Consider the following 60,948-nt stretch of genomic DNA (forward strand, 5'->3'; position numbering starts at 1 on the left):
ATAGAGTTCCCGGGAATTAGTGCAGATTGTAATAGAGAAAAAAAGGTGGTCTATTAAATATTCATGTCCAACTTTTTGTTTTCCAGCATTAAGAATTTGAAATTCATTTAGTAAGTAGAAGTATGTTATTATATACTCTCTTCGTCCCAACTAAGTTGAATCATATTTCTCTTTGGACAAGTTGAGTCATTTTTTTTTAACAAAAAACGAAATATCCAATTACTCTTATTTTATTCCACTATTGACTTTACTCTTTATTTATTTTTCCTACTTTATTAATCTCTCCTACTTTTCAACATAATTTCTTAATCTTCATGTTCAAAAGTTATGTCTCAACTTAGTTGGAACGGATAAAGTAATAATAATTAATGGTTCAGGTTGGTATATTAATCAAGATTAATTAGCTCTATTCGGGTGTGTTTTGCGTTAGTCTATAAAATTATGAAGTTTTGATCAAATTTTAGTTTGTGTGGTACTCCCTCCGTCCCATAAAAATTGAGTCGTATTCCTTTTTAGTCCGTCCTAACAAAGTTGAGTCATTTCCTTTTTTAACTAAAGACAAAACATCTAATCACTCTTATTTTATTCCATCATTTACTTTACTCTCTTATCTTTCCTACTTTTTTCATCTCTCCTATTTATTTAATATAAATTCTTAATCTCCGTGCCCAAAAGTTTTGTCTCAACTTTTATGGGACGGAGGGAGTACCTTTTAAAATTTGAAATGATAAATTAATTATGAAGTTTAACAAAAATTCCAATGGTCTAATTGGACTAAATTGGTGTTATTTTCTTTTTCTTTTTTTTAGTTTAGCACGCATAAAACAATATTGTTTTGTCGTCGACTCATTAATACACATGTGTCATTATTTATTCGTATTGCCAAAATTTTACACATGTTCACTTATTTATCGTCAGATTTTGAATAAAAAAACATCATGTATTCATGTGATAGTTGGCGCATATTTAGCGTCGGATTTGAGTGGAAAAAAACATACGAGACAGTTCATTTTTTTTAACTTCATAATTTGTTTTCCAGTTTTAAAAATTATGAGATAAATCAGAATTTGACTAAATTTTATGACATTATATAAACAATTAACCCTATATATATATATATATTAGGCTCGTTATGGATAGAATATCACCGACAGGGTCTCTTGCTAGCTAGCTAGTAATCTATCAAAACATTCAAAGAATAATTTCATAAATTATTCGAAAGCATATGGAATCTAATTCTGCCTCAAAAGGAGGAAGGGTGATACTCGCCATGATGACTAATTAAAATAAATTAATTAGCATAAGTGTAGAAAGTGGACAGCCCTTTTAACACAAAGTTGTTCTCTTTTCTGCACACCTCGTGCATTATAATTGAAAAGTTAACTTTAATCAATTTCAACTTTCTTTCTTTCTTTTTCCTATACCTTTAAATTGCTACTATATTCCTTTTTTCTATTGTTTGATCTTGTAAATATTTTGTGTAGTCTTAGAAAGAAAGCTGTCCACCTTGTTATGAGAATTTCATTCATTTGCATGGAGTAAAAAGGTGGCTACTCCAATTGTGACAAATGTATTTTTGTTATTATTTTAAATTTGTGAGACACATGGCCACACCATTCAATAATTTGATTCTATGTTCGAGAACAAAATTGGGTTGAGGAACTTATGAATTACATGAGTGTTAGATATATTTAATCCAAGTTTCACTAGCTTGAATTTTGTACACCATTACGTAACCGTTATATCTCATGGTTCTTAGTTATCGGTGTATGCTTAAATACATATATGGAGTTTTACAATTGACTCGGTATGAAAATAGGTGGCACATTTGATCATAACAAAATATGAATTTTTAAACCAAATATAAGTACTATTAAGAATTACACAAGGTTTAATAAAAATATTTGATAGAAAAAATGTTCATCAATGGTAAATAGTGAATTAAGATTATGTGTCATTCATAGATCCCTTTGTTATTAAAAGGTAAACTATAAGATGAGGTGTTCGGAAAGGAAAAAATGCACACTATTTATGGATCCATATATAGTTACTCTTTTAGTGACAAATAGAAACATAGGAGTAGTTAATACAGACACAAGTGCATATTAATACTCCATCCCTTCATAACTAACACCCTTTTTTCCCATTTTAATCCATTCACAAAATTTAGTCTATTTTCATTTTGGTAATATAGCCCACTATATTTTTTTCTACCTAGAAATACTTCCACTATTTTTTCTATCTTTTCAACTATACTAATTTTAAATGTAAACTTAGTAATATCTACTATCAATATTGGTAGTGGACTGAGGGAGTAATACTAATAGATAAGTTAGGCAAAGAGTTTATCAATGGGTTTGGCATAATTTAGATAGTTAGTAATTAACAAAATTGAGTATAAGAATTCTAGTTTGGGCCTTAATCCAATGATGGACTTTTTGGTTCACCACTCATATTGGACCATAAGATTATAGCATGGGCCACCATTCATGTTGGGCTCAAACTTGAGCAATTAGCATCTGCTCAGAATTATATTTGGCAATGCCATCAATTTGGGGAGGAAAATTGGATTTAGCTCGAAACAATAATTTTTTTCTATTTAATCACGATGTTATTTTTTTTCTCTAATGCAAGTATTTCAAGAGTCATCTTTTGAGTGGCGTGACCTTGTATTAAGGTAACTAATGTGTGGATAGTGAGAGTTAGCCATATTTTAATTACTAATTTACTATTGCTTTTTTCGAATCAATTAGTTAGGCCACAATATTACTATACATTTTTCATCTAGTATTACAACTTAAAAGTTTGTACGTATAGAAAAACTCCCCACATTAGTATGTTAATATGTGAAACTTTATATTTATATAGAAAATAAAATCTATCTAATACGAATTTTTAGTCCACATACCAAACATCCACGATGGATGCCCTAGTGGGAGCCCTAGTGAGAGCCCTAGTGGTTGCCACATCAGCATGCCCTATCTTTTTGCAATGGTGGAGCCCTAGTGGATGCCCTATCTCTTATCCATTTTCCATTTTAATTTTAATGTTTTTTTTTTATATTTTCACATATTATAAATAGAAAAATTAAATACTAAATTAAATAAAAATCATGCATTACTTAATTTTTAAAAAAAGGATTCATAAATTTCATATTTAATTTTAATCAAATAAAAAATAGCAATATATAAATACACTATTATAGAAGACAATAAATTCAAATAAAACACTTACATTAATCGAATAAAATGAGAAAAGTATAATAAAGATCAAAATAAAAAGAATATGTTGAGTTTAGGGCTTGAAACACAACCTCTATAATTTTCCAAGATACATTTACCATTAGGCTAAACATAGATTATGAATTAAAATCAAACAAATTTTTACATAAAGCAACAAAACACTCTCTTTTAAGTGTAAAACTAATTGTCCCACATCGAAATCACAAAGAAATTTGGAGTTAAAAACCTATCTATAAAACTACCATTTGTCCCACATCGAAGTGACAATGAAAGTTTGAGTTGAAAACCTACCTATAAAAGGTTTAATCAAGCAATGCAAAACTTGTTCATTTAATGTGAAGGATTATATTCTACAGAATATATTCTTTCACTAATTCACGGATCCGTCTTTTAGTATGGATTGTTGTGAAATTATAGTTTTTTATTTCAAGTTAAAAAATGATTTTTTAATTTAAAAATCAATTTTTTAGAATTAAAAATCGGTTTTTATAATTAAAAATCAATTTTTTTATAAAAAATTGTCTGAGATCGGGCTCGGGCGTTGTGTTGCAATGGGCGCCCGATCTCACGCCCGATGGATCGGGCGAGAGATCGGTCGCGACTGAAAGTTCGGTCGTCCTCGGGCGTGCCCGACATCTGCAATGGATGCTCGACGACGCCCGAGCCCGATCTCGGACGATCGGGCGTGAGATCGGGCATCCATTGTGGATGCTCTTATAGTACCGTACCATAAATGTTATTCTCTCATTCCCTTATAGTTGAGTCGTTTTTCCATTTTGATAAGTTCCCTTATAGTTGGGTCATTTTCATATATAGTAAAAATTTACACTTTTTCTCACTCTTACTTAACTATCTCTTACTTGACACTTTTTATCCATGTGCTTGGTGTAGATTTCTCTAAAAAATTTTTATCTCATGTTCGATATAGACCTTAGTACAAGGTTTTTTTCCTTTTAGGCTGTTTTGTTTTTTTGGTTGGCTTTCTCCAATGTACTTTTGCGTTAGTGTAATAGTCTTGTTAGCGTTTGTAAGCGTTTGAGCACTGAGGGAGTTTGCTAGCTGGGATAGTGTTTGTACATGGTTTTGCCATCTTGCGAATTTGTGCTCCCCACTCATGGTTTGAGCCTTTTATTTTTATCAAAAAAACTATCTCTTACTTTATTCTTTCTACTTTATTCACTTTCTACTATGCTCTCTATTTTTTTTTCTTCCTCTTACTTTTTTATCTATCTACTTAACACACTAAGCATCTATTTCTTAAAGTTCGTACTGTAAAGTTCTACACCTCAATTATGAGGGAACGAATGGAGTATTCTCTTCGTCCTTTAAAAATAAAAATTATTTTCATTTGATTGATTGTGAAAATATATGTCATAATGCTTGATTGTCTTTTTATGATAATATATTTTTATTGAGGAATCGGCTAATATTTATTGCAACACTTTCTATTTGTTATTTCATGTCGACTAAGTACAAAATAAAAATACAAAAAGTTACAATCGCAAAACATTACTATTACAAAACAAGATAAAAGCCACAAAAGTGACACAACATATACAAATCTATCACTGCATACCACTGATATGACGATCACTAAGATTCAGATGTCATCGTTGTGAATCCTTAACTAGAGTCTGTTAAGGACCTAAATATCTAACGATCCGATAAAATAGACAATAACAAGATAAAGATAATCCGACGCCCGTGAAGGTTGGCGGAGATAAGGATCTGGGCGGCTGTGCGCGGGTTCCAACCCGTCGGGCAACGGCTACAGATCAAATATACGTTCCCGATGTGCGCGGAGACTTTCCGTCGGGCAGCAGACAGCGTAGGGAATTATGGATCAAAGCATAACACAAGGCATTTGGCCAAAATAATATATTCATTGATTCATTGTTGGATGATAAAATATGATAACAAGCTCTCTTATTTATAATACTAGAATACTACCCTAACTTATTGAATAATAAAACAAAGATAAGGAAAAGATATGGTGAAATAAAAGATACTAAAAAATTAGGAGATATGATCGTATCAACTCCCCCACGGTTAAAATCCGCCTTGTCCTCAAGGTGGAAACCACAAACCAACGACAATAGTTGAAAGAAAAAGCTTTGGCGAGGTGTCTCCTCTTGGATCAAACACACACCGAACAGCTGAACGTCTCCCTTTATCACCTCCATCAAAAATCAACAAAGGAGACCCAATGTTGTTAGCAAAATTCCATGCCAAAACGAAAAGCTTGTCCATGCCTCTCACAATGCATTTCCCACTTTTTATGTTTTCCTCAACCCCATTGGGTTAGAGTTAAAGCTAAAACCAACCCCGACCAAATCATGTAGCGATTTTGTTTTCCCGGCGATATCTTTGGAGAGGAAATTTTTTCCCCCAACAAAACCCCGACATCCGGGGGGCTGGGGGCCGAGCCTTGAACTATTCCTCCTTGGTGTATCCAGTCAATAGTATCAACCAAATTTCTAAATCCATTAGTTCTCACCTTTGGCCCTTTTTTCTGTGGAACACCTCTTTGGAATTCATAAGGATACCACACGAAGCGGCCCACCTTTACTTACATGTGATTTTTCAAAAATTCGCCTACTTCATCTCCCAGATTTAAGAACTTAAAATCAAAAGACTTAACCTCACTACGCAAACAAACCCCGCTTTCTTGGGAAGTTAAAATCTTCCGGTGTTCAACAATTTGTATAGCTTTGTTTCCCATAACCAACCCTGATCTCCAATCATAGGTGGGTTCCCACATACTCATTTTTTAAGAGGGTTTTACTCTTCCTTTTAGAAATTTTATGCATTTGATCACGGTTTAAACCTTTATTAATGGATCCATGTTACCACCACTTAACAGGGGTCCCGGATAACACCATTTTGTGATCAAGGTTTTTACGATATTAGTCGCGACAAGTGTCGAGATTCCATTATAAACCAATGTGTGCTCTACCTATCGCATATCATAGTGTATCATTTTTGGAGGCCCTTTTTCCGGGATGGAATACATTCTAGGAAATTTGAGCCACGGGGTTCTTCCCCACCCAAAAGGAAAACTCGATTCCAGGGGAACGAGCAATACCTCGCTTGCTTCCACAAAAAGCCCCCCCCACAAAGGAACACATACCCAGTCGAAAATGAGTCTTTAACAACCCATTTTTGTACCCTTCAAGTTTTGGGGATATCTTGGGTAAACCAAATATGTACCAAGTATCTCAAAACTCTACCAAAGTTTTCCCAATGTTCCTTGTTTGGATTGCTCGTAAACGGCTAACTTGTTCAGAAAAGCAAGATCCGAAAACAAAAGATAAACATCAAACTTCCTATAACCGATACTCTTCGAAAAGGGCTCACCCTATTCCTTAGATGGACATTGACCCCCGGGGAGTTTTTCGGCTTAAACAAACGAGTTGAATTTCTTAAGCATTTTCTCAAAATAATAGATTGCTTAAAGCACCCCTTAGTTCTCACTTTTTTGATTGAATCACATCTTTGACCCATATCTTTCATATCAAATTTCTTTCAACATGTTTTTTTCTCTTAAAATGGCACTTTTCCCCCCATTATAAAATATCATCAACATACGAACACAAAATAAAAAACCCCGTTATCTTGTTCTTAATGTAAACACACTTATCACACTCGTGATAGGAATCCTTTTGACAACATCACTTTAACTTATCCCTTGAACGGCGTTTTCCAACCATAAAGAATTTTAAAATTTGCATCCTTGCTTTTTTCCCGGGGCCCAAAAACCCCTTCCCAAAGGGCTCCATGTAATCTCTTTTTCCCAAAATCACCATTAAACCGGCCACATCCTTTTGGGAATCTCAAGATTGTCCGTAATGAAAGAAACCCCCCGAGGAAGCTATTCTCTAAAGAGAAAATCAAAGAATCAAGACCAAAGGCTTGTACTTATCTACAAAAACATCGGGGTTTTTTTTCTTTTTTTAATCCCCTTTTCATCCTAAGGTTTCCCCTCTTCTAATGTCCCCAAAATGTTATTTAAAATGGATTTATTTTTTTTGGGATAGCTTCTAACCACCAACCTCCGGGGGGGAAAAGTTCATAGGACTTTGTTTACCATCCAAATAAAAGGGAAGCGACCAAAAGTCTTACCATCAATTTTTTACCCGCTTGGTTCTACATCCTGACTTGTCCCTATTTTTTAGAATTGAACTAGGGGTTTTATCCCCCTTTCACTAGAACATCATTTGCTTCTTAAGGAAACATTCTCAAAGAATACAACATTCCTTTTCCAAAATCTTTCCTTTACATCGGGGATAGCCAACTTAGAACTAGAATTTCGGCCAGTTAAAATATCCAAAAATGATACAATCATTTTTTTAGGGACAATTTAACTTGTTTTGGAGGGCACTTGATTTGCAAACACCCCCCCCACTTTAAAGGGAAAGAAAGAAGGTTTTTTTCCTTTTCCCAACATAAATCACATCCCTATTTTTGGGGAATCTTTTTAAATGAATTTTTAAATTTCCCCCCCTGTTCCGGGAAACCAATTAATCAACGAGCATTCATCATCTTTTTTTCCGATTTTTTTTCCAAAAAACAATTTTCGGGGAGAATAGGAGCATGGTTTGGTGAAACCCCGTGAAATTTTTAACGGCCCCCATATTCACTCACCTTTTAAAAAACAAAAGCCTTAAAGCCCCATCTTTACTTCTTAATAAGTAAATGTAACTACCCAAATTCATCAATGAATGTGATGAAAATTTTTTCCACCCTATTTTACAAATTTTTAAAACACATATATCTGTATGGATCAATTTTAGAGGTTTTTTTGCTCCGTCCCTCGAATTTTTTCATTTTTGCTTTAACACGACTTCACATTTCTTTTGTGAATTAAATTATCAACTTTTAGTAAATCAAGATTTACAATCTTTTTATACATTTTATTTTAAAGTCCCAATCTTTTATACCATAAACAAAACACTCAAAAAAATAAAAAAGTGTATCTTCCCTTTGGTTTTCCCTGGGGAAAGACCATAACATTCACTGCCCACACCAGGTGATTTACCCAGAACTTTTCCCTACTTGGTTAATATAACCTTTTCCCCCAAAATTTAGTGAAAAATGATTTACTAGGGAGCCCCGAACCAAAATTTTTTCAGCAGACATGCCAATCCAAGGGTCCCTTTTAGATCCTAATTTTAGAACACGTTACCCACACCAACCATTTAAGATTTTTCCAGCCTTTTTACCTCCAACAAAGAAGTAAAAAATTTTAGACACATGACATGTGGCACCCACAACAAACCATCCATTTTGGGGTTATTACCTGGTTCACGCGAGCCATTACCACCGGGTCTTTTTTTTTATAACAACAGTTAAATAATGTGCACAAATTGTTTTATCAATAAGACACAATTATCTTGAACCAAAGTGCATTGGATATTAACACCACGCATTATTACTACGTCAAACGGTTTTGCTTGTCAAAAAACAAAAAATAAAAAACAATTATCGAGAAGGATCTCAATAAATAGCCACTTCCGGAAAATTTTAAGGTTTTTGTTTTAATTTTTATTTTCCTCCCCGCGAAGATGATGGAAAGTACACTATCTCATCTTCATTGTTGAAAAAGGGGGAATTAAAGGGAAAATCTTGCTATTATAAAAGAACCAAAACTAAGGTAAATAAAATAAAGTAAATCAAAAAAAAAGAACAAGATCAAACTATAGACTTCTTAAGTGAAAAAAGGATCCCTCCGCAAGACGAGATACGCCGCTGTTCAGGGTACGCAACGTCCCAAATAAAGGTGTAGTGGCGGCCCCCCGTGCCCAGGGCCCCAAGATTTTTTTCCCCGCCGGCCCATGTTTGTTTCGGGGCCGGGGGGCCCGGGGGGTTTTTTTATAAATAATGGGCCCGCCCAGCCCCCGGATATAAGGGGGGGGGCCACGGGGGCCCCGTTCAAAAATTTTTTTGTGATAAATATTAATTTTTCTATATTGGAATGAGTATATAGTGTATAATGATTTATAAATATATATTTCCACAAAATAGGGAATCAAGATTTTGCTACAATTTAATATATTCCCAAAAAATTTGTGTATTAATGTTACTTGAATTTACACCGTAAATGTTACATTATCCACAAAATTAGAATCATGACACACTATAATTATGGAACTATTTTTAGTGAGATATATGAAGTAAAAACTAATACTATCTATAATTATGCAAATCAATTAACCATTGAATTATGCAAATCAAATGTATTTATGGAAATCAAACTTGTTATAAGTTTTAGTTTAGGTTGATTAGTGTGATTATTTTTTGCATAATATCATTAATAAAAAATTTATGAAAACATAAAAATATAAAATAATCATGCATCTAACAATATATTAATAGAAATGAATATGCATGAAATCATATCCAATCTTCATTGTTTATACTCATATAGTCATATGCATATGTACTAATACTACTACCGTAAGGCATACACATTAATGCATATTACAATTATATAAATAGTAAAATAGATAAGTAGTCATCACTATTCACTATAATTAGGGAGCTATATATGATAGAGATAAATTATTAACAACTAATCTCTATAATTATGCATATCAAAATAATTATACCACAATCAATTTAGGATCCTCTATTTTTTTAAAATAGTCAATACTACTCTATAAATATGAAAATCAAATTTATTAGTATAAGTTTTGATTTAAGTTGAGTAATAATTTGTTAATTGAATATTTTGCATAATGTTATTAAATAGTAGATATGGGCATGTTATTAGTATATTATTATGTTATCCACAATTAAAACAATTGAAAGAACAAACAAATATAGGAGTAGTAGTATAAAACCAAGCAAATAATTAGATTAGGGCACAGGCTGGGCGGCCCTGGGCCGGCGGGCTTCAGTGGGCACGGCTCGGGCGCCCCGGGTTTGTAAAAGGCCCATGGAGCACATCATCTACTCGGCCGCCAAGCCCGCTTCATTTCATTGGCGGGCCGAGGCCGGCCCCGTACGGCTTGGGCCAAGTGGTCGGCGGCCCATTTGACATCTCTATCCCCAGATGAAACGACTTTCCTCCTACCGAGGGTTAAGGCACCTCAACTCATAGGCTCCCCGAACTTGAATTGAGGCAGGAAGAGCATCAATCTTCAAAATGGAACCAGAACTTGAGAGATTAGAGAGAAAGAGAGAATGATTGTTGGTGTTCTCCTCCCCAACTCCACTTATTTATAGGATAGGGAGAACCTTAAAAGGGCTTGACATTAGGCTAATCATATGCCCCGACGAGCACTTGTAGCTGCGTATTGTCAGTCTTGACAATCTCTTCGAGGGACTCGTCATTTGGTACAACAAAATTAGCACCCCCATTGTGAGCGGCATTGTTGGGAACATCCCCAACTAGATTTTCGTCAACAATATTCTCCTCAAATTTGCACATCAACCGGGCGAGGAGGGCGGCTTGCTCCAATCTATAAACACGCAATTTCTCGTTGTAATCATTCACGGCAGCTAGTTGGGTCGGGCAAGACTGACGAACCTTGAGACTGGGAGCAACAACAAGCAACGGCGTTGTGCGGTGACACAACGATCGGTCGCACTGCGGTGGCTGGTACATAGGCTGCGCGTGCAGCACTTCCCGATAGTCCCAATAGGTAGGCGAACGTGGAGGCTGGTCCGGAGTTTGACTGGTCACACGCGCGAGCTGATTGTACAGGACTCGCGGTGGCTGTTCGGCGGAGTAGCGGGGCTGGTGGGATGCGGCCTGGACTCGCATCGCTCTCACCTTTTCCTGAGGGTGAGGTCGGTCCCAGCATGTCTCCGAGCGCCGGGGCCGGTCAAAGGTCGGGTAGCTGTGGTCCTGCTGTCGCGCCGGTGGGTCCCAACACGTCGTCGGCCTGCCCCTGTTCTCTAAGCGATCCCGATCATCAACGCGATGATCGTGCGGTCCATAGCTAGGGTTTCTGGGGCGAGACCACCTCTCCCAATTACGTCTTCGTCGTGCCCCGTCACCATCAGAATCGTCGTCGTCGTCATACCCTATTCGCTAATCATGCCTGCGGTTGGGGTTTGGTTCAAGATTATTGAACCGGCGATCCGTTTCATTCCTCCAAGAATCAAATTTATCTAGTCTATCCAACAATTGATCCAGTTTGCCGCTAATGGAGTCGTTGTTGTTGCTGTCATCCAGAGGCCGAGTAGATGGCTCCTCGTCCAAGGGTGGTCGCTGAAGTCCCAGGTAGTCACGACGGACACCGACGTTGTTGCGGCGGGAGGAGTAGTTCGGAAAAGTGTCCGGGTGGTGGCTCCCCCAAGTTCCATTCCCGTTATTATGAAAGCGGGACATGACTAAACTGATGAAAGCACTAGTTGTTAAGGACTTAAATGCCTAATGATCCGATAAAACAGACAATAACAAGATTAAGATAATCCGGCGCCCGTGGGGGTCGGCGGAGATAAAGATCTGGGCAGCTGTGCGCGGTTTCCAACCCGTCGGGCAACGACTACAGATAAAATATACGTTCTGGCTGTGCGCGGAGACCTTCCGTCGGGCAGCAGATAGCGTAGGGAATTATGGATTCAAAGCATAACACGGGCATTTGGCCAAAATAATATATTCATTGATTCATTGTTGGATGATTAAATATGATAACATGTTCTCCTATTTATAATACTAGAATACTACCCTAACTTATTAAATAAGAAAACAAAGATATGGAAAAGATATAGTGAAATAAAAGATACTAAATAATTAGGAGATATGATCGTATCAGAGTCACAATATACTTCCAATCACATGTTGTCATGTGGCACAAAACATGCAATATTGTAAACACTAAAATGCAATATATGTTTGTGAAGCTTGCATTTTAGTTATAAGCAGATTGCATGTTAGTTATATGGCATGTTACGTGTCACGTGGCAGTACGAGGTTGGAAGTACGTTGTAACTTTAAAATTAGTTATTTTTTAAGCACGTCCCTACAATCATATCTACAAAAGATCTACCGTTTTTAATAGGTAACATAAGTGAGCCGTTTGGTTTGGCAAAAAGGAGCATTTAATGCCCAAAAACTAACCTTTTCTCATGTTTGGTATGTCAAATACAATTTCACTAGGGCCTACATTAATGATGTGATACCCGATTTCTCTTCTACGTATTTCACTTCTATCGATTTCTGCTCTCACCTCTACCGAGTTATCTTCACCCTTTAAATCTATCAATTTCATGGTAATATCCATTATCGTAAAGTTCTCCATGAGGCTTTTTTTCAATTCATAAATTGCGTGTATGTAATCTGTTCTTAGTTGCCTACATATAATGTGTCATGTGACACTCAAAAACTCAAATAGCACATATACCCACATCTTTGTGCGTATATTGTTGACAAGACGAGGTTTTTATTAGGGCGGCGACTCTTGTATGTGCGTGTCAACTGGCCAGGAGGGTGCCTAGACCTAGATGTGTCGTTGGGTCTGTGGTCAACAGGACAGGGTGACAGACACAAGCAGAAACGAATTCCATGCATTTTTGTGAAACTTAAACCGATTAAAACTTGAAAACACTTGAGGAAAGACTAGATCTAACTAAGCTAGGCAGATTCAAGCACTTAAACAACATAAATCAACATAAAACTATCAGATCTATCTAACTAGAGAAATTTAAAGCAATAACAAAGTTGAAACTCAAATAAAACCATAAAAACTTAACTTCATTCAAACATTCAAACCAAAAGATGCTTCAAACAGATTAACTACTGAAATCCGAGACAAATGCAAGTAAAACAAGTTCTTAAACTAAGAAAGCATTAAAAGAAAGCATGTAAATGGCTGATGGCTTCTTCTGAAACTAGAACTGGACTATGGCGGCTGTAATGAATCAGGCATGATGACTCCCCGCCGGCTGGTGGCCGGAATCTTCATGGCAGGCTGCTGGATTTAGAGAGTGGAACTTAGAGCTAATGGAGCTATTCTCCCAAAAAGTGTTCTCAAAGTGATAAGTGATGAGTCAAAAGTGATTCCTCCTTATGTTCAGCTCCTATTTATAGGGTGGCTTGCCCTAATTTCTAGGGCTGCCTCTTCATGCGAAATGACAATTTTGGCCCTCTTTAGTAGGTGATTGTTCCAAGAAAGTCCTTCCTTCTCGTGTCCAGTTCCGTAGCATCCATCCTGGCCAGTTTGCACCTTTTCTGCTCATACTGACCAGTTGCACACTCTTTTACTACTTTTTCACGCCAATTCTTCTGATCCTTTCCTCCTGATTTAGTACCTCAACCTGCACACTTTAGCAACTATTTTGCAAATATTATTTAATAAAGCACGTTATACTGACTAGTAACCAAGGCTTAGAACGAGACTCATCAATTGTCATCAGAAAATATTTGTGTGATTACATGCAGTTGGTTGGTTCATTTTGTACTATTTAATTGTTAACTTTTGTGTAGATTGATTCATTTATGTACTGTTTAATTGTTAACTTTTGTGTAGATTGAAATTTTGCTTCTAGACGCAGCTACTCATATTGATGAATTATTGTTTATGAAACACAATAATTCTTCCTTTGGTTTTCCTTTCCTTTTCTCTTTCTTTTTTTGTTCTAATCAATTTTTTCGTATTATTTTCTTTGGATGTCAAGCAGGCTAGGCATATTTCATATTTACATTCTTGCATCTTTGTCTGGGTTAAATTTTCCTCAGTTAAGTTATGGTATCAAACTATCAATTACTATGCTTCTTCAATTTCGTAGAGTTCGGGTGAGCATATTGTCACCCACAATTTTATATGCTGCTGCTTCAATGTTTGTATGCATATACTGATCAAGCTTCCTGTTTTTTATTCCAAGCTCTTATATACTTTGTTCCTTAAGTTAGATTATGCTTGAGAACTTTATTATATTTACTTTCATTTTTTAGGGTGTCTTAAAAAGATGACAATAATAAAATTAAATTCAAAGAAACTTCTTTTTCTTATAGTTTGTAAAAAAGAGAATGACCATATTGAAGCTAATAATGTTTGTGATTAAAACTATCACTACTCATTATTAAAGAAAATATTATTAAAAGGCCCTACATTTTGTGAATGAGATTGACTGATCACGCTACCTTCACAGATTGATCTATGAGAGTGTTGCCACATGTTATGAAGAATTGGTATAGGATAAATACACGTTTAGATAATTCATCATGCTTGAAACGATTGGAATACTAAGGCCTACTATTAATCTAACTGTTGATGAGCAAGTTGCTATAACCGTCGGTTCCTGAACGGTAGGCATTTCTACAAACGATGCCTTAATGTCTTGGTAAATTTCCGCGCATTTAATTCAAATAAAAGTGCATGGTACACGTCAACTTCCACGTCACTCGGAAGGCTGCATTTCCCAACTTATCCGTTAGTCACCACCGCAACCGGTATCTCCGGTTTCCTGTCTCAACCATCTAAAACTTTTTTCGCCAGATTTTGATTGTTAAAGTAGGTAAAACGTCCCTAATTTTCAAAGCTTTTGCCCAAATAAAATATCACATGATTATTGCTAATTTGCTAGAATCATAGTTCAAAGCTGATACACCTACCAAAAATGAGCAGCAGCGGCGGCGGAGGATTAAGCAATTTAGGCATTTCTCTAGTCATAATATTCGCAATCGCGCTTCTCGCAATCTTCGCGCAGGTTTTCTACATCATTTGGCGCCGCCTAGCCTTCCGCCGTCGAACCAGTGCCGCTAGCAGCTCGCGCTACTCTTCGTCGGAATCCACACCGTCAAAGGAGCTCCTCTATTTCTTCTGCGTAAGACCTCAGCTGGACCTCGATCGCACCTCGCCGGCTGCGATCGACGGAAGGAATTCGAATCGTGAATCCGATGTGGAGGTAATTGACATCGATTTGCTCAAAATTGAAGGGGTGTTTGGACCGCCGAGATTTCTGTTCACCATCAAAGAGGAGGAGAAAGAGGGCACGGAGTCGCCGGCGAAGACGGCGGTGGAAATTGTTGGTGATGAGAAGAGAGGCGGCGTGAGTTTGGAGGAGTGTTTTCGATCCGAGGAAGAGACGGTGGAGGTGAAGATTGACGATTGCAGTAGAGATGATGATGCGACGCCGTTTTCGACGCCTTGCGCTTCGCCACTGTATTTCACTCCGACGGCTTCTCCAGTGCATGCGGTGGTCAATGCCCGGTCAACGGGGGTTGCCGTTTAAATTTATTTTTTTGTCCTTTTCATTTGTACCTTATAATATAATCTTGACACTTAGCTCTTCCGAAATTCAAGTGTTTATTTTGTTTGAACTAGAACGCTCAACACCACGCCTGTTGGGGAAATACTACTCATATATGTGTGCTTGATTTAAAATTTAGTATTACTACTATTTGACATTTAAAAATTTTCCTATAGTTATACTAATATAATTAGAGACGTGCGGTGCTTCACTGTGGTAGGATAGGACAAAAGGTTGGAATATCAACACATTAAATTCTCATTTATATCATTAGATTTATTTTAATAGGACTACATAAATAAGATGAACTACTATTATGAATCAAAATAAAAAAAAATTACACAATTAGTCTAGATACTAAGTCTAAATTGTATTCTTGCAAAATCACAAAAAGTGACGTACGTAAAATTAGAAAACCACACATTAGAAGAGAATTAAACTAAGATTAGCAAATTATGTGGAAGTTTGATAAGTGTTTACTTAACAAAATTTATGAGATCTGTAAAAAAAAGTATAAATAGAAATAATTAAGTTAAAGATATGTATTTTAATAGCATAGAAATAATTAAGTTAATGATCATAATTAAATACTCCTATATAACTGAGGCCCACAACTACCAAGCCCATATTGATACACCTTAAAAACATAACATAGCCTCCATCGTCTTCTTCAGTTGAAATACAGAATAGAACCCATCGTCTCTCTCTACGGTTCTTGTTTCCGCCATTTCCTCTTCATCAAGCCACAGGTATGTCTCTTCCCCATTAAATACATAAGTAAGAAGGGTTGTTTTGCAATTTTGAAACTATAATTCGCAGCCCTAACTTGAAATCCTTTTCAGCTGCGATCACTGAATTTGTATTCCCGAAGCCCCAATTTAGCAATATTATGCTGAGATCACCGTCGTCTCCGCCAAAGTAAGAAGCTTTATGGTGTCGAGTCCCTTTCTACTGTTTTGCAATTTTTCACAAATCATGCAGTAGCTACTTTTTATTATTATTATTATTATTATTATTATTATTATTATTATTATTATTATTATTATTACTCCTATTTACAAGTAATACATAAATTATTTAGGCACTTTAAAAGACTTAAACTTTACATGATCAATAATTTAGAAACTTTTCTCCAATAATAAATGAAGGATTATTCTATATTTAAAATAGTAATGTTTATGCACTTTATTGGCTTTAAGATAAAAGTATAATACTATAATTGATAGTGACACAAATTAAAATGGACTTTTTTGACATTGCAATACGAGACTTTGACAAAATTTACATATAAATTACAATTTCTTCCATTGTGACAAAGTTTGAAAGTAAATTATAATTTCTTCGGTTCGGTTCTCGGTTAACCGATTAACCGAAAACCGTTTACCCACCCCTAATTTACTTCGATCGTTTGAGGTACTTTTTCACTGTTTCAAACTTTTTTTAAATGAAAATACCCTCAAGTCTATGAAGGGTATTTTAGTGTATTTAATTTATATATTGTAAAATTTTTTTGACATAGTGAAAAAAAAAGCTCAAATGATATTACATTAATGTTAATGGACCTCATATTTTCAAATGTTATGGACCAAAATTGATACATTGACAAAGTTTACTGATAAAAAATGTTCACTCTTTCATTTATAAAAAAACACCTATCTCGCAGTTATTATTATTTTGATTTTTATTTATTTGTTACACAGTTATTTGTAAATAACTAATTAATAAAAATAATTAGTATTATAAAACAGTAATTATGATTCTCATAAATCGTAATTCGAACTATGGAGAGATTCCGATTAATTATTATACCAATGAAATGAGAGTGTTAAAAACAGAAATACAAATAAATTAGGAAACGAAAAAATGCAGTTAAAAAATGCGACGTCGTTTGTTTGGCAGAGGATCCGTTCCCTTTTTCTTCCTTGACAAAATTAAAATCAAATCCAAATCCAAATCCCTAATTCAAATCCAAATCCCTAATTCTCTCTATCTCCTTCCTGTACCTCTTCCGCGAAAATTCGCCGTCCGCCACACTGTTATCATTTCTTCGTCCCAGATGCTCCTCGTCGAGCTCACGCCGTAGCAGCCGCCCAGACTCCAGCAGCAGTGCCTCCCTTCCGGCCGTCACTGGACGCCTATTCTCGATCTCACCACCATTCACCGACTCCACACAATTAGAGTACCTACCTTCTCCTACTCGCCCCAGCTCCATTGTTTTTCATTAAACAATTTATCGAAAGATTTATGGGCTGAGAAATAGCAAAGAGTAAATGATGTGATTCGATTGTGATCATGAGCATGCCTATTTGCTGGTAATCTGTTTAAGTGGGAAGTATGATTGATGATTGAATTGTAGTTTAGTGGATCAAGTATTAGAAATGAGGGTACGTTTAACCTTCTCTAAAAGGAAATATACTTACCGAACAGTTAGGTGTTGCAGGGGATTGATGATTTGTTCTTTGTATAATGATGCTCTAAGAATGTGAATTAAAAGGTAATTTCCTAGTTAGACACAGCGTACGAACTGGGGTGGAGAAAATCATATCCAAGCTTTACCAGGCTTTAAACAAATGTATCGAAAGATTAATGGGCTGAGAAATAGCAAATAGTAAATGATGTGATTATGATTATGGGCATGCCAATTTTCTGGTGTTATATTTAAGTGGGAAGTATGATTAATAGTGAATTGTAGTTTAGCCTCTAGATACCATTGATGATTTGTGGTTAGAAATTAGAAGAATGTTTAATTTTTGTATAGATCAAAATAAATAAGGATCTTTTGAGCTTTGGAATTATGCAGGTGTTTTATTCAGTTTAGAAAGTATGTTTGGGATAGTTAAATTGGTAAATTAATGGTGAAGTATATGTTGAAATTTAATTGGGTTGTTATTGTTACAACACATCTAATTCTTAAGCCCAAACACTTGTTACAATTTCTGTCTAATTATTTGATTCTGTCTAATATTTTGAAGCATGATGTCCAAGCCTCGAATGAATCCCAGCTATAGATTCTTCTTCATGAATGACTATAAAAATCAGCACTGCATCTCATCCTCACATCTCCAACTGCGAAGGATGACTTCCAGCAAGAGGGTTCAGGACCGAAGCAAGTTCAAGCGAGTCCATGACCTTGAAATCGCGGCTGAGAAGCACAAGGTAATGTCCAAGATCCTGCATATGTTTGAGATACTCAAAGGGGAGCCCGAAAACATCGTTCCCTTAAGAAATCTCGACAAGCATCGCAAGCAGATCAATCTCCCCAAACCCAACAAATTTTCGGATTTCCTTCGGAAAGCACCGAAGCTCTTCGAGATGTACAAAGACAGCAGGGGCATAATCTGGTGTGGGATGACGCCTAAAGCCGAGGAGCTGGTAAAAGAGGAAGAAGAAATCATCGAAAAAAATGGAGCGCAATCTGCTGAGTACGTGACTAGGATGTTGATGATGGCGGCGGATAAGCGGCTGCGCCTTGACAAGGTCGCACATTTTAGGCGGGATTTAGGGTTTCCGATGGACTTTAGGAAGAATTGGGTCCATAACTATCCTGATAATTTCAAGGTCATTCAGCCATTTAAACCTTTTGATGATACTGAATATTTGGAGCTCGTGTCCTGGAACCCTAATTGGGCAATCACGGAGCTGGAGAAGACTGTCTTAGGTGTAATTGAAGGGCAGGATTGCAGTGATCATGTCCCAGGGTTGCTATCACTGCCTTTCCCGTTGAAATTTCCTGCTACTTACAAGAAGTTATATCGCGATGGTGGGAAAATCGCTCATTTTCAGAAAAGGGAGTATCTGTCTCCTTATGCAGATGGTAGTGGCTTGCAAGCCGGGTCTCTCGAGTTTGATAAGCGGGCGGTGGCGATTATGCACGAGTTGCTCAGCTTTAGCATTGAGAAAAGATTAGTGACTGATATTTTAACACATTTTAGGCCTGAGTTCAACATGCCGCAGAAGTTGATGAGGCTTCTGCTGAAGCATTGTGGGATTTTCTATGTTTCTGATAGGGGAAGGAGGTTTAGTGCCTTCTTGAATGAAGCTTATGACCGCTCGGAGTTGATTCAGAAGCATCCGTTGGTTGTTTGGAGAGAAAATGTTTTGAGTCATGTTGGTTTTAGGGGGAAGAAGAAAAAGATTGATACTTCTGCAGATATCTCAGATTTAGATGAGAAGGATTTGTTCGGGTGTGATTGTGAGGATGATGATGATCACCACATTGAGGTGAAACTTGGGCGGGAAGAGACGATGCATTCTTTAGATGGTGCTTCTGATATGGATGAATCTGAAATGGATGTTGAGGGGGTCCGAGGCGAATACAACGATTGAATATGGTGAGGTATAAGTTTTTTATTTCATAGAAACCAATGTTATCCGTGATTTCTTAACATTGCGAGGACTGCAAGTTATCATCAATTCCATGGAGGAGTTTCTTGTCATGTGAATATGAATCCATCCGCTTCTTTACTTGGTAATCACAAGGATGAGTCTGTAGCCGGCCTTCATTTTAAAGAACTGATTGAGAAGGCAGATGTTTTTTCTGGGGTGTTTTCAGGTGGGGTTTTTCCCATTTATCTTCATTCTTTACTTCTTATTGTATCTACGTTCTTTAGTATTAGCAATTGAGGATGAATATTTTTGTTCTTTTGTTGTTGCCATGCATAGCACAAATATGAAATCATGAAGAAATTGCAGCAGAGGAAACACATGGTTGGCAAGACAAGTGATGATGTCAATGAACAAGGCAGAGATATAGGAATTGCAGTTTCTGACTCTGCAAGAAGTGCTTCTGACATTATGCTCACTAAACCTGGGCTTAGTGTTATCATTAGAGTGGAGCCATATTTTAGAGAATGAAGAACTATACAATGTGTTCATTCTTTCTCTATTTAACTAATTAGACATCACTTTCTTAAATCTCGTGTTGAATAAAAATGTGTCACTTAACAAATGACAGGAATAATGATTGTTTTGTGTTCATGTTCTTGTTTCTCCTCTATTTACACCCTCCATCGCATCTAATCACTATCATATAGTATTGTCTATCTTGTTTGCTACATTGTTTAAGTTAAATTGTGATTAAGGCATTATGTTTACTTTTTGCCAGATATATGTTGCCCATCACCGTTCATATTGATATTTGTTGATTTGCTACTTTAAAAAATGTTTCGTCGTCATTCTTTGCAGAAGTTGATTCCTTGTGTTGTTAGTTTGGCTTCATGTGTTAATTGCATTGATTTGGTAGTTTGATTTCTCCCCCCTCACGGTTTTGATCATTTAATAATTTTGTATCGGCATTTGATAAAGTAAAAAGCCATCTCCATTGCCTGATAGAAGTAGAAAAAGAGATCTTGGAGGCTATCTTGCTTGGATATTCTCCTGGTTGATCCTGCCTAATTATGCAGGTGGACACGCCCTTGTTTTTAAAGGGGCAAACAAAGTCATTTCGTGCTTTACTGGATTCTAAAAATGTGGAAAACTCCCTATTAGATTTAACTTCAATTTTAAGGTTACTCTACTAGTTAGGAGTACTTATTAAATTTAATTGGAATCAATAGGATATTAATTAATTAAGTCCATAGCAGACATTAATTAATTAATGGACATTTATATCTTAAGCGCGAGAAATAAATAATAAACAAAGTGGAAACCCGGATTACTTGTAATTTCTGGATTTGATGGGGAGAGTTCAATATTACTTCTGTAGTGGGCTGCTCGTAATATTCCAATATAAGCTTGTATTAAATTGTGGATTCAATTTAATTAGTAAAAAGTTAATTGGGGGAGCCCATATCCAAAACCTTCCATAGATCCCTGTCTGGGCCCAAAAGGAACTTAATATAAATAGGAGAATAAAGGAGACAAAATCATTCATTATTATTACTCATATTTTTCGTCTCCCTCTACCTAGAGGAGTTCGAATTTCTCTCCTAATTGGAGAAGATTTCTTCTGTCTTCTTTATTCGAGTCCTAGTATTTTGATGAGATCAGCCCACCCTGATATCGAGATACGGTTCGGGAACCAGAGAGAAGATCCGTGTTCTAGTATTGAAGATCATCGTGGAGAAGGCGCGAGCAATCGACGATTCTTTGGAGAATCAAATCGGTAACTCTAAACCGTAGAATTCATGTTTTAGGATTTACTTTCTTTTGAGCATGAATTATTTGCGTTCTAGCATGCAATTATCTGTTTAACATTTGAATTGATTAATCGCATAATCGGTCAAATAGATCCTACGTCTAATTTATTTGTTTTGTACAAGTCTTCCGCTGTGAATTGGTTTATACCCCATAGTTTTAACATACTAGTTTTTAAGCACTTTATTAACTTTAAGAGATCTTATTTTTAAAATAATGTTTAGACACTTGACTTTGAGATATTTGATAGTGACACAAATTAAAATTGACTTTTTTTAACATTTCAATATGTCTTATGAGACTTTAATAAAATTTGGAAGTAAAATACAATTTCTTCTATTGTGGCAAAATTTAGAAGTAAATTACGATTTCTTCTACTGTGACAAAATTTGAAAGTAAATTACAATTTCTTCTATTATTAAATAAAAATATAATTAAAATTAATATTGTTTATGGTTTTAACTTTTAACTTGTTATCTACTTTTTTCTTTTTATTATTATTATTATTATTATTATTATTATTATTATTATTATTATTATTATTATTATTATTATTATTATTATTATTATACTCCTATTTACAAGAAATATATATATTGTTTAGGCTCTTTAATAGACTTAAACTTTAAATGATCTAAAATTTGAAAACCTTTCTCTAATAATAAGTGAAAGATTATCTTATTTTTAAAATAGTAGTATTGCTTAAGCACTTGTTAACTTTGAGAGATCTTATTTTAAAAATATATTTAAAAACTTTATTGAATTTGAGATATTATAAGTATAAGTAACTGATAGTACACAAATTAAAATAGACTTTTTTTTTACATTGCAAATTTGCAATATGAGACTTTGACGTAAATTACATTCTTCTATTGTGACAAAGTTTAAAAGTAAATTACAATTTCCTTTATTATTAATTAAAAATATAATTGAAATTAAAATTATTTTTGGTTATAACTTTTAACTTTTCATCTACTTATTATTATTATTATTATTATTATTATTATTATTATTATTATTATTATTATTATTATTATTATTATTATTATTATTATTATTATTATTATACTCCTATTTACAAGTAATACATAAATTGTTTAGGCACTTTAAAAGACTTAAACTTTACATGATCAATAATTTAGAAACTTTTCTCCAATAATAAATGAAGGGTTATTCTATATTTAACATAGTAATGTTTAAGCACTTTATTGACTTTGAGATATAAATTTATAAGTATAATACTATAATTGATAGTGACACAAATTAAAATGGACTTTTTTGACATTGCAATACGAGACTTTGACAAAATTTACATATAAATTACAATTTCTTCCATTGTGACAAAGTTTGAAAGTAAATTATAATTTCTTCAAGTATTAAATAAACATATAATTGAAATTAAAATTGAATCGAAAAAATGCAGTTAAAAAATGCGACGTCGTTTGTTTGGCAGAGGATCCGTTCCCTTTTTCTTCCTTGACAAAATTAAAATCAAATCCAAATCCAAATCCCTAATTCAAATCCAAATCCCTAATTCTCTCTATCTCCTTCCTGTACCTCTTCCGCGAAAATTCGCCGTCCGCCACACTGTTATCATTTCTTCGTCCCAGATGCTCCTCGTCGAGCTCACGCCGTAGCAGCCGCCCAGACTCCAGCAGCAGTGCCTCCCTTCCGGCCGTCACTGGACGCCTATTCTCGATCTCACCACCATTCACCGACTCCACACAATTAGAGTACCTACCTTCTCCTACTCGCCCCAGCTCCATTGTTTTTCATTAAACAATTTATCGAAAGATTTATGGGCTGAGAAATAGCAAAGAGTAAATGATGTGATTCGATTGTGATCATGAGCATGCCTATTTGCTGGTAATCTGTTTAAGTGGGAAGTATGATTGATGATTGAATTGTAGTTTAGTGGATCAAGTATTAGAAATGAGGGTACGTTTAACCTTCTCTAAAAGGAAATATACTTACCGAACAGTTAGGTGTTGCAGGGGATTGATGATTTGTTCTTTGTATAATGATGCTCTAAGAATGTGAATTAAAAGGTAATTTCCTAGTTAGACACAGCGTACGAACTGGGGTGGAGAAAATCATATCCAAGCTTTACCAGGCTTTAAACAAATGTATCGAAAGATTAATGGGCTGAGAAATAGCAAATAGTAAATGATGTGATTATGATTATGGGCATGCCAATTTTCTGGTGTTATATTTAAGTGGGAAGTATGATTAATAGTGAATTGTAGTTTAGCCTCTAGATACCATTGATGATTTGTGGTTAGAAATTAGAAGAATGTTTAAATCTGACTTGACTCCTTGAACTCGCCTTTTCTAGTTCACCCGGATACTGTTGCAGGTGTTGCTGCCGTATATGTTGTAGACTCAGACAATCGGACGTGATATGTGTTTATTAGTCTTAAATATTTATCAATTGATGTTAGAGAATATGCAATGTTATTGTTGGTATGATTAATATTTATATTTTTTCATGTTTATGTGATAATTGGATCCACAAATGGTAAACCATTTGAATTCTTGCATTAAAAGGATTTTGTGAGATATGATCCAAAATAACTACAAAGGCTGAAATATTTGGTGTACTGTTGTATCTTTGGCTTTTGCAGCCATTTGGTGCTTGCTAACAGTCTCTTAAATAAATATTTGTTCAGGTGTCTATTGGTGTGGTAACTAAATGGATTCTCCAACAAATCATAAATGGAGGAAAGTTGCATATGGCGGGATGCAGCCCGGGTTTGATGACAATCATACTGATGAGTCTTTCCTAGAAGACATGATTATGAATGCCAATGTTGTGAAAAGAGATCTGGTTAAGGTGATTCTTGATGCGGTTTCCATCTCACAATATTTGTGTGTTGTTGCTCTTGTTGTCTTGGTCTGGACTTGTACACTTAGATCCATCTTTAGCGAACAGTCTCTCTTGTTACTTGACATTGCTCTTCTTGGGTGGGGTTTTGTAGTTGTTCTCTTGACAGCAGAAATGCTATCGTATGAGCTACTGCTCAATTATATTCTCAGAACCTCTTTTTTCATAACCGGCCTATACATTTTATCTCCTATCTATCACACTTTGACACGCTCCATAAGTTCAGATACCATTTGGGCACTCACGGCTTCTCTTGTCGTACTCCATTTGTTTCTGCATAACTATTCTAGTTCCACGGCAGAAGCTCCCGGGGCTCTAGAGTTTTCTACCTTCACGAACAATATTTCTCTTAATGTTTCTATAGTTGCTTCACTTCTGGTTGCTTCCCGACTTCCTTCAAGGCTCCATGTTTTTGCTATCGTTCTGTTCTCCTTGCAAGTCTTCTTGTTTGCTCCATTTGTTAGTTATTGTATCAAGAAATACTCTTTCCGATTACATTTGTGTTTCTCGTTGGGTTTGATGGCTGTAACTCTGTTTTTTGTTTACCACTTACACCAATTGCTCTTTATATTGTTGCTGAGCATATTGGTATTTGTTAATTTGGTCTGCCCCTATTGGCTGATTAGAATTCAAGAGTACAAATTTGAGATAAATGGCCCCTGGGATGAGGCTAAGCTCTGTTTTAACATAACAGAGTGAACCGCTCTTCTTTGTGCATGTATGTCTTTGCTTCGGTTGAAAATGATGTATAAACAGGATGCCTTTAACCACATATTGTATAAATGTTCTGTTTCTGTTGATATTTTTGCAACATGTAATCTATTTTTTGGTTGGCTGTATTAAAATCCTCTATCAATTTTAATTTTGTTTTTGTTTTTGTTTTTGTTATTCTGAATAGCCAGTTTGTTAGTACTATACTCCTCTTTAATCGACCAAACCAAATTATCACTAGTAGAGTAGCCCAGCCTGGCCCAGTCCTGTCTCGGGCTGTGCAGCTTGAGGTTTGGCTCGACTCAGGCCCATGGCTGAAGCGGCTGAGTTATTTATTTATTTATGTACATTTCACTTGGATACAAAACTACTCTAATAAATAATTTTTTAAAGATTATGTAATTATAGACTCAAATTTCAAAATCTTTGGTCTTAAATATTAATCTCTATTAGTATTATTCTAATGCACGCATATAAATTCAAGATTTATTATTGTTTAGGATAGTCGCCTAGTCGGTGATGTGGAATTTCAAGCATGTGATTTCACGCTACAAAAAATTACGGCACATAATTAGGGGCATCAACCTTGGTAATTGTTTTCTCTTTCGTACTTATTAATTTGAGATAGGAAACTTAGGGTCGGTGGATATTATATGTACGTATTATTTGAATCGAACTACGCAGCCAAGGCCATCAAATAATTATTTTGTACAGTTTTCTAAGAAGATGATGATAATAATAATAATAATAATAATAATAATAATAATAATAATAATAATAATAATAATAATAATAATAATAATAATAATAATAATAATAATAAATTAATAGTCTTATTTAATAGATCAATATTTTTACATTATTATTTCTTCTTTATTCCAGAGTGATAAGGATTTGATTCCAAAGAAGAATTAGTTTCAAATTTAAATTGAAATCTAAAAATGAAATTTAGGTTTTAAAAAGTTTGATTTTCCAATTTAAAACTTTCACCATATAAATTATTGAAATATTAATTTGTTCTGATTTTGCATTAAACTAATGATTTGTTATGATTTTGTATTAATCATGATTTCGGTATTGACATAATTTCATCAATTATGTGATTTATCAAGCGACAATCAAATTTCTCGCTCATCAGATTATGAATAAATCCTATGAGCTGAGGCATTGAATGCATACTAATTAAGTTAGGAATTTTATGGGGTTAAATTTTTTTTTTTATTCCTGATACTCTAAATTTAGATCAGCAAGCAGATTTTTGGCAATACTTTTGTCCATAGTTTTGGTGAGCACTTTCTTTAAAAAACATTACAATAGATTTGAGGTCTTCCAAGGAATTGTTTTTTATGTTGATTGTTGAGTCAACGAGCTTGCACGGCGCTGTTTATGATTTCAAACAAAAATCAATGATTAAACTACACAAATATCCATGAATCATTTGAAGGAAGTAGAGAATATATGTATATTGCTTGATGATTTTTCTTTATATCGTGACGCCAAAAGATCGCATTTTATGAGATATTTTATCAATTAATTATATAATATCGATCATGCAGCAAATTGCACGACTCATGCTTTCGCACCATACCATTGACATTGAGTCGTCTGAAGAATGGCCTTATTGGTACATGACAAAGTCCTTTTTTCTATTGTAGTTACGATTTGTTAGAATTTAATGAATAAATTATTATGCGTTTTTTTTAATATACTAATATTAAGTAATGCCGTATACTATTTGAGATTTCATTTCTGAATTCAGCACTTAACCCACACATAATCATCACCAATAATAGAAATGTGAGGAAATATATGGAATACTCTATTTGTTTTCTTAATCACTTAAACAAATACTTCAACCTGAAGTATTTGTTTTCTTTATTGTGTTTTTTTAATCATTAGAGACTTATTTATATACTAAAAGAATTTAAAATGGCCCATGGAACTGTGAATAATGTTTATTTTGTCATGAAAATATATAATAACTTATTAATTACTAGTACATGGTAATATAGTGATATAATATATACTATTATATTTTTAACAATCGCATTAGCAACCACCATGAATTAATCCTAGTTAACGAAAGGCTCTCCAAACTGAGAAATTACTATAATCTCTTTCGGCTCAATAGAGAATAAACCATCGATTTTATTTACTATATAAACCGCTGCATTATTTTTGTTGAAAATCAAATAAAGGAAAAATAAAATACTACTCCAAAAATAGGGTTAGAAGACAAAAAATGCAAAAAAGGTGGCGTAGTTTGGTAGACTAGAACAATCTTGAACAGCTACAGTCACATGGGTGCTGGGTCTACACACAAAGTCTTATATACAGCTCACCACATTAATCAATACATAGGATCACTACAAATTCAATCAAACTTACACTATACACACTTAATCACTACACATACATACTAATACTATAGATTACTGATTAACTAACCCAATTTATCAATTTAGATCCGTTGATGACCGTCCTAGCTTTTTTTCATGTTATCGAACAAGTGTCTAATTTCGAAATTTAGAGAGTAATGTTTGACATCCTCCCATTTTACTATTCATCTATAATGTTTCTTGTAATTATATAATTAGTTGTATGTGTATCAGTGTATGTTTTTCACACATAATTTATTGTAAACACTTGAAGAAGAAGAATTGGAGGAGGGAATCTATATTTATGTTATGTATATATATTGTTTGTGTGAAATAATCAACTCAACTAATAACTTGAGCTTCATAAAAAGTTTCCAATAAAAGAAACAATTATTACATAGTATAATATCTTAAAACTACAGCATAGCCATTAATTAATCAAGTGTGATAATACAAGATTGCAAATTTCGCATTGACCTCCTTGATCATCTCCCTCATCTCACTTCACACTTTATTTCCAGCAAATATACAATTCTTAATTAAGATGCAAATATAAACCAAAAAAAAGAAGCAGCTGGAAATAAAAATCAATCAAACATTGACAGTACAACTCTGTGAAAGCTGATACTTAACTGCATTGCCGATGACGATGCCGGTGTTCTTACTATTTCCGATGGGGATATAGGCGGCGCAGGCGACATGGAGGTGGTAGCGGCCAGAGATGAAGGATCCGACCTTCCAGCGGACGCGGCCGTTGATCTTGATGAGGAGGTTAATGGCGCCGTTGCTCTGATCCTGAGCTAGGGCGATGCCGTTGTAAGGGGCGACAGGGACGTTGTTTCCGTAGAGGAATGGGGACCACACGTTCACGTCCTTGTGGCCCTGGTAGACGGGTGGGATCACCTGTTGGCAAATGAAAGAAAAATAAATATTAATAATAATAAGCGAAAAGAGAACTGAAATCATTATAAGTCTATTAAAGAAAAATGAATATAATAATATTTTATATATAATTATAAGTTAAATGATTCTGTTCGTAATACTAATTGGTTTTAGGATGGAACTCTATAGATTTCTATAATTACTGTGTAGTAGCTGATCTGCTGACTGCGGTAGGTGGCGTAGACGTCGAGGCGGTCATAGTAGACGCCGATGCGAGAGTTGGGGTTACGGGAGTTGACGGTGACTTGGACAGTGGTGGAGATGACGTTGGGGGCGGAGATGTTGAGGTTGAAGATGGTGGCGTCTTGGAGGGTGAAGCGGGGCTTCTTGGGCTGGAGGATGGCCCACACGAGGAGGACGATGAGGAGGAACACGAAGATGAAGGTTAGGAGGGCTGCGCCGCACCGCCGCGCCATCTTGCGCCGGGCGGTGTCGTGGTGGTCGCATACTTTCTCCGACATGGTGGTGGTGGAAGGGAGGTTTGGGTGATTTGGGGGTGGAGAAAAATGGAAATTGGGTGAGTAGTAATATAGGGTTCTAATTTTTGAAGTGTGGGGTTGCAGTTAGTGGGGTGTCGGCGGTTTTACGATATCATGATGCATCTTAAAAAGTAATACGAGACATATGCAATAATCATACTTATTTTGTAGATAAGTTATGCACATGTAAAATATTGAATTTTGTACAATGGAAAGAATAAAGGAGTAGCATTTTACCGGCCAATAGGACTCCAAAATATGTAATTTTCGTGGATAAAGGAAAAAAGGCATGGAATATAGTACAAAGTTTCTATCTCCTCCTTGGCTCCTTCGTCAGCACTACCATTAAAAACGAAATAATGTGAATCGGGACATCGCAATCAATTTAAGAGTTGGTCCTAATCGATTGTTATCAGACAAGGCACGGTGTATACAATAGTTGAACCTTAGGCTAACCCATCGAGTATCGAGTCTGCCCTATTCGAATTGTGAGTTAATTGAGAGTGCGGATTAATTAAGTTGGATTTTTATCAGGTTAATAATTTATAATCCTAGTTCTATAAGTTTAGTGGGTTATTCAGATAAATCTACCGATTTAGTAAAAGGGAAACAAGTGAGAGCAAGAATATTATTAGGATGGGCACATAGCATGTGAAAAAGTGTCACTGATATACAGTAAAAGAAAAGCAAGCTATCTTCATATAAATATATGGAGTAGAGGTAATTAACTCGGCGTATAATGTATTGAGCTAATCGATATTATTAAGATTTGTTTAGGCCATGCAATTAATGCTGACACTGCTTCCGTAACATTTCAAAACTAGGTCCTCTGTTTTGAATAGTTTAAGCTCTTTCAATGTTAAAATAGCTATGGATTTTAATCAAATATTTTAAAATAGTTGTGGATTTTAAGTAGGAGTATTATCTTATTTTATACAGGCATGCAAGTACCTATGCATTTCTGCTTGTTTTTTTGATTTATACAAAGATATTTTACATACTGAATCCTCTATATTTTATTTTGTTAGGAGGATATTCGAGTCATGACAAAGAAGAAAGGGAAAAGGGGAGGATAAGGCATATTTGGGACATCAAAATAAAAGGGGCCAAAGGATATACCCACTATAGAGATGAAAGGCCCTACATTAAATCATCTTTGGAGTTTGAGAAACCTTAACCCTTTATCGCATATGCATGCATAGTTTTCATATAAAATCTCTTAATGTTATGTAGGAGTATTATTTATTTTCAAATAAGGCTCTCTACTAAGCAAATTCTTGAATTTTTCTTGATACTTATTTTATCGACGATTATGTTGAACAACAAGGACAACATGTCATCATCTATATATTAGAGGATCAATTCCCAATAGGGATCAAATTATTGAGGCCCAATTAGTTAAGTGGTTCAAATCTATTACCCATTGAAATTCCGAGCCCAACTCAGATGTCCCAACCGGAGTGACCCATGCTCTGAGCTACCTAGAGACCCGTGACGATTTGTTTGACCTACGTGGAAATCAAGGAGTCTCTTTCTCTCTCTAACTCTGAGACTTATCTGAGTCTTATTCATTGGGATATCCTTTGGATAAAGGCCTTGAGTTGTATGTGCATCGAACCCGAACTATTGTTCTTGAATTGTGAGATTTGAAAAACTGCATGGTCTGAGATAGATCTAGGGCTTTACGGTTTGTGTTTAGATGTTCTTACTGAGTCATGTTTAGTCGGAGAGTTGAGTGTCTTTGGTGGTTTTGTCGACAGGATTAGGGTTTAGACAAAGAAAGATTTGTATCTTTGTAGATTGGTGGTTATGCTAGATTTGAGTCTTTGATTTCATCTATCTTTATGTCTTTACTGATCTAAGTTTCTATATTACTCCTCCGTCTGCGAATAGGAGTCCCGTTTTTCCATTTTTGTCCGATCGTGAATAGGAGTCCCGGTTCACTTTTACCATAAATGGTACTCCCTCCGTCCCGGCTAAGATGACACATTGCTTAGCCGGCACGGGATTTTAGGAGTTATTGGTTTAAGTGTTTAATTGGAGAGAGAGAAGATGGGTGTATGTATTAAAGTAGAGAGATGAAAGATGGATATTTTAATAGGAGTGAGAAAAAGTGGTTGAGTGTATTAATTGGAGAGAGAAAGTTACCAAAAAAGGAAATGTGGCATCTTAGTTGGGACAAACTAAAAAAGGAAAACGTGTCATCTTAAGCGGGACGGAAGGAGTAATAAAGTTCCACCTCCACCTAACTCATTCCACTCACATTTCTTTTAAAATTATATATATAAGTGAGACCCATATTCCACTAACTTTTTTTCCACTCATTTTTCTTAATATTTCTTAAAGCCCGTGTTACCAAGGAATGAGACTCCTAATAACAGACGGAGGGAGTACTTTAGATCGTTTATAATACTGAATAAAATTGTGTTACAAAAAATTGTACTCCCTCCGTACCAAGGAAGATGACCCCTTCCTTGGGCGGCACGGGATTTTATGCAACTTTATTTTGTGTGTTAAGTGGAGAGAGTAAAGTAAGAGAGAGGGAATAAAGTAGAGATAAAGGAATTTCCATTTTAAGTAATGAGTCATCTTGATTGGGACAAACCAAAAAAAAAAGTGAGTCATCTTCAATGGGACGGAGGGAGTACTATATTCTTCTTTATGAGTACTCTTTTTGTAAAGATCTATTCATGTAAGGGTTGATCACCTCGCTTTCGTGACATAAAAGAGATCTCAGTTAAAGTGAACCCTATGTATAGGGTCTGGTGCATACAATAATTAATACTCCATAGACACATTCCGATCCCTTGATACGATATTTTGTTATAGCATTTTTTTTAAGAGCAATGATAAACAATCAAATTTTGTACAACCAAAATAAAGTTATATTAATAATTTGATGTATTAATTATATATTAAAATTATAAATAAAGTAAGTGGATAAGTTAAAAAGACTTATTAGCCTTTAACCTCATTTTTTATATTTATATTTGAATTTCCTTTCTATTATTTTTAAAATTTGAATTAAAGTATGCACTAGTTACATATATAATTCTAAAAAAATAAAAAAATTATAAAAAATCATAAATATATAACCACAATATTATGCACTTTCCATGTACTATATATGTATCTAATATTTTAATTAAATTCATAAATAAACCTATTTTTTTGCCAAATAAACTAGAATTTGGTTGTACAAAATTTGGTCACATAGATTTATTGTTTCTTTAAATATAAGTGATATTGGCATCTAATATTATGAAATTTTCAAAAAGTTGGTTTTTTTCATAAACTTTAAATTTGGCAAATAATATCACGAACTTTACCCCGTGTTTATTTTTTCCCACGATACGGATTTTTTTTCATAATTTCTCGATAACAATTTTGAAAGCTTCAAGTTTTTCAATCTTTGAAGATAGTTTTTCTTGAAGCACACCCTCCAAAATTGTTCTTCAATCCATTAAAATAACATGAATTTTTTCATTCGTGGGAAAAAACAAACCCGAGGTAAAGTTCGTGATATTATTTGCCAATTTTAAAGTTCATGGGAAAAACCCAACTTTTTAAAAGTTTCGTGATATTAGATGCCAATATCCCTAAATATAACTCCATGTCATAGATTTTGTATATAAAGAGAAGAACGACAAAAAAAAATTAAATATAAGATTAAGAGACATGAAGTTAATCCTAAAAGAAATTAATTCAAACTACCTCAATATTATTCTTTCTCTTACTTTATCACTTCTCCACTTTAATTATTACTCTTCTCAATATTATTTTTTCTCTTACTTTATCACTTCTCCACTTTAATTATTTATCATCATTTTTATTAAATAGGTGCAGAAAAGTGAATGACACTCCTAAAGTGGGATGAAAGGAGTATAAAATTAATATAAACTCGCCTATTCACTTACTCAGTCATGTATACCATGGGCATGGGCGAATCTAGCCTATTAGGAGGTGGGGCAAATGTCCCTCTTCAATTCTTGTTCGCCTTTATAAATTTGTTATAAAGTTTTGAATATATGTACAAAATTGCACTTATTGCCCCTGCTCAAATATAAAAATATTTTCTATATACTCCCTCTGTCCCTGATTAAGAGTCACACTTTTCCATTTCAATTCGTCCTCAATTAAGAGTCACACTTTATTTTTACCATACATAGTAAGTAGGTCACACATTCCACTAACTCAATTCACTCACATTTTATTATAAAATCAATATAAAAAAATGGGTCCCACATTCCATTAATTTTTTCAATCAATTTTTCTTTACATTTCTTAAAACTCGTGCCCAGTCAAAGTGTGACTCTTAATCGGAGACGGAGGGAGCATAATTTTGTCCTTCTTACAATAAATTCCTGGATACGCCCCTAATGAAGTCAGGACAAAGAAGAAACGGAAAAGAGAAGAGGATTAAGCATATTTGGGACATCAAAATTAAATACAGACAAAGGATACCCACTCAGGACTTCGATGTGAATCAGATCCCCAAAATACCCCAGACTTTTGCACTTCCAATTAAATCTTTATTATTCTATTATCTTCTCTTTGTCTTAATCTGATTTCACCTGCAGAAAGACCCTACACTAAATCATCTTTGGGGTTTGAGAAACCTTAACCTATCCTCTATCATCTTTGGAGTTTGAGAAAACTTTAACCAATATCGAAATATGCACAGTTCTCGTATAAAATCTATGCATCTTGTACAACTATGGATAATTTATTTTGAATTGAGTCTTTCTACTTGAGCAAAATTCTTGAATTATTCTAGATAAAATTTTGAAATTTTATTTCTTGGAACTCCATTATCAAACCCAGGAATTATGAGGGGTTATTACCAATTGATATTCGAAAGGAAGGAGATATAAAAAAGTGGAAAGGAATAAAGCATGTATTGAGATAAAATTTTGCGGAAAGTCTTGCAAAATTCCAAACAGAATAACAGAAAGAAAAACATTAATGAGAGGAAATATACACACAACAAAATTACAAAAGAGGGACCTATCTTTACAAATTATTAGCCAGGAATCCCACCTGGACCTTGAATTATATATAATCTTCATAATAAAGAGAACACAAAATTTAATTTGTTAGGATAGATAAACATATACTATTAAACTTAATTGTCACATTGATTATGTAACATGTGTACCCCTTATATTGTTTAAATGTGCAATTAGCTTCTCTTGAACTTGGAATATGAGTCAATTAAAAAGGAAAAGAAAGGAGGTAAGATTTTGATACATAAACAATCAATCAAAAATATAGAGTGCTAATGTGTTAGATGCATATACCATTCAAGAAATAAGCCTATTAATCAATCATCTTTGGCTCAGTAAAGCTCCAACAAAATCTGTTGGTTTCAACCAACAGCATAATGAGATGATGAAGATCATTCCACAACAACATTCCTCAAATAGGATCTTCACTCTCAATCTATCAACCTCTGCTTCTTTCAATTGGCCATGCAGAAGCAATCCAACGAGTCTAAACACAACATAGCCCAACATTTTAGATAAAACTTGTGCAAATCCCAGTCATTTTAGAGGTGCACAAGAAACTCAGTAAACAGCACGATGGATAACTCAGCTACATGGATGGCATACACAGACCATGGTTTACCTCTTTCGCGAAGCTATAATAGGAAACATACTAACATTTTCCGCACCTGAAATAATACAATAAGCAGTACAGTTATCATGTCGTAACAAATGAGATCATAAACAAGAGAAATCAAGTTATGAAGCAATACCACCGTAAAATCAAAGGGCTTGAGAGAATTGAAGGGCTTTCACAAAATTGAGAAACTGGAAATTGTCCTCCTTCCTCACCATAGTATAAAAATACGACGCTGGAAATTTTGCAACTGTTCAGCCTTCCATCAACCGAAATTTTCAGTCAATAACTAGGAGTCAGTTATCTGAATTAGAACATTAAAGTGTGCATCAACAAAACTTCTTGAAACTAAAACAAACACATAATATTTGAGAAAGGGCACATAATATTTGAGAAGGGCATAGGATCACTCAAGGTTTTTTTGGAACTCTCCATTTGTATTTAAAAATGCAGGCTCTAACTCCGCTCACCAACTGATAATTGTAATTGATTCATTCACAAACAGCCTTCAAAGAAGACCAAGAAGGCAAAGATTATATTGGCAACAGGCAAGAATACAGCATGGACAATTAAATTTGAGCTCATTATCTACGAGTTAAAAAATATATGTCACTCAAATTTTGAACTGATATAATAACCAGCACTCAATCACTCTATTAACACACAATCCTTGCTTTGATTTTTTTTTTCCTTTACTTTTTTGGCTTTTTAAGGACATTGATTTCAATCTTCAACATCCATGTTTGTTGATAAATAACAAAAATTGCCAAGTGCATACTGCTGTGAGCAAACACATATAATTCCATAAACCTACAGATATCAATAAGTAGTGTTATGATGTATGCTGAGCAAGTAAAACAACCATGACAACCATGAATCTTATCAAGTGAATCATGCACCCATCTGGTAAAGAAACTGAATCTAAGTTCAAGAAACAAATTGAATATGAAGCAAAAAGCTAGAAAAGATGAAGAAGGCAACAAATATATACCTTAAAAGCTTTCATCATCACAACTGGAAAATTATAGTTTCTAAAATCAAATTTGGTGCAGTTATCATCATGTAACCTCAACACACACACACACACACACACACACGGAGACAAGAAAAGGATCATATAAACTGATAAAGAGAGTGACACGCACCTGATTGTGAAGCTTATTACCATGTAGTGATGGAAACTCCATGCTAGATTTTGAGGAATAAGATAGGAGTATAATATTTCTCTTGTTTGAAGTACAAACCAAGATGTTTCATGATCATACCCCTTTCAACGACTTGTCACCAGAAGAAGATGTGCCTGCATTTGATTACTACTGAAGAAGAATAGAATCATGAATTGACAGCACTTATATAACCAAGATTACAATGTACGTTTGGAGGATAAACATTTTCATGCAAACAATAGTAAACGTTGAGAATCTCGTTCTTTTTTTTTTTTTTACAACAAAAAACTTAAGTTATTTCCAAACAATGCTCACAGATAATGAAAGAGATCATGTAATCAAATCTGAACTTTTGCTCTGATTCAGTTGAAGGAACAATATATTAACATATAAGTTTTGTATTGTAAATATATTGGACTATCATGTGAGTAAAAGCCCACATGCTTCATTGACAAATAGACTCACAAAAAAGACTATGCTGCATTAACAGATAATATGGTGGGATGTGGCAAGCCATGAGTTTTTATCTTTGCAAATAACCAACCTACTATCAATCTACAGGTTTCAGGGAAAAAAAAATTATGAAAAATAATAAGTTTTTTATTCTACAATTTCCCTTGATAGACTCTATAAAAGCTAATTAGAAATTTAAATCAACCTGAAAAAACATGAAGGAATTTTTTTCTGTCCATGAAGGCAGTGATGTGTTAATTTTTTTACAGTGGAACTCCTGGAACATATCTGTATGATAAAATGATGATAACACAACCTATTACATATTACATTTTATCGCTAGACTTGACGTAAACCTAGAATTGATTAGATAGCAACACGTGTTTCAATTTATGTGAAACCAAAAAATATGGAGCTTGATGTAAAGTAAGTTAGTAACGTCGCGACAAAGGTCAATTAATTCAATGACACCGATGCTGTCCAAGGGTTAAGCCACTTCTCAAGAGGCGACAAGATCTTCAGATAAGCGATTTTAGGTGTCAAGGAAAAGCTTCAATACCAGAGAGCCAGACCAAAACAGTTTTATAACCAATTGTTCTGCATTTTTTAAGGAAGTTCTGTAATTACCATGCTCCCGAACAAGAACAAAATCTGTAACCAGTTATGGAAGGACAGTTATTTGCATAAATATTCCAATGAATTTCCAATCACGAAATACTAAAAATGATTTTAACTATGATTAACAGTAAACTATGAACAGAAAAATCAGGGCATTACAGCAGACCTAAAAAGGGAACCGCACGTTGGGACCTTGCACATTGTTGCACAGGAAAATTTTAATGATGCACATCAGTATAAAAAGCACATAAGTTCATTCGATGATGAGAAAGATTTCATAATTGGAAATATCATACTCATATGATTCATGTATTCATCACAATGAAGAAAATTCGAAGTTCATATATATATTCATCATAAGGAGTGAGAGTTGACATATATATTGAAGAACGAGTAAAATAAAGGATAATACGTAAAGCAAATGATAGAAGCTGAAATATAGACTACAAAGAGCCAGGCAAGATATAGAAACCAAACACTTCATGATACAAAACAAGCAACACTCGATTATAAGGGATTCTATCTCATGTAACATAACATCTTCAGCCAAAAGCTATCGTTTATCGCATTTAGAAATGAAAACAAAGATCTATCGCAATCGCTACAACAGGTCGAATGATCCCAAGTAAAAAGAATTTATTGAACTGTAGAAGCATCATATATTGAAGTATACATGGATCAAATAAATGCCAATGCGACAGGTAATAATAATGGTTAATTTAGGTCGTTTGCATCGATCTACTGCTTACTCTATAGATGCATCTTACAAACATACATCAATTTCACTTGGAGTAAAGATAAACCTGGCATTCCTGATATGGATTCAAGAAGATGCCAGACTTGTTACTCGAAACAAAGCCGAAACTCACACCAGGACAGTAAGCCCTCATGTAACGAGACTTGGTCTTCCATTTCCCATTCCTAAATTTAATCACTGAGAAAATCTTAACCGTAAGCCCCAAGCTCCCGCGATCAACGTCCTGCTTCATCAAGTTGACCATGCCACCACCGAGATCTACGCCGGAGAAGCTGAGATTAGCCTGCAAAGTCGTCTGGCCGCGCTTGGGCTGCACGATTGGCGGCTGGTGGAAAATCGAGAGGGGAACCTGCTGCGATGCGTAGAGCAGGGAGATTTCCATTTGGTCGTATGACGCTGTGAGGTGGTGGTTGGGATTGGTGAGGATAAAGGTGATGTTGCAGTCGGCGGAGGCGGCGGAGGCGTTGAAGGCGACGGGGGACATGGAGGCGGAGGAGACGTTGAGGAGCGGGAAGGTAGGGTGGAAAATTATCCACATCAGCACGAGGAAGCTGGCGAGGAAGATGAAGCCGAGGACGCACCACTTCAAGGTGCGGCAGAAGAAGAGCATCTCGCGGCGGACCAAGGGGAGGGGCTCGGGGGCGGGATCGCGGTAGAGCTGGTGGAGGTAGACTGGCTGGAAAGGCGCCGCGGCGGCGGGAGGAGAAGCCATTGGGGAATTGAGGGTTTGCGTGAGTGAGGGTTGGCGGTGGTGTGCGGAGGCGTTATAAAGAGAGGAGAGGGATAACACGTGTAGAAAAGGAGGAGAGCTTCGGCGACAAGGCGGAGAAGGGGTTTCTCATTTTTGTCGTATTTCAGAATTTGGGCGTCTGAGTCGACTCGCGCTTCCATAGCTGACGTCGCCCGAGTTGGCTGGAATTCGGGGAAAGGGGAGAGAAGCCGCTGTTTTCAGCTACCCATTTTTTGAATCATGCCGCGCCTTTTCTTTTCCTATTTTTTAATTTCTTTTTAAATTTATATTCCTTCTATTGGATAACTTGATTTTAGCTATTTCTTCTTCTAAGGAAAATATAGTTTATTGAAACACACTAGTATTGCAACTCATTTGATAAGACGTTTCTCGTGAAAAACCATTGTTGATCCATTATATTAAGACTTGTCCTCACATTTGTTCTATTAATAAGAAACGGAGAGAGTGCATTGCTTAATAAACTACGTGGGGAGTTTTTAGGATTTCAATAATGTACTTCATTTTTATCCTCTTGTCGCATAATTGAATACTAGTACCAATTTATTTAGGAACAAACATAAACGTTATAAGGAGATTAATTAAATACCACCAATTTATTTAGGAACAAGCATAAACATTATAAGGAGATTAATATCATTTCTACAGAATAAAAGAAGCAATAATAAACTTTACAAAAAAATTACAAGTGGAATTTGCAGCCTAATATGATGTATCTCTATCTATCTAGCTATCTATCGCTTGGGTTCGTTCCACGTCTTTCCTTCGAAGAACTCAGCCAGCATTCTCTCTAAATCTTCAGGTGTATATCTGATGTACTTGGTTGGATTTTTTCCACTCTCAATCATAGGCCTAAGCAACATATAAGAATTACATATAGATTTGGATCACAAGTTGCAGTGAAGCGCAGAAGAGGTTTCTACGTACCCAAAACGTCGGATGAAAGATCTGTAGGCAGGCAGAAGGACCTCAGCAACGGCAAGCCTCAATGACTCCCGCAGCTCGCTATCAGGAACTGTCCATTGAGATTGCCGCTGATGGATCTCTTCAAATGCGGTGTTGAATGACTTGAACCTATCTTTCACCGTCACCCTCGAAACACCAGCTGTGCTGTTGCTATCCACTGCCGAATGCGCCCCCTGGATCGTCAAGGTTTGCAGAATCTGCCATATTTCACAATCAGAAATATTGCTCAACAAAATAACAATCCCTCATCAAAACTATTTAGTCCATATATGTGAACCTTAGACCACGCGATTCTCTTGTATTGATTAGCATGCTGCTGGACAACCCTCCGATGTATCTGCACCCAGTCGTCGCCTAATAAATCCTTTGCCTCTGACCTAGAAATAACAAACAAGATTCAAGAATGAAGTGTTTACTCCACTAATCTAAAGCCAATTAATGATATACTCGTTGTTATAAGCATCGCGCACCTGCGTACAGATCTTACAATATAATGTATGTTGTTCATCAGAAATAGTTGAGTTAAAGCAGCATCTTTGTATTGCTTTGATTTTACTTCGAGATTAGTCTGAAGTGCCTGCATAATCTTGGTCGTTATAAATGCCAACTGTTGTTCTGAATCGCTTTCGCCAAACTCTTTGAAGAGTTGCTGTAGAGTTGCATGATAGCTGAAAGTAGAAACATGAAATAAGAATGTACTACTGTGTAACTTGTTGTCATCAAAAGCTTCACGCAGCAAACTGACATACTTTAACGGGAATAAAAGCTCAAATCAGCCAAAACAAAAATACCTTAAAACTATTAATACTCAAGTGGAATGAAGTAAGGCATGAATAAAGATAATATTTAGGAATTTCTGTAATCCAAAATTGATTTCCTTATTAAAATGTGAGCGAAAACATGAGTGCACAAGTTTTTACTTACTCGAATAGAAACTTCACATAGTTGATCACGTAGCTGGTTAAAGGATGGACTGTTCCATCAAGAACAGCAGTTTTTGTGCAATCTTTTTCAACGGCTTCCTCGAATTCAGCAAACGTCTTCTTAGCAGTCTTTGCGAGTTTTTTTGTGAGGGCTGTGAATGCTTCCCTCATTTCAGTACTGTATTTACTCCCAAATATGACCTCCATCTGTCAACAGCATTATTAAGCTAGATGCAAAGATGGCTAGAAAGGATAATAAAGCACTGGAGAGACATAATTTCAGTTAAGATATAACACTTTTATTTAAAACAATGATAAGACAGTGATACTTGGCCAATATCTCAAGGTCATCTTCTCTGCATATAGCATCAGTTATATAGATAAGACAAAAACAAGGATCATATGGATCCGGAAAATGAGCAAATATCGTCAACAGGTTCTGTACATTAATATCTTTGAGAAGACCATTCACAAAAACGTATACTCCATCCGTTACATAATAACAGTCCACTATTCCCTTTTTTCTCCATCTCAAAGTTTATAATTACAGTCCACATATTAGATTTTCATAAATTTCAAATAGCGAAGTTGTAATATCCCTACTTCAGTTTGAAATGTTAAAGTCACAGTTATATACCCAACGTCCAATCAATGGACATAGAGTTAATTTTATCATACCTCGGGCTGAAGTTCTCGCATGATCTCATACATGTCCAGCAGGACAAATAGCTTTTCCGGCGATTTCTTACTCCTAGCGATAGCATCTCCAAAACTGAGAAGCGTTATCACGCTGGTCCCAGTTACTTCAGCAAAACACTGATCTTTGAGACTATCATAGGTCAGAAAAATATCATCACATACTTTCTTTTCAGCAGTAAACAAAAGCTTGACCTGTTCCATGCATGATACAATTAGGTGTAGTGAGAGATGAAAATAGAAGGGGAAAAAGGCGGGAAAAAAGAATACAGTTATTAATTCTTGGTAGCTTCTTACAGCAATTCTCATAAAATGAATCCAGTTTCCTATATTTGCCTCTAAAACTTCCCACTGCATCTTCTGTACCTCATCTTTACCAAGTTTCTCAACGCCTAGTTTCTTCAGAGTTTGCTCTATTATTGTGGATCTAGCTTCTCTACATCAAATTAGTGACGAAAGCAAAAATTGCATCGGAAGTGTGAAAAATGATAATGTAGTCAATGCAAAATGACGTCATGGAAGGTAGCATACCATATAATTTTAAAATACTGGAGTAGTACTTATCTCATTTGGAAGAGGCGACTAGAGTAAAACAGAAGGTTACCATGTTCCTCTGTTCACTTGTTAATCAATAGGGTAGTAAGGTATTAACATGTTTCCATCTTATGTGATCAGTATGATATAATTGGATCAGACCTAGCGAACAGAATTAGCTCAAAATCCAATTCCCAGAAAAGTGGAAATAAAATGTTACCTCACTGCGAGGAATTCAAACAATGCCTTTCTCAGTTCTCACCTTAGGTAAGACTTAAAAACACTAATAACTGACATGCCAACATCAAAATCAAAAATAAAATCATGCATATACAATATTACCTGTATAAAATGGCAACCTGCTGTTGGTGACCGGCTTGAACCATTTGCTTTGAAATCTCCTGGAGCAAAGGCATGATTCTAGGAGGAACTAGGGTTGGAAGTTGATAGACCACTGTCTCTGCTGAACTTTTGTTATGGTGGTCTGATGGTTTCTTTCCAGCCGGTTCACCTTCACGAGGTGATCCTGATGATGGCCTCATAGAATTTGGCAGGCAGTCAAAGAGAACATCAGGTTCGATAGGTTTGCTGAAATTAGAAAGATATATAAGCAGTTTATCAACAAGTCTTTATTTTCCTACCATCATACAACTTAGACAATCACAGTAAACAAATCTCAATAAGGGACACGACCTCTTAAAACAAATAATACTAATATTTTCTTTAACTTCAATGAGATAAGAAATTGAAATTTTTTAGAAAGACATAAATTTGATGATTTCCTAGTCAATAAAACACAAATTGAGTATAATTTGGTCAGGATGTTGTCAATAGTTGAGGCTCACATGTAGGACAAAATCAAACTAAACTGTTATAAAGCCTGTCTGTTATCTTAATATTTTTTAACCTGATAAGCTAGAGTCAAGTTAGAATGCCTGACTATTATCTTAAGTTTTTTTTAACATGATAAAGCTATGTCAAGGAGATGGAATTCTAGAAACTAGCTTTTCCATAGAATTTGCATCTGATGAGAAATTAAATTCAGGAAGCATCCATATCCGTTAAAAGACGAAGTTGGATATAACTCTAGCATTCCTATGGTGTTAAACAAAGACGTGAACAAAACTTGATATTTCCTCATATATAAAAAAAATCACACAGTCTTTGGTTATGTAAATAGGAAGAAGAAAAGTATATTCATTAGTCACTAGCCAAGGAACAGCTATCTTCTATATAAGTGAAATGAATGTTGCATTTACAGCTTTTGCATGGTGCAAGTGCAAGGGGTGGTTCTGTACAAAGCATAATAAGGCTGAATCAAAGGGTATATTTCACCATCAACTTAATAACAGGTTAGCTTGGATATAAACTATAGCCTGGTAGAAAATATCTCCTAGTAAACAGGATAAAGATAATAGTATAAAAGTATAAAATCAAAAATAAAAAAGAAATGTGTAACTTCACACAAAAATTTGAGCATGTAAGGGAGCATCCTTTGCACAAGCGAAGATCTTTACCCTATAAAAAAAGAGAGGATAAGCTCCAATTGATGATATAAGGTGATTTTGATCAATAGTTACCTTAATGTGATCAGTAACCAGAATACATTTCATTTGAACACCAATTAGTCAATCAATATACTAGCATAGAAGAAAATTGTGACAGTGCCTCAGAAGTTCTTTCAAGATCGAGGTAAATAACAACTTCACCTGAAGGTGAGTTTATTGATAGTACCCAAAGATCATATCTTGAGTATATAAAACAATTTCATCGAACAATCATTGGGGGAAAAGAAAAGTAGCAGATGCATGGATAAAATGATGATGCACAAACAAACTTATATATGAGCTAAACACGACTCTGAAAGAAACGAATAACCAAGATAGCAACAATATGATTGTTGTGGATGAGTGAACCTGTACAAGCTGAGAAGCTGTCGAAATTCTTCCTCTAGTTTAAGGATTGCTTTTCCAAGTAAGTTGTTGGCTTGACTGACAATCCCAATACCACTCTTAAAGTTTTTGTTTCCAGTAAAAAACTGAATGACACCCCTTAGTTGTTCCACTGCTTGAAGGTAGCTTTCTAAATCTTCATGAGGGCCCCTTAATATTTTAGCTTCTGCCTGAAAGTTAATTTTTCAATGTGATAGAAGTGAGCTCAATCTACTAACAATGCAAAGAAGATTCATTACGACCTGTGAACTTTCTGATATGTTAAGAAAAGTATATCGAGGATCCTTCCTTTGTTCACCTTTAAATGACTGAACATTGTAACGGACAGTATATTCATTGTATGTGTGTTACTATAAATTACACATGGACTGTCTGTCTTCGAGCTCAAGCCATGGATTCTATATCAAACTTGAGCTCTATAAAAAAAAGCAATCTAGCTCAATTTAAAATCTGTAACATCTTAATGAGTTTCAACTAGTTTAAAATCTTAAATAAGAAAAAGAAACCCTTTTACATCTAAAACCTTCCAAGTAAAGTGTCGAATGCACCTTGGTTAGTTAATGCTTAAACAATATTCAGAAGCAGTTACACATTATGTTTAGATACTTCATCTGCATCTTATCATTTTGATTGCATACCAATCTTGGTTGACGATGATTTAAATCCATAAAAGTATGCCAAGTTCTAAACATAAAATTACATTGGATTACAAAAATTCAGTAAAATTCATCTTTGGTTCGATAACTATGGGGAGTAGTATCTTATTACTGTAATCAAGGGGTCTGACAATAAGTCCCTTGAATTTTGTTTTCCTTGATTCACTTGTTTTATGCCGGAAAATCGAAATTGGGGGGGTTTCTATTTTAGGCAACATCTCGAACTAGTATTTATGCAATTCACTTGTGATACTAAATGCAATTAAACACAGCTTTAGAAGATTTCCTAGAACTTTCATATCATTAATTTAGAGGAGTTAACACCAGAATGCTAAGTATTTATGATCGTATCTTAAGAAGATTCCAAGTCATGAAATAAATGAGGTAAACACTAAATGAAAAGATAAAATGTATAATAAAGAAGAAAAGAAGATATCCGAGCAAAGAGGCAAACTGGCGATTTTCTTTTCTGAAAAATAAAAATGGAAACACACGCATAGAGTGAGAGGAGAAGACCTCGCGTGAGCGATCGAATTGATCGAGAACAGACTCGGCAGTCTTGAGCGTCTTGTCGATGTTCTCGTGCGCCCTCCTTATGGAATGCGTTTTCAGCTAAAACCCAATAATTTGATTAGGAAATTAGGAGTGGTATCATTTGTCCATGCATTTCACTCCTAATACAAATAATTACTTAAGTTTGTTAGGGAGAAGGACCTGCGTGGGGCGCATGGCGGTCTCGAGGGCGGAGAGGCGGTGGTCGAAGGAGCCTAGAATGGTGACGACGTTGTCCGTGATCGCCTGGGTTTTCTTCATCGATTCACGCATCAGCGCGGCGCGCTCCGTTAGGGTATCCATCGCGACGGCGTACGCCCCCATTTTGGTGGTTCCTCCGATTCTCACAGACTGTAATTGTCGATCATGCGTTAGGGTTTTCTTCTTCACTGCCAAATTAAATGAAATGAAATTGGAGATTTGGTAGTGCAAGCTTTTTATAGTTTTCCCTGTTCTATTTGTTCGATTTTATTGGGAATTGGACCCCGCCAATCCAATGCAGATAGACAAATAGCAACATCAGATTAAATATTGATATTAATGTGTCATGTCAATTTTGTAATAAAATGCGAGCTGAATTAATGGAATGTGGTATATTATTTATTGTAAAGGTAAGGTGTGATAATTATTGAAGGACAGATTAAAATGAAAAAGAATGACAATTAATCGGGAACGGAGGGAGTATTATATAATTAAAACATTCGTTTCACTTTAACCAACTTCATATAATATAGGTCTATTTTATTATGATTCATGTTCACAAAATTATAACGGAACCCGTCTCCCAATATGACGGAAGCACGTTTAACTTCGGAACTGGATCGTATTAGATAAACGCCGAAAGATGCATCAGATAGTATATGTAGCATCCATCGACTATCAAATATGTTAAACTCTATTTGCAATCACATATCATTAGAATCTATCTTTTTTGGGTGTATCCTTGCTCATTCATGTCTCCTACTGCTTTAGATGTAGGAACTTGGAACCGTTCATGATATTGTTCATGCTTCTACAGCAACACCCTACTCTTGCCCCGTGTATATCCTTTATTTCAAAATTATTTTTGTTTTCTAGTATAATATTTAAAAAATACTCCCTCCACTCCCTATTATTTAGTATTTCACTTTGACCTGACACGAAATTTAGAAAATAGAGAGGAAAGTGAGTGGAAAAGGTTAACAAAATGTAAGTCTTATCTTTATGTGTATTAGATAAATTTGAATATAGTACTAATAAAAATTGAGTTAAGTGAGTTAGCGAAATATGAGTTTATTATCAAAATAATAAAAGTTAAATGAGACAATTAATAAAGAATATTTCAAAATAGAAAACGTGAACACGTAACGAAGAGAAGGGGAAGCATATTATTGTTTGTCAATTTTATAAATTACAAATCAAATTTTGAGTTGTTTCTTTCCCTTGTACTTTAACAAGATGGACAAACGAAATGGTTGGACTTTAATTTTTTTATTGTAGAATTGTAAATTTAATAACCTCAAAATGATTTATAGGACATACGTTATGGGAAAAAAAAACACTATAGTTACTACTAATATTTTTGACGTGAACGAACTGTTAATGATATGCTAAACTGAGGGGCATATCGATCCCTTTGATAGTACTCTATGTTTTTTCATAGTTGAGTCATTTCTATGTATGGTATTATTTTTCTCTTTCTTACTTTACTCTCTCTTACTTTATTCTCTCTACTTTTTTCACTTTATACTTTATTCTATCTACTTTTTCCTATCACTTACTTTTTTATCTATTTATTTAACATACCAAATATTCCTTTCTAAACCTCTGTGCCGAAAAATTTCGCCTCAACTATGGCGAAACGGAGGGAGTAGTATTTTATCATATGTGCTCAGCTCAATTATTTATATACTCCCTCCGTCCCTTATAATGTATCACCATTTAAAATGACACGAATTTTAAGATATGTTATAGAAAGTGAGTTGAAAAAGTTAGTGGCATGTGAGTCTTACTTTTATATAATATTAGTTTTATAATAAAATATGAGTGAAAATGAATTAATGGAATTTGAGGTCCATTATCAAATATAGTAAAAAAGAAAGATGACAAATTTTAAGAACATACAAAAATGAAAAAATAAGTGACAAATTTACTGGGACAGATAGAGTATTTCCTATGCATGCTTTGGCTTTCTTGCATATATTTATATAGGACGTTTAAATTTGTTAATATCCACATCTAATAAATAACTATCCAGTGTCAAAATTATATTCTCATAAATTTATTAGTGCTTTAATGCAAGTTAATTATGAGTCGAACCTGAGATCTCCTCGAACCTTCTTGTAAATTAATGACGAATAAAATCTAAGAAAATAACAAGACATTTATGTTTCTCAATAATTTTGTAAGTTGTGGGAGTTTGAAATTCCCTTTAAATTTTACTCCATAAATGAGCCAGAGCTAGTGTGTCCATGAAAAATGGACATATAAGGGCTGTTGGAACTATTCTGGTGCATACTAGTAACAAATTTGAATTATAGCTAGTTTCGTTTATTTATCACTCACTAATTCATTCCCGCAAATATTTTACACTAACAGACAGCAGGTAACATCAAAGAAATCGTGCCCAACTCAATATTGTATATACTATTTTCGTATTTTATTTCATAATATATGCTTTGTGCATTCCATAATCACACAATACGTATGATGCGTATCTATCATGGGAAATAAATGTTACAGAAAGAAATTGATCTTTTTGAAGCTTTAACAATAACGGGCAACATTTTCCTAAAATAACAAACAAATCGCAAATTAAGATAATTTTTCAACCCAAAAAATAAGGTTACAATTACGGAGTGGTATCTTCTACTGTATAGCAATATGAAACGCAACAAATGGAAAATAATATGTATATATACACAACCCAAAATAATTCCAACATGCATCAACCATCAAACTACACAAACAACTTAAACTAAACTCTCAAAATAATCCGCATGGACGTCTTATACATGTCTCTATTCTGCCTCTTGGTAACCTTTGTGCTCTCGTCCCTCAATTTCCTCTTCCACAAGTCCAAACCGGGGGCAGGGCTGCCCCCGGGCAGGACAGGGTGGCCAGTGATTGGTGAGAGCCTCGAGTTCTTCTCCACTGGCCGGAAGGGTCACGCGGAGAAGTTCATCTTCGACCGGATGGCAAAGTACTCCCCCATCGTCTTCCGCACCCACCTCCTTGGCGAGCGTGTGGCCGTCTTCTGTGGCGCCGCGGGCAACAAGTTCCTCTTCTCCAACGAGAACAAGCTCGTGCAGTCATGGTGGCCATCCTCCGTCGAAAAGATCTTCCCCTCCTCCATCCGAATTTCCTACAAGGAAGAGTCCATCAAGATGAGGAAAATGCTCCCCAACTTCCTCAAAGCCGAAGCCCTCCACCGCTACATCGGGATCATGGACCACACCGCCCGCCACCACTTTGCCGAGGGCTGGGATAACAAGAAGGAGGTCGTCGTCTTCCCTCTTGCCAAGAACTACACATTCAGGGTGGCATTCCGCCTCTTGGTCAGCATTGAGGATCCAAATCAACTCGACAAATTTGCTAAGCCGTTCAGTCTACTAGCCGCTGGTGTGATGTCCATCCCCATTGATCTTCCCGGAACTCCCTTCAACAAGGGGATCAAGGCCTCCAACTTCGTCAGGAAGGAGCTCGTCGCCATCATCAAGCAGCGGAAGCTAGACCTCGCTGATGGCAAGGCGTCGCCGTCGCAGGACATCCTCTCGCACATGCTGCTCACCAGCGACGACACGCAGGAGCTAGACATAGCCAACAGTATCCTAGCGCTGCTGATTGGGAGCCACGACACCTCTAGCTCCGTCTGCACCTCCATCGTCAAATACCTCGCCGAGCTCCCCCACATCTACGATCGTGTCTACAATGGTAAACAAAATCTTACTCCCTCCGTCCCTAAAAAGTGGAGTAATGAATATTTAGTTTGCCACGAGTTTTAATGTATAATAGATAAAGTAAGAGTGAAATAGAAAGTAAAAGTTTTAAAGGGTTAGTGAAGAATGAGTCTCACATCGAGACAGTTCGGTCCATATCCGGTGGGGGCGTTAGAGCATTGAGAGGACCTTTCCCTATTACGAGAGGAAGTTCTTTGCAGAGCCGGCGAGATTCGACACGTCGCGGTTCGAGGGGTCGGGGCCGGCTCCGTACATGTACGTGCCGTTCGGTGGGGGGCCTAGGATGTGCCCCGGGAAGGAGTACGCGAGGCTGGAGATACTGGTGTTCATGCACCATCTGGTCACCAGGTTTAAACTGGAGATGGTCTTTCCTGATGAGAAGATTGTGATGGACCCCATGCCTGTTCCTACCAAGGGCCTCCCTGTTCGCCTCTTCCCCCACACTTCAGAGTAATATAGTCATACATATATTATGAAGACCACTATGTAGTGTAAAATTTCATGTTCCTATTATAAACATGTTTATATTACGAAATGCAAAAGTTAAAAGTAATATACTAAAACAGCTTTCAACAAAGATTGGTATAGTGCAATTATTGTTCCATTTATGATGAAATTTCGACAACGGGACTTGATTACGTCGCAGTATTTACATCTTTATTTGTTAGACATATCAAGATACTCATTTAGATTAATATTTTTGGCGTTGATTGAGTCTTAACTCTTGAGAGTGAGGTGTTTTTGGGCTTTATTCATTTCTTCTAGTTGATATAATCTCTCCGTTCTGAAATAGTTGAGTCGTTTCTTTTCGCCATGAAATTTAAGAAAAAAATATTTATTGTGTTAAATGTAGGGAAAGTAAAGTAAGATAAAGGGAAAAATAAAAATAATAAAATAGAAAAGTGAATAAAGTAAAGAAAATGAGGTAGAAAAAGAAAAATAAGTTAATTATTACTACCATATAGTGACACAATCTAACTATAAATAAACTTTCTAAAATGGAAAATAACTCTTATGGTGGGATGGAGGGAGTTCTTGTTTAATATTACATGCTTAATTGTACTGTGTTTGGTACCGTTTGCTTTGAATGAGATGTCAGATGAATAATAAAAAATAATTCAAACTAATCCACTGTTCACTTTTATAAATTAGTTAATTAATGTGTACTTCTTTGGTCAATCTATCCATCACTCAAACAAATACCTCCCTTGTACACACTACAATTTCAATATTATTTCCTTCATCCACTATTATAAGTCTTATTTCTTGGTGGCACGGATTTTAAAAGAATATTAAGAAAAATAGATGAAAAAAAGTTAATGGAATATAAGTTCCATTTGTATATACTCCCTCCGTCTGCGAATAAGAGTCACGATTCACTTTTATCATAAATGATAATAGGACCCCACATTCCACTAACTCATTCCACTCACATTTCATTTAAAACTAATATATATATATATACAAATGTGATTCATATTCTATTAACTTTTTTTTACTCATTTTTTTTAACATTTCTTAAAACTCATCCCGCCAAGAAATGTGACAAGAAATGTGACAGACGTAGAGAATATTAGTTTTAAATGAAATGTGAGTAGAATGTGGGATCCTATTACCATTTATGGTAGAAGTGAACCGGGACTACAAAGTCCTATTCGTGGACTGACTAAAATGGAAAAATGAGACTCTTATTCGCGGACGATGGGAGTATACTTAGATGTTGGAAAAGAAAATATTATACGCCATCACGAGGATAATCGAATTCAAGCTCTTTATTGTGAAAGATACTACTACTACTATATAACAATATGACCTGATGAAATATTTAAAAATTAGGAAAAGAAGAAACCAACCCAAAGCCCAAATATATACTCATAATGATCTCTCTATGGTACATAATTTCGCATTATGTTAAAAAAATTTACATTAATTAGCGCACTTATTATATACAGATCACCACCGTGAGGCCTGATAATTCAGTAGCACTCTTCTTCTCCGCCGAGTCGGTGGAGGAGTCCGCCTGAATGTCAACCCCCACATGATCACCGTCATCTTCGACGGGGCTAACGATTCCACGGTGAAAAATCTGCGCCGGCGCCGGCGTCTGTTCGCCGGCCGACTTCGGATTCTTGAAACCCGCTTTTCTCGAAAGTTCACAAACCGAGAGCACGATTTTGTCGACGCTGCTAATGATATCGATGAGCACGGACGCGGTGACGAGTAGCGGCACCATCTCCTGCAAATCCGGCTTCGGCGGCATCGAGTAGCTTTGGAGCGTCGTTTTCAGTTGACCGGCGGCCGATTTGGCCTTTTGCACGTGTGTTTCGGCAGATTCCGGCGGCCTCATTTGCTTGATTGCTGAGGCGATTTCGATAAGGGCCTTGGCGGATTCCGTGCTTATTTCGATGCACGGTTGTCGGATTATCGTTTGGAATTCCGACGACGTTGTTGTTGTGAGAGATTTTGAGATTGTGTGTGTGTTTAATGAGTCGACGAGGCTCGCACATTCCCTACTCAGCCTTCCTATTTTGAGGTATTGTTTCCATGGATGATTGAATTTGAAATTACCGTGAGGAGGCTCCCACCATGCAAGATTTGCCTGCACTCACAATAATAAATAAATGTTGATTTTATGGTATAATAAGTATGGTTTCTTCTAGATAAGAAATTTACCAAATTAATCAGCCAATTGATTGATAAGTATTTTGCATAGAATTTAGACAATTGGGCAAATTTAAAAACTCAAAGAAAAAAGTTAAGGAAATTTAAGAAATCAAACAAAAAGTAAAAGTAGACTTAGTAGACACTTAAACTCTCCTAATACTTTGTCCATCAAAAATAATTTTGTAGACACCACTTATTTTTATGTGAAATTGGTAAAATCCAAAAGAAAAAAGTGAAAAAAGTAGAAGAAAGAAGTAGATAGTGAGAAAAAATAACTGAATTATAAATTAGGAGAGAGAGAAAATTAAATAAATGAATAATAAATTAGGAGTAATTTTTTATTTTAGTATAATAGTAGAACTAATTTTAATGGAAGACAAAAAACAAAAGTGAGACTATTTTTTTTTGTAGGCATGTATAATTCTAATAAAAAAGCGCTGATGTACTGACCAACAAATCCACTGTCGCCTTAGAATCAAGGACGCTTTTGTAGCCATAGAGCGATTTCTCGACAGTCTGCTTGGCGCCTGAATCATTGCTACTTTCATCACCGCCACAAGTTGAAAGCTCACTTCCAAATCCTATAAAGTATAAACAAATAGTATATATATATATATATATATATATATATAGGGTTTTGATCTATGAAAACCACATTTAAATACAGAAACGCAGAACAAAGTCATATGTAGGGCATTTTTAGGTTATAGTTAGTTTATTTTTAGGTTATGCTAACAAAGCATGACCTAAAATGATCTTAACATGACATAAACCCAAATCTTATAATATGACCTAAAACTACTTAATTATGACCTTCCGTGTTTTTGATTAATTATTGACCATTAGATCATCTAATCCAAGGGCCAAGATTTGAGCTGTATTTCTGGATTTAAACACATACTTATTTTGATCATCTCCCATATATATTTATATATAGGGGTGCGTTAGGCTCCTTTGCATCCTAAGTGTCCTATTTCCTTCTTAATCTCAGCCCTTGGATCCTTGAATTGGATGGTTGTGATCAAATGTAGTGAAAAACATCACATTTCTGCTGGATCTAACAAGTTTTGTTAAGCCAGGTGTGTGTGTAGCGCTAGATCCAGGAGATGCTGGAGGAGGATATCTAGCGAGGAGCAGGAACGGAATCACGAGGAACCTCGCTGGGCCCCACCTCGAAGCTTATAAATAAAGGAGTGCGCAACAAGAATGGCAGATCGGTTACACTCCACACACAGTCACGCTCTTAGCACACACACTAGGGAAATGGGAAATTTGGGGTGGTTTTCGTTTTCGTGAATTACGTATCAGTGCACCACCGTCCCTTGAGGGCGAAGAAACAATTGTTCTCTTAATTTCTGTTTACTACTCTGTTCCGTCTCGAACTTCACTTTTGGAAGTCGAGCTTGCTGTTTTTGTTGCTGAATCAGTTTATCCGTTCTATTTACATTTGATTTGCTTTGATGAAGTTAGATTTCGTGTTGATTATTATGATGCTTGCTATTTTGGTTTGTTTATTTGAGATGTTCTCTTGAATTTGTTGCTGAATATTTTAGGAGATTCGAGAATCGTGGTATTGAAGTTGTGTTCGGTTGGATTTTTGTTCGGATGCTTGGATCCGGAGTGGATTTAGCATCCGAAGTGTGGATCTGAACAGGGGAGGTGAAATTTGTGCATGAGATTATGGGGATTTTGTTCTGCTTGGTTTGCTTCGTCTAGTAGTGTGATTTCCGTCGTTGTTTCGTTTACCGTTAAAATTATGTTTCCAATCTACATCTGAGTTTGTTTTTCTCGATCTCTGCATTTATTTGTGTTCGTTGAAGAAGATGAAGTCATTTTCAGTTGATGCTTTAGTTAGTTAGGCTGCAGATTCGATTCTGTCCGTACTTACCTTTTTCAGAGTTTGGTCCCCACTTGTTTTAATCTCCTTGGTCTAGAGATGTTCGTAGAAGTCCCAGATCTAGTAGTTGATTTGATTTAGTTCTTATACATAATTCATTTTTTGCCTAGATCTAGCAGTTAGCATAGCATACTTTATTTCCAAATTCACTTAGTTAAATTCCTCAACCCAAAATATGCGTGGCAGCAGCCAACCCAAAAATAGTTTCCAATTCTCTACGCATGTATTTTACGAGTCCATCTCTGTGGGATCGATCCCTACTTCCCTGTGCTAGTTTAGTATCTGTGGTTGAGGGTTTTGAAGGTTTGCTTGCGTACCAACGACCAGACTTCCAGTCTTGTGAGTCTCTAGACCTTGTGATCTAGTTGATTTACTGGATCTAGGAAGTGTGTAATTAGAAATTGATAGGATACAGCAAGCAAGAAAATCAACTCTTCAAATGGCGCCGTTGCCGGGGATGGATGGCGTAGTTTGTTTATGTGTTTAGAGATTTGGTGTAAATAGTTTTAATCTTTTGAATTTCGCTTTTGGCAGTTTATGAGCAAGGGCTCAAGGTCAGGAATCTGGAGCAACCCATCTTGGTCAAGGAACGTGCAGTTGAAGTGGCAAGTTAAGGAATCAACATCCGCCATAACTACCAGATCGGGGTTGTCAACTGTAGATCCATTTCCGTTTGAATCAGGGAGTGAAGAAGAGTGGAAGGGAAAGAGGATTCACGGTCGTCGTCAGAAACTGAGCATTCGGAAAGGGAGGAAGAGGAGTCTGTAATGGCAAACTTAGTGGACCTAGACCCAGAGATTGGTTCGCTAACTGCACATCTCGACGGAGAGCCAGCTCATGCCATAGTGTCAAATCAACGTCAGCGGTCTATTGAGATCAAGACGAATGTGCTGGGCGTTTTACCTACATTCTCTGGACGGAGGAATGAGTGTCCTTATGAGTTTTTGAACGAGTTTAGTAACCAATATTGGTCTCGGTTGGGAAGATTAATCGACGCGAAGAAGGCGTATGACTGCCCGCGTGCTATCATGAGGAGAAGCTCCGCGAACACAGTTAAGGAACGAGAAGGAGAAGAGGTTAGAGACAGAATAGATCGACTGGAGAAGGCACTGCTAAATGCCATTGAAAAGAAAAATACCCCTGGGTCGACTGATAAGGAAAAAAACCCAGGTCAAGAGGAACATCAGCTTCAATTTTACAATAATCCCTCACTCGATGGAGATTTCCAAGCTCAAGTGAATGCAATGGGGAATTGGAATCAAAGTAACCAAGGGGATCAGCATAACTGGAACAACAGGAACCAGAGCAACCAAGGGAATTCTTATGTGCCACCGCATCAGAGGAACAATTCAGGAAACAATCAAAATTTCCAACAGAGTCACCCAGGTCCAGCAACCCAGTACAACAATAATCAAGGAGGTCAGGGAAATTTTCGCCAGAACCAGGTGGTTGGAACCAATCAAAATCAAGGATTTAATCCCAGTTCAATTCAAGGTTTCCGACCACAGCGGAATCTTGATGACATGGTGCATGACCTCGTAAATTTCCAACAACACATGCAGTAATAACATGCGTGCTAACAATGACGGGTGCACAAAAATTCTCAAGATGCCCAAGAGCAAGTCCGCCATGGACATGTAACTTAAAAAGAGGAAAACGGAGACAGGTGCGGCCCCAGCGGGGAGTTTCCACGAATACGGTAAGCGACCCAAACCATTCCCATATCGAAGGAGAAGCCAAGAAAGAAAGATGATGCGAGGACCTTGTGGAAATATTTAGTAAGGCGGAGATTAGCCTGCCTTTTGCGGAGCTCGAAAGTAATGCCCACCTTCGGCAAAGTTCATCAGAGGAATTATGTGAGGAAAACCAAACATTAGGAAGATTGTTATAGGAGAAAATGTATCCGCGTGATACAAAGAGGAGGATGCCGTCAAAGTGTACGAGATCCGGAGTATGTTCACTCTTCCTATTTCTATAGGTGATATTAAAATTGAGCATGCCATGTGTGGTCTAGGTGCTTGATAAATGTCCTACATGGCATTGATAAATTGGTGGGAGTGGGTTTGTTGATACAAGTAGTGATTCGGTTGTGATGGTACATGCATAGCTCGCTGAAGGAGTATTGGAAAATGTCATAGTCAGAGTGCATGATTTCCTATACCCAGCTGATTTTCATGTGATAAAATAGGGGCCAATGAATCTGCTTGAGAGTCCCAGTGGGGTATTCTTGAGAGATACTTCCTTAGCACATGAAAATTATTCATCTGATGTGTTTCCAGTGGAACCATATGCCGGATATCATGAGGCTGCATGGCATTAAGAAGACTGTGAAAAAGCGCTTGATGTTGAAAACTTGCATGTTGTAGATGTAATTAACCCTAGTCCAAGAATATCTTGGGCGAACTAATGCGGGAGCAGTTTGACAATTCGGAGGCAGGCGAGGCGTAGAAAGGGAGGTGACGGGATGGTGTGGCTTTTCACACGGGACTTGACGAGATGATCAGATCAATGAAGCGATCATGGCATTACGCACCTGACCACTATCATTCCCGTCGGCGGATATTCCGAGAAAGAGCCCAGACGAGGGAGCGAATCTAGAGGAAATGGCGCCAAGAAGTAAGGCGAGAGCCGCCTTTTTCGAGGAAGCCATCCACACCGAAGAAAGGAGTTGAAAAGCTTTACTTTGAAAATTTAAAGTATGCATACACGGAGGAAGGAGAAACTTTTGTCCACGTGATAATTAACGGCCGCTTGGTAAGAAGACCAAGAAAGTCTTATTCTTTGGAAATGTAGGAGGAACAAGAAGGCCATAGGGTGGTTTTTAGACTGGATTGGAATCAGCCACTGGTCTTTTGCATGCCACACTTCAGGGACTAGAGGAAAGAGGGCGAAGCCATTGATCCACAAGGAAAGCTTGAATCCAACATGAAGGGAGGAAGTGCTCGAGGAAGTTAGAAACTGTTTGTCCCGCGGAATCATGCTCTATTCCGGATAAGCGAAGGTGATTAGATCCGGTTCACATCAGTACCTAGAAGTCACGGAATACAAGTGGTGAAGGAAATGACAAGAGCGAGTTGGTGCTACCTCGCTAGTCCTTGGATGGAGATGTGCATTGGTATAGGAAACTAAATGAAGCCACCAAAAAGGATCATTTTCCTTTACCATTCATTGACGAGATGCTAGAGAGGCATTACTTCGTATTCTGTTTCTCGACGGATATGACGGTTATTTCCAGATTTTCGTGGACCCAGAGGACCAGGAAAAGACCTGGAAGTACATGCCCTTTTGGAACTTATGCCTACCGAAGGATGCCATTTGGTCTATGTAATGCACCCGGGGACATTCCAACGTTTAGCCCATGATGATGGTACTTCGGATCTACTAGAGGTGTGCATCGAGATATTCATGGATGATTTCACTGTATATGGAGGCTCATTTAGGCACTTGTTTAGCCAGCCTTGACCTAGTCTTGCCAAAGATGGAAACATCTAGTTAAATTTTGAAAAATGTCACTTCCTTTCATGGTAGCGAGGGGATTGTTTTAGGTCATGTGGTCTCACGAAAGGGAATACAAGTGGTTAAGGCAAAGGTGGAAGTGATTGCAAAGCTACCTTACCCTACAAATCAAAAGGAAGTTAGTGGGATGATCCTTATCTTTGGAAGATGTGTGCAGATCAGATAATTCGACGTTGCATTCCTGAATGGGAACAAAGAGATGTACTCCATCATTGTCACTCCTTGGCGTGTGGAGGGCATTTCGGACCAAGGAGAACCGCAAGGAAAGTTCTAGACAGTGGATTCTACTGGCCTACATTGAACAAGGATGCCTTTGAATACTGTCAATGCTGCGAAAGGTGTCAACAGACAGGGGGAATCTCGAGACGAGATGAGATGCCCCAAGTGCCCATAGTGATCTGCGAAATTTTCGATGTTTGGGGGATGGATTTTATGGGCCCATTTCCGTCGTCGTACGGAAATGCTTACATATTGGTCGCTGTAGACTACGTTTCCAAATGGATAGAGGCGAAGGCTACGCCCACTTGTGAGTCTAAAGAGGTGGCCAAGTTTCTGAAGTCAAACATTTTCAGCAGATATGGAGTTCCTAGAGCGATTATCTCAGATCAAGGAACACACTTCTGCAACCGCACTATAGAAGCGCTCATGAGGAAATACGGCGTGCATCATAGATTGTCTACACCATATCACCCCCAATCGAATGGGCAAGCTGAAGTCTCTAATAGGGAGATAAAGAGTATTTTGGAAAAATCAGTTAACACCACAAGGAAGGATTGGAGTAAACGCCTTGACGATGCTTTGTGGGCGTATAGAACTGCTTACAAGACACCAATCGGGATGTCACCTTATAGGTTGGTGTTTGGGAAAATGTGTCACTTACCCGTGGAAGTGGAGCACAAGGCATACTGGGCCATTAAGGAAATGAATATGAAGTCTGTGGCATGTGAAGAAGAAAGGAAGCTGCAATTACAGGAGCTGGAGGAACTACGGCTAGAGGCATTCGATTCAGCAATGTGGTACAAGGAAAGAACGAAGCTCTGGCACGACAAGAACCTCCGGGTCAAGGAACTTCAGGTGGGGCAGAAAGTACTTCTATTTCAGTCCAGACTCAAGCTAATGCCAGGGAAGTTGAAGTCAAAGTGGGTAGGTCCATATACCATCGTTGGCCTCCGCGCACACGGAGCAGTGGAAATCCAGGGAAGTGCTCCTAACTCGGTCCCTTTTCTTGTTAATGGCCATAGATTGAAAGTCTATAGGGATAATTCTGAGCTATGCGTAGTGGAGGAAATACCACTACGTGCGCTCTCAGTTATCACTTAGCCAGACAAAGGAATATTCTCGATGAACTCCTGGGTCAAGGGAAATGTTATGTTTTTACACACTGATCCAGGGGATTCGAGAATATTCAAAGGTAATTGTACATAGTTTAATTGCTTTAGAAGACAAAGAAAATCCAAACAAAATAAAAATTCAAAAATTTCCAAAAATATTTTCGAAGACCCAAACTCAAAGGGGATTTATGTCTCGTACTTTAACCTTGACCCAGGAGTCTGGGGTCTTCATATTTTTTTAGGTCGCGGTCAAGGGAATCAATTAGAGGAAGAGTGCATGAAGGAGCAGTTGAGGAGGGAAGTTATAATTTGAAATTCAAAATGCCGACAATTATGGAGGAGTACGGTCGCTGATGTCATGCCTGCAACCGTCTCTCTCTTCTGTGTAAAAGATGCGAACCGACCTTCTCTCTCCACATAATAATTTCACAACTTGCTCCTCCCTCTCTCTACTGTCATTCTCTCTCTAAGCTTACAAACCCTAACCAAATCGGCCGAAGTGGCGAGGCACAGAAGATCATCCACAGCAGTCCCTCGATCAAGCCATTCCAGCAGTTGACCACCCCGACTATTCCCGAGAAAGTTCCAAATCCACCGAGGACGAAAATGCTAATGAGGAAACCAGGACTCGATCAAGCTGCAGAAGGAAAGGAAGAGCTGGAGCAACCAGCGAAGAAGAAAGTGAAAACAAACCGCCCCAGTGTTCCACCACCGTCTGGCTCTCGCGGGAGCCAGCCCCAGAAATGAGCAATTTCCCCAGACCAAGTAAATTTTAGTTTTTGTGTTTCTTTTTCTGTGTTTTATTTCCATGCGTTGCTGTGTTTTATGCTATCTTCTCCCACTTAGCCCAATGCTTGGTCTAAGTGTGAGAAGTTCTATGTTTTCTGTTGGTTTATTCTTCTCCCACTTAGCCCGTTGCTCGGTCTAAGTGTGAGAAGTGAAATTGTTGTTTAATTCTGCATTGAATTCTCTGTTTTCCCCCCTTCACGACGATGGCTTGAGGACAAGCTTGAGTGAAGTGGGAGGGGGAGAGGAATCAATGCAGTGTTATTATGCTTTGAGGAGTCGTAGGTCTAGGGGTGTGTCGCATGAACTAGTGGATATAATACGGCAGATTCCCTTAGGGAGAGCAATTGAAAATAGGAGGTATTCCAACTTAGAAGCCTGATTCTTTAGTAAGCCGAACCAATCTGAATGAAGCGAGAACGATAGTAAATGCCTTTACTTGCCTAGTTGTGAAGCCCTACTCTAGAGGTGAGTTATAAGCCTGTGATAACACTTAGAGCTAACACATGTCAAAAGTCTGCCACTGAATGCTGAAGGAAAAGAGAAAAGAAAAAAATAATAAAAAAAAGGGAAAGGAGAAAATATATAATCGCAAAAATTTGGAGGTATAAGCTGGACGAAGTCCAGAGGAGGAAATAAAAAGAGAGAAAAAAATCAAGGAGGTATAAGCTGGACGAAGTCCAGGAAATCAAGGAGGTATAAGCTGGACGAAGTCCAGGAAATCAAGGAGGTATAAGCTGGACGAAGTCCAGAAAAAAAAAAAAAAAAAAAAAAAGGGGGGGATAGTGACGGAGGATAGAAGGAGGAAATTCTCATAACCCGAGGCTTCAGTGGTTTGGCAATAACTTAAGAGAGAATCGGTCCTAACATCCCTGGTAAGGAATGAGCGATCGAGTGAATCTAACAATTGGGGAAGTAACAGGCTATCTTGACGAGCTGACAGGTTGGCTAGGTAGAGGGGAGAAAAAGGCCTATTTGGAGGAGTGCAGCCTGTTGGATTGATCTTAATCTTGTGGGGACGGTTGCCTAAAAGTTGAAACCAGTTCATGCATATGTGTTTATATGTTTTCATCCTATGTGATTATGTACTCTTTGTTTTAGTGTCTAGCTTTGCCTCAGTTGTGTCTAGGTGTAGGAGTTTTGTCTAGAGTCTGTAGAGTCGGTCAAGGGGATAACCATGCTTGAAATTCGCCTTATTCTTCTTTTCTTCTTGTCTTTATACTTGAGGACAAGTATGGTTTAAGTGTGAGCAGTTTGATAAGGCTAATTTCATGCATTGGTTATGTAGTGAAAAACATCACATTTCTGCTGGATCTAACAAGTTTTGTTAAGCCAGGTGTGTGTGTAGCGCTAGATCCAGGAGATGCTGGAGGAGGATATCTAGCGAGGAGCAGGAACGGAATCACGAGGAAAAGCTAGAGGAAGGAAGCCAAAAGCTGAGGGCAATCAAGTCAATCAATACCTCGCTGGGCCCCACCTCGAAGCTTATAAATAAAGGAGTGCGCAACAAGAATGGCAGATCGGTTACACTCCACACACAGTCACGCTCTTAGCACACACACTAGGGAAATGGGAAATTTGGGGTGGTTTTCGTTTTCGTGAATTACGTATCAGTGCACCACCGTCCCTTGAGGGCGAAGAAACAATTGTTCTCTTAATTTCTGTTTACTACTCTGTTCCGTCTCGAACTTCACTTTTGGAAGTCGAGCTTGTTGTTTTGTTGCTGAATCAGTTTATCCGTTCTATTTACATTTGATTTGCTTTGATGAAGTTAGATTTCGTGTTGATTATTATGATGCTTGCTATTTTGGTTTGTTTATTTGAGATGTTCTCTTGAATTTGTTGCTGAATATTTTAGGAGATTCGAGAATCGTGGTATTGAAGTTGTGTTCGGTTGGATTTTTGTTCGGATGCTTGGATCCGGAGTGGATTTAGCATCCGAAGTGTGGATCTGAACAGGGGAGGTGAAATTTGTGCATGAGATTATGGGGATTTTGTTCTGCTTGGTTTGCTTCGTCTAGTAGTGTGATTTCCGTCGTTGTTTCGTTTACCGTTAAAATTATGTTTCCAATCTACATCTGAGTTTGTTTTTCTCGATCTCTGCATTTATTTGTGTTCGTTGAAGAAGATGAAGTCATTTTCAGTTGATGCTTTAGTTAGTTAGGCTGCAGATTCGATTCTGTCCGTACTTACCTTTTTCA

The 60,948-nt window shown here is 36.5% G+C and overlaps 7 protein-coding genes and 1 pseudogene across 9 annotated transcripts; 5 read left to right on the forward strand and 3 right to left on the reverse strand.

The window, feature by feature from the left end:
* The first annotated feature begins 14,702 nt into the window (after positions 1-14,702).
* LOC125201802 lies at positions 14,703-15,513 on the forward strand. The gene has a single exon (XM_048100060.1). It carries the CDS (start codon positions 14,811-14,813, stop codon positions 15,423-15,425), a length of 615 nt encoding a protein of 204 aa, XP_047956017.1. The 5' UTR covers positions 14,703-14,810; the 3' UTR covers positions 15,426-15,513.
* Positions 15,514-17,365: 1,852 nt separating this feature from the next.
* Positions 17,366-20,420, forward strand: LOC125200633 (protein WHAT'S THIS FACTOR 1 homolog, chloroplastic). Of its 2 annotated transcripts, none has more exons than XM_048098321.1 (3): positions 17,366-17,622; positions 18,416-19,995; positions 20,106-20,420. In XM_048098321.1, the coding sequence occupies exon 2, from the start codon at positions 18,417-18,419 to the stop codon at positions 19,767-19,769; it is 1,353 nt and encodes a 450-aa protein (XP_047954278.1). In that variant the 5' UTR covers positions 17,366-17,622; position 18,416; the 3' UTR covers positions 19,770-19,995; positions 20,106-20,420. The 2 variants fall into 2 exon arrangements, with proteins under 2 accessions (XP_047954278.1, XP_047954276.1); XM_048098319.1 differs by having other exon boundaries at positions 17,621-17,755.
* LOC125194176 (plasma membrane ATPase 2-like) lies at positions 19,887-20,297 on the forward strand. Its single transcript, XM_048092250.1, has 2 exons — positions 19,887-20,000; positions 20,106-20,297. The coding sequence occupies exons 1-2, from the start codon at positions 19,887-19,889 to the stop codon at positions 20,295-20,297; spliced, it is 306 nt and encodes a 101-aa protein (XP_047948207.1).
* A 2,634-nt stretch (positions 20,421-23,054) lies between the features above and the next one.
* LOC125200634 (phosphatidylinositol N-acetylglucosaminyltransferase subunit C) lies at positions 23,055-25,264 on the forward strand. 2 transcript variants are annotated; one of them, XM_048098322.1, is made up of 2 exons: positions 23,055-23,311; positions 24,248-25,264. In XM_048098322.1, the coding sequence occupies exon 2, from the start codon at positions 24,271-24,273 to the stop codon at positions 25,159-25,161; it is 891 nt and encodes a 296-aa protein (XP_047954279.1). In that variant the 5' UTR covers positions 23,055-23,311; positions 24,248-24,270; the 3' UTR covers positions 25,162-25,264. The 2 variants fall into 2 exon arrangements, with proteins under 2 accessions (XP_047954279.1, XP_047954280.1); XM_048098323.1 differs by lacking the exon at positions 23,055-23,311 and adding an exon at positions 23,349-23,444.
* A 2,629-nt stretch (positions 25,265-27,893) lies between these two features.
* LOC125210749 (NDR1/HIN1-like protein 1) lies at positions 27,894-28,999 on the reverse strand. Its single transcript, XM_048110334.1, has 2 exons — positions 28,637-28,999; positions 27,894-28,454 (listed from the first exon to the last, which is right to left on the reverse strand). The coding sequence occupies exons 1-2, from the start codon at positions 28,952-28,954 to the stop codon at positions 28,143-28,145; spliced, it is 630 nt and encodes a 209-aa protein (XP_047966291.1). The 5' UTR covers positions 28,955-28,999; the 3' UTR covers positions 27,894-28,142.
* Positions 29,000-37,613: 8,614 nt separating this feature from the next.
* On the reverse strand, positions 37,614-38,300 carry LOC125194183. The gene has a single exon (XM_048092262.1). It carries the CDS (start codon positions 38,298-38,300, stop codon positions 37,614-37,616), a length of 687 nt encoding a protein of 228 aa, XP_047948219.1.
* A 613-nt stretch (positions 38,301-38,913) lies between these two features.
* LOC125202512 (exocyst complex component EXO70A1-like) lies at positions 38,914-44,939 on the reverse strand. Its single transcript, XM_048100918.1, has 11 exons — positions 44,778-44,939; positions 44,580-44,675; positions 43,372-43,577; positions 41,798-42,043; positions 41,219-41,357; positions 40,904-41,116; positions 40,227-40,432; positions 39,773-39,970; positions 39,580-39,679; positions 39,264-39,499; positions 38,914-39,188 (listed from the first exon to the last, which is right to left on the reverse strand). Exons 1-11 carry the CDS (start codon positions 44,937-44,939, stop codon positions 39,071-39,073), a joined length of 1,920 nt encoding a protein of 639 aa, XP_047956875.1. The 3' UTR covers positions 38,914-39,070.
* A 2,648-nt stretch (positions 44,940-47,587) lies between these two features.
* Positions 47,588-49,195, forward strand: LOC125202784 (annotated as a pseudogene).
* The last annotated feature ends 11,753 nt before the right edge of the window (positions 49,196-60,948 follow it).

Source organism: Salvia hispanica, chromosome 1 (genome assembly GCF_023119035.1).
Source record: "Salvia hispanica cultivar TCC Black 2014 chromosome 1, UniMelb_Shisp_WGS_1.0, whole genome shotgun sequence".
NCBI classification, from domain to species: Eukaryota; Viridiplantae; Streptophyta; class Magnoliopsida; order Lamiales; family Lamiaceae; genus Salvia; species Salvia hispanica.

Bases quoted from the DNA above. Each gene is read 5' to 3' on its own strand.
- LOC125200634 (XM_048098322.1), top strand. From the start codon at position 24,271: ATGGATTCTCCAACAAATCATAAATGGAGGAAAGTTGCATATGGCGGG.
- LOC125202512 (XM_048100918.1), bottom strand. From the start codon at position 44,939: ATGGGGGCGTACGCCGTCGCGATGGATACCCTAACGGAGCGCGCCGCG. The intron at 43,578-44,579 runs GTCTTCTCCTCT...ATTAACTTTCAG, and splicing joins AATTCGATCGCTCACGCGAG to GCAGAAGCTAAAATATTAAG. The intron at 39,189-39,263 runs GTACGTAGAAAC...TATGTTGCTTAG, and splicing joins TCTTTCATCCGACGTTTTGG to GCCTATGATTGAGAGTGGAA.
- LOC125210749 (XM_048110334.1), bottom strand. From the start codon at position 28,954: ATGTCGGAGAAAGTATGCGACCACCACGACACCGCCCGGCGCAAGATG. The intron at 28,455-28,636 runs GTAATTATAGAA...ATTTGCCAACAG, and splicing joins AGCAGATCAGCTACTACACA to GTGATCCCACCCGTCTACCA.
- LOC125194176 (XM_048092250.1), top strand. From the start codon at position 19,887: ATGAATCCATCCGCTTCTTTACTTGGTAATCACAAGGATGAGTCTGTA. The intron at 20,001-20,105 runs GTTTTTCCCATT...TGCCATGCATAG, and splicing joins CTGGGGTGTTTTCAGGTGGG to CACAAATATGAAATCATGAA.
- LOC125200633 (XM_048098319.1), top strand. From the start codon at position 17,736: ATGAGCATGCCTATTTGCTG. The intron at 17,756-18,415 runs GTAATCTGTTTA...AATATTTTGAAG, and splicing joins ATGAGCATGCCTATTTGCTG to CATGATGTCCAAGCCTCGAA.
- LOC125194183 (XM_048092262.1), bottom strand. From the start codon at position 38,300: ATGGCTTCTCCTCCCGCCGCCGCGGCGCCTTTCCAGCCAGTCTACCTC.
- LOC125201802 (XM_048100060.1), top strand. From the start codon at position 14,811: ATGAGCAGCAGCGGCGGCGGAGGATTAAGCAATTTAGGCATTTCTCTA.